The 72089-nt window shown below is 38.4% G+C and overlaps 1 protein-coding gene across 1 annotated transcript; it reads left to right on the top strand.

The window, feature by feature from the left end:
- Positions 1-31618: 31618 nt before the first annotated feature.
- FRZB (frizzled related protein) lies at positions 31619-63793 on the top strand. Its single transcript, XM_061202903.1, has 6 exons — positions 31619-32737; positions 39731-39778; positions 55520-55585; positions 59682-59886; positions 60235-60298; positions 63387-63793. Exons 1-6 carry the CDS (start codon positions 32260-32262, stop codon positions 63501-63503), a joined length of 978 nt encoding a protein of 325 aa, XP_061058886.1. The 5' UTR covers positions 31619-32259; the 3' UTR covers positions 63504-63793.
- Positions 63794-72089: the final 8296 nt, after the last annotated feature.

The following is a 72089-nucleotide window of genomic DNA, read 5'->3' as shown; positions in this document are numbered from 1 at the left end:
AGGTAACCGCATTTCCTCCTTTGTTATTAAACTGCGGAGGCAGTCTTAGATGGATAAAACAAGAAGGAATTGGATGCTAAAACAATTTTCCCTGTACTCCCCAGCCATCAGTACTTAGGTTGACAGGTTAGCTACCATTTTGCTTGCCATGTAAAGGTACTGTGTGGAATTAGGTTCATCTTCACTTCAAAAATCTGAAGATGTTTCCCAGATGAATTTAGAGTACATTAAGCAACCATTAAATGCCCTTTTATCATGTTTCAGATTATGGGAGGCTCACTGCCCTCAAATTTGTGTGAAAAGTCAGTTGCCTCAGGAGGTCCTAGGAGTTCAAAAGCTGTCAGTGCAAGTGTTCCCAACCCAAGGCCTGGGATGGCGGCTGTGACTTGGTTCCCATGTCACCAGGCCCTACAGCACAGGAGATCAGCTCTGCCTGCCACAAAGCCTAAAGGGCATGAGACTACATTGATAGAATTTGGGCTTGGAAAGTGTAAACACATAAAAATATGCATTTTTTTTCCTTTGAGTATGATAGTCTTTTAATTGGTTAATATATGATTTTTTCTTCTAGTGTCATCCACTAAAATAATTTTTCCATTTTATAAAGTAATACTTGTTTATTGAAGGAAACATATATTTACTGAAGAAAATCCATGTTTTTTCAGGAAAAATACAGACGAGGAAAAAACACAAATGTTAAATCACCCCAAATCCCATCTTTATTAACATTTTATCTAGATACAGGTAAAAAGGTATCTATAGAGATTGAGATTGACATACATACACTATTGATACTATGTATAAAAGAGATAACTAATGAGTTATAAAGGTATATACTTTGAACCTCATGGTAATAAATACCAGTTCTTGTAAATCTTGAAAAAAAAAATCATTCTTTGAAAAACAATCAAAACAAAAAAAGATGTATACCTAGATATATCTATAAATATAGATATGTATACATACATATATACATTCTAGAGCTATATGCATTTCTATATTTACATTTATATCTACATCTACCCTGTACATCTGTCTATTGATCTATTGATCTGCTTATCTATTTCAGCATCTATATCTATATACACTTACTTGAGATCATACAGTACCCACTGTTTGATAACTTTTTAAAACTTAACGTATATCATGAGCATTTTTCCATGTCATTTTCTTCTACTACAGTATAGTCTACTAAATCATTTTTAATGGTTTAATGCATAGTATTCCATGTGCCATACTTTTACCAGTCCCCTATTGTTTATTAAGATACATTCACAGAAGTAGAATTATGAGCCAAAATTGTAAGGCTTCTGCTATTCAACAACACTGTCTTCCAGATGGTCTGTTCCTATTTCTACTTCCACCTGCAGGGTTTGAGAGGGCCTGCTTCCCTGCCTCATTACCAAACATTACTTTAAACTCTTATAGGGTATTCTTTATCAGAACAGCTCAAAGTGTCACGCAGACATCCACTTAACAATTTCTTCTCTACTAGGCAGGGGAGTGAAAAGGGTTGTTATACTTGGTTTAGTGAAAAACATTCAATATTTGGCTGAAGTAGGAAACTAAGATTAGGTCAAACAAAGACCAAGAACAGACTCCTGGTCAGCTGAGTTCCCAGTTATATTTCTTTTTTTTTAGGTATATTGCCAGAATTTCATTTAACTATATGTTCAAAGAACTGTTATTTTAGTTGAGTGGCATGGTTCATTTTGTAATAGTAATAAATTTTTTTCAGTTCAGAGTTTCAAAATGAATTCTAATATGTGAGAGTTTAATTCAGCAGGGCAACTTCAGGACAAAATAGGTTTTAAAGAGATCTGTAAAAGGGAGATCAGCTCTGTGCTTTGTGACCACCTAGAGGGGTGGGATAGGGAGGGTGGGAGGGAGACGCAGGAAGGAGGGATATGGGGATATATGTATACATATAGCTGATTCACTTTCTTATACAGCAGAAACTAACACAACATTGTAAAGCAATTATACTCCAATAAAAATGTTAAAAAATAATTAATAAAATGTGTTTAGAGTTCCTAAAAAACAAGAGACTTGTAAAAAGAAACTAAAATAAATTCCTGGATATCAAAATATCCTTTAAATAGAATTGGTGAGTAAAGTATAAATTTAAAAAATAGATTAAATTTTCTGACAACACTCATTGACTTAAGAAAATTATACTGGTTGGAAAATACATTTTGCTAAACACAAAATATTTGAAAAAGAAGTTTTTGCGAAGTCTACAATATGTCAGAATTTATTCAACCCTAGTTTTTGTTGCATTTTCAAATATTAACCTGTGGTATTTAAGAGCATCTTCACAAACTAAGAGGAACTAGCTCTAAGGGGCTGCTGTATAAAATGTATAATACCAATGCTGCATACTTAAGGATAGATGTACTCTAGGAGTTACTGTAAAATGGGATAATCTGCATTGGCTTCATGTAGAATATCAACAAAAACACATGAAAATGCAATTTGGGAAGAAAGTATTTAATGATAGAGGTAGGCACGGTCTGGGTAGAGGTAGGTGTCCCAAGACTCTACTGCCCCTGTGTAGCATCTGCCATTTTCCCATATGCACCTATCTCTATTCACTTTGTCTTCTTTCACACTCATCTCTGACTTCTTTCTTTTATTTCCCCTTTTCTATATATTTCAATCTTTTCTTGCTCTTTTATATTCTCCTTTTATTTTAGGTTATCAAGGTTTCCATAGCCTTGTCCAGTGGAGGAAAAAGAGAGAATCTGCTTCTAATTGTGATTCTTTATATTGACTCTCTTTATCTCCAATGGAACATCCCTGCGTGTTTCTCTAATATAAAACAGGTAAACATATAATGGAATGGACCCTTAGTACCATTTAGCCTGCAGCATCATCCTTCAGCTATAGGTGGTAAAAAGAGAATACTGTCCTGGAATTGGTGATATTAAATGGACTGGGTCAGGGGTCTGAAAGCCCTGGGTTCAAATCCAAATCTACTACTCACCAGCTCTTTGCTATTGGACTGACCTAAAAACTCACAGTGTCTTAGGATTAAATGAGATAACGTAGCTCCAGCATTTAGCACAAGCTTGGCCTACAGAAAAACATTTTTTAGGAGGTGATATGAACAATCATTTGGGACTCTATTAAAGTATGTTGGCTCCACTAGGTGTTACTGGGGGTTACTTTGCCCTCTTAAGTGTTGAACACCATTCCACTAACTGCAGAAAATCCAGTGTTTTCCCAACAAATATCCATGAATTCCTGAGGAGCTTATGGTCATGGTCACCTATGGCTCCCGTCCCCTGCTTCTGCCAAATTATTTGTTAAGGGACTGTCTCACCATGCCATGAATGTGTCCATGTTTTTTTTTGTTTTTTTTTTTTTGTTGTTGTTTTTTTATTTATTTATTTATTTATTTAGGCTGTGTTGGGTCTTCGTTTCTGTGCGAGGGCTTCCTCTAGTTGCGGCAAGCGGGGGCCCCTCTTCATCGCGGTGCGCGGGCCTCTCACTATCGCGGCCTCTCTTGTTGCAGAGCACAGGCTCCAGACGCGCAGGCTCAGTCGTTGTGGCTCACGGGCCCAGTTGCTCCACGGCATGTGGGATCTTCCCAGGCCAGGGCTCGAACCCGTGTCCCCTGCATTGGCAGGCAGATTCTCAACCACTGCGCCACCAGGGAAGCCCCTGTGTCCATGTTTTGTGCCACTTTGACCCTGACATGTCACCCAGTGATTTTATTTTGCATACATACGCAAAAAGTACTCACAAAAGATATTTATTTGTATGTAGAAAACTTGACTGAAGTTTCAGGTAGAGGAATTTATTTTACAGACATGTTAACTTACAAATTAAATGTTGGATATTCTTGATTTTGAAAGTGCCTTGGCTATTTTTGAAAAGTGGGCTCTAGTTTCTATAAAATGATGATAAATAGCAATACCTAAGTCATAGGATTGTTGTGAGGGTTGAATAATGTAAACCATGAAAAACACTTAGAACAATGCCTGGCATGAAGTAGTTAGCCATTCCGTCTACTCTTACTATCATTATCGCTCTTATTGTTATCTGCCCTGCCGCTATGTGACCTGGCGTTCCCCTCCCTTCTTTATCTCTTCTCTTTCTTCTGCCACCCACATTTCTGTTTGTTGTCTTGGCGGCTGCTGACCTTTAGCTCTGGCATTCATCCAAGGTGTTTATGAAAACATTTCCTAAACTGAGATAGTTTCCTTTCTAAGGAGAATTCTGCTGCTAGCTGTTAAGATAAAACATGTTGGCAGCTTTTTCCCCTACTGCTTATATATTTTAAGCATATAAATTTATTTAGGGAGGTAGGTTCCAGATGTATCTCATACTGAGATCAGATTAATCCCTGTTTCTTTAAACAATTTATACCTACGAACTACCCGGTTTATTTATTGACCCAGTAGTGTTTCTTATCTTTGTACAAGAGTGTATAGTCTTTGATGGCAAGATTGTGTCTGACACATTTTGATTTGACCCAGAAACTTTCATGTAGTGGGTATAATAAATAATAACTGATCGACTCCTTTCTCCACCATCGTGGTATGTGCGGTTGACTCCTTTCCTTGTCATGTCTTCTACAAGACTTTCAGGATCAGGTGATTTCTGGCTAAGAAACAAAAGCAGAGTCATTTCATTCCCCAAAGACTTCAAATGAAAATTCACAATACAGTCAGGTACAGCTCCAAGAGGAGACACTGGCGAGGAACCAGGCTGTGTCTATAAGGAATCGCACATCCGAGGCTCACATTTATGCTGTATAAAGATCACTAGCATTTTACCCTATCAAGCTGAAAAATTGCCACTACCGGTCCAGTTGGACATATTTTATTGGGAAAATATTTTTTTCTTTATGCTTCTGCACTAATAGGTTGGTTCAGCAATAAATATGTGATACCTTTTGTTTTAAAAACGATAGCTGATTGAATAATAGATGGAACAATATTGAGTATATTCAATTCCAAGGAAGAAAAGTATTTTTTAAATTTATTTATTTTTAATTTATTTTTGGCTGCACTGGGTCTCTGTAGCGGTGTGCAGGCTTCTCATTGCAGTGGCTTCTCTTGTTGCGGTGCACGGGCTTCAGTAGTTGTGGCACACGAGCTCAGTAGTTGCGGCTCGCAGGCTCAGTAGTTGTGGCCCACGGGCCCAGTTGCTCCGTGGCATGTGGGATCTTCCCGGACCAGGGCTCGAACCTGTGTCCCCTGCATTGGCAGGCGGATTCTTAACCACTGCGCCACCAGAGAAGCCCAAGAAAAGTATTTTTAAAAAGAGCCAGCAATTTTTTTTGTTTCTATTTTTTTTGGCTGCATTGGGTCTTTGTTGCTGCACGCGGGCTTTCTCTAGTTGTGGCGAGCGGGGGCTACTCTTCTTTGCAGTGTGCAGGCTTCTTATTGCTGTGGCTTCTCCTGCTGTGGAGCATGGGCTCTAGGCGCTTGGGCTTCAGTAGTTGTGGCACACGGGCTCAGTAGTTGTGGCTCGCGGGCTTCGTTGCTCCGCGGCATGTGGGATCTTCCCAAACCAGGGCTTGAACCCATGTTCCGTGCATTGGCAGGCGGATTCTTAACCACTGTGCCACCAGGGAAGCCCCCAGCAATTTTTTTTAAGGTAACGTGGAGAGTTTTAATTTAATCCTTCTCTCACAGAAGGAGTGGAAGAGGTGAAGATGATTATGCAGAGAGACCACCAGTCTGCCCCAGCTGAGCCCACCCGCAGAGGGCATTCTGCGAATGCCTCACTGCAGTTCAGCTCCCAGCAGTATAGGTGCTAAAGAGACCTGTGTGGGAACAAGTGGTCTACAAGGTTTGCAGTGTGTGTGCACATGTCTGGTTGTGTGAGTCTGTGTGGATGGGTGTATCTGTATGCGATGTGCAGCAGCCGGGGGCCGGATGGGTGTTGAGGAGGCGGGGTGGGGGGTGGTTCTCTTTTCATCCTTGTGTCCAGCTGAGCCATTTTTGGACAGCTTTGGATGCCTTTGGCATTTAAAAAATCTTGTAAGTACCCTACCAACCTCGGGCCTAACACAGTTTAGGACATTTTATATGAAAGAGGACATTTACATAATTCTTAGAACTCAAAGATTAATCTTTATCATCTGCAAAAACCAGGGATTTGACACCTATTCTGCTTTTCCTGATGTTGCCTGAGATATTGCTGTATTTCACCTTCCTTGAAAGGAAGGAGGAAAATGAATGATATTTATTAACTTAATAAACTGTAATCTCTTAGTGTTTATTGAAGACCAACATCTCTAGGATGCAAGGGCAGCCCCACCCCATGCCACCTACACCCTACCTGGGCAGAGCTCATCAGCTCAGGTATTTACACTAGAGCTGAAAAAGTCTGTTCCATTTAGAACTGGCTGGAAAAAAAGTAGAATGAGGGGCAAGTTATTAGTGTGGTGTTTAGTAAGGTAGAGTAAAAAACAGCACTGATGAGGAGGAAAGTCAAGGAGAGAACATGGAAAGAAGGGAAGAAGGGAGGAAAGGAGACAAGGAGGAAAACAAGGAAGAAGGAAGGGAAAGAGGTATGTTGTGGAGGGATTCTAGGGCCTGCTATGAATTTACTCAGTTTTCACTGTGGAGAGAGTAGGTCTGGGAGTGGAAGGGGATCAGATATCTGCTCACTTTCTTTTTTTTTTTTTTTTTTTTTTGGTTGAGGTATAATTGACATATAACATTATATTAGTTTCAGGTGTACAACATAATAATTTGATATTTGTATATATTACAAAATGGTCACCACAATGTCTAGTTAACATCTGTCACCATAGTCAAGATTTTTTTTCTTGTGATGAGAACTTTCTTTTAGCAGCTTTCAAATATGCAATACAGTATCATTAACTATAGTACCATGCTGTACACTACAGCCCCATGATTTACTCATTTTGTAACTGAAAGTTTGTACCTTTTGCCAGACACTTTCTAATTATGGCATTGCTTCACTGGATTCCGAGGGCCACGGAGCCAGCTGTTATGTCTGATCTGTTCATCACTGTAAACTCAGGACCTAGAACAGTGCCTAGAATTGAGCAGATACCTCATAAATATTTGTCAAATGAACAAACTCATTATTTTCCTAAAGACAGATCAGTTTCTCTTTGTTTCCCATATTTAAAATAAACAGTTATTTTCATCCAGCATGCTAACTTGTGACTAAAAGGTCCACAGCAAAGGCTGAGCTGACCTAACTTTTCAGGAATCCCAAACCAGGGAGGGTAGCTGGGACCAGCCTGGGCTCCACCTAGAGGGGACACAGATCACAGACCCATTTACCCTTTCCAGTCCAGGAGAAACAAACAGCAGAAAGTCTTAGAGTGAGAATTTCCAATCTAGCTGTGCAAATCCCTCCACACACCCTTTGTAGAAATCATGAAGGTGGCCTCCTTAGCCACAAAGGGTACCATTGGGTGAGGTGACTCATCCAAAGCCAGAAATCGCCTCATTGACAAACATTGGAACTGTTATTACATGGATAAAAATCTGTTGTTAGTTCCCTAAGCTTCTATAGAGATAATAAGCTCTTACACAGATAAGGATGAGCAATTATTAATTACCTATTTCCTTTGATGAGAAAATACAAGTAATGAGTTCAGAATGGGGAAGGTGGGGGAAATGTCCAGGTTATATGTAGGAAGAGCAGGTACCGTTAAAAGAGAGATGCTCGGATAGGTAATGTGCCCACCTGACAAAGGGGTGGGGAATTTTTAGGATGGTGAGAGATGCTTTCACAGATAATACTAATACTAATACTACTAATAATAGTAACAACAGCTAACATTGATCAGGCCAGGCACTGTTCTAATTGTTTACACATATTATCTCATTTAATCCTCACAGCAACCTCATGAGGTCCAGTACTGTTATCATTCCACTTGACAGAGGGGGAACTGAGACTGAGAAGGGTTGAGACACTTGCTCAAGATTACACAGAGAGTTGGTGACCTCCTCTAATGATGGATGGGGGAAATAGCCAATTTGGTAATCTCCAACCCCAGAAAAATTAAAATGAAGGGCTAAAATCTTAGGGGCTTCCGCTTCTATTCCAGAAGTAAGTTGGCAAGCATAAACCTGGTAGGACGACTCTTAGCAGTTGCCAACTTTGTAACTTCTGATGTTGGCTATCTTTGTCATTCCTCTCATTCCCTGTCAAAATTCATTTTACAATTTTAAGTGAAATGAAATGGAGTGCTTATACCTGGGAGCAGTAAGGAAAATTGAGCGTGGGACTAAGAGACAGGTTAGGGATGGTGGCTGGGTCCCTGGAGTCTGTTGGAAAAAGGAAACCACTGGCTCAGGCACGTAAAGAGTCCTTGGAGATGAGCAGATAATTCCAGGATATGTAAATTGTGGAAGCAGACTCAGGCATCATTGAGAGAAGTTGTGGAATATTCTTTTCTGAAGGTGTTTAGATTTGGGGCTTGTTTTCTAGATCTGTTTTTATATTATCACTAAAAAGGAGACATGGTCTCCTGTGTCCTGGCCACAGCATCTGAAATGTTCTCTGTCCCCCACCCATACCAACAAATCAGACCTAGGAGGCTGCTTCCCCTAGACTCACTTCTGAAGCATTGCTAAGAGTGCTTGAAGAGCTGTGGAGACAAGTAATTTTTTTATTAAAAATTTTATTTGAAAAATGATGGGAATACAACATAAACACCACTTATCCCGTCTTTTTTATCATCATGGCATAAAGTAAGTGGCTAAATTCCTCCTCCCTCTGCTTACACACACATTTAATTCTGCTCTCCAGGGGAAAGTATACCTTGCTTATCCTTTCCAACTTGTTTCTTCAGAGACATGGATGTTTTTTGTAGACATTATCTTATTTTACCCTAAAACTGCCTTTTGATGTCGAATGAGAAGGAACTATTATGCCCATTTTACAGATCAGGATACTGAGGGTCAGAGAAGTTCAGTGACTTACACAAGGTCAAAATATTAGTGAGAGATGGAACTAGGACTCAAACCAATTGTGCCTTGCTAGTCTTCATATTTGGTGAGGTTGTCATAATGAATAACTTCTCAGTGTTGCTGTTCCTTCCTATAACCATCAGTAAAGACTCTTCTTCACAGTCACTCATTCATTAATTCATGCAACAAATATTTTTGAGTGCCTTCTAGTTGCCTGTTTTAGGCGCTAGAGCAAATGGTCAAATCCCTATCTGCATTGAGCTTACATTCTAGGGAAAGAAGATACATAATAAAATAAATACATATATTATAGAGTATATTACAAGGTGCTGACTTAGGGAGAAAAATAAAGCAGTGGAAGAGGAGGGATAAAGAGGGACACAGGATTGGGCATTTGCCTTTTTAAATAGGGTCATCAGGGAAGTCTTCATTAAGAACTTAACATTTGAGCAAAAATTTGAAAGAGGTACAGTACTGAGTCGTATGGACATCTGGAGAAAGAGTATTCCAGACAGAGGAATCAGCAAGGGCAATATCCATGAGTTAGGAGCATTTCCACTCCCAGTATGTTCAAGAGCCAGCAAAGGAATGTATGTGGTGGAGTGGAGTGAAGGAGGGGAAGAACAGTAGGAGATGAAGTCATAGAGGAAAGGGGAAGGTAGATTCAGCTGGGTCTTGTGGACCTTGTAAAGACTTCGATGTTTGCTTTAAGTGAAAATGAAGGCCACTGGAGGAGTAACGTAATCTGACATATTTATAAAGGATCACTTTCACTGATGTGTTGTGATTAGACTGTAAGGGACTGCAAATGGAAGCAGGGGCACTGGTCATGAGGCTATTGTGATATCAGACTTGTTCCACTGTTTTAACAGTTGAGGTGATGAGATATGGTCAGGTTCTTCATATATTTGGAAGTGGAGCCAAAAAGTAGAATGATCCCCCAGGATTTTGGCTTGAGCAACTGGAAGGATGGAACTATCATTAATGGAAATTGGAAAGACTGCAAGTAGGCCAGGTTTTAAACTTTTTATTCTTTCCTTTTCTTTCTTTATTTTTTTTTTGGCATGGTGGTGGTAAAAGATCAGGAGCACACTTTGGGGCATGCTAAATTTGAAGTGTTTATTAGATATCAAAGTGGAAATGTTGAGTAGGAAGTTGAGTACATTTCAAGGTCAAAGTCTGAGCTAAGAGACATAAATCTGGGAGTCATCAGTTTCGAGATAGAACATAAAAGTTGTGAGATTGGATGAAATCGCCAAGGGAGTGAATACAGAGGAAAGAAGAGGATCAAGGACTGAGCCCTGAGGCCCTCCAACATTAAGGAAATGAAGGAGATGAGGATTTCAAGGATCATTTTTTAAGTAGAAAATACACCAGGACTCTCTTAAGTGTCCAAATAGTCTGTCACCCCACCACCACCACGCCCCGCACCATCATCACTTCCATGACCACGTAACTGTTATATGATGTCGATTATGTGAACTGGATCTGCCATAGCAGTGCTATGCAGAGCAAGTCTACATCTCACCTCTTTGCATATCCAGGAGAGTGGTAAATTTGCTGGGTGGAGAAATTCCTTAACTGTCATTCACATAACGAGGGACGCCTCTTATTGTACTACTATCATGTGTTGGTCCAGAAAGGGCTTTGCTCTGGATTAACATGCCTCAAATAAAGAAGCTAATAGAAAAAGAATCTATTCTCAATTAGATTACAAATTCTAATCATCTACTATGGGACCAGCATACTACAAGGTATAGTGGGGCACACAAGAGTTACGATATGGCCCTCAACCTTGAGGCATCACAGGTTGTAACATGCCTCTATAACAAGGGGTATTCTGATTAAGCGATACAGTGGTGAATAAGTGTAGTCACTGCAGCCTGCCAAGATTGGGTAAGAGGTCATAAAGGTCATGCTTATCCAACAGCCTGCCTGGAGCAGAGAGTATATATTGAGAAACAGCTGTGTGTTGGCTTGGATGGAGGAGTGGGATAAGGTCTATGTAAGGGACATGAAGAGGCCAGGATCAAGGGAGCCTTGGGGTGGTGGTGGTTGGTGATGGGAGTGCGGCCTGAGTTGGGGGAGAATGTCAAGGGTCTGGCTATCCTAGGCCAGGTTCCAAAAGTAAGTTTTGACAAAAACTTCCAAGGGTAAGCCTCAGCTCCAACTCTCTTCTTATGCCACTCTGAAGAGGCATGAGTTTGGGGAAGGCTGGACAGCAGGACTCTGGGAAGCTTCTCATGCTGGACATGGAGGCTGAGCAGGCCCACTGACCTCCTGGGTCCTCCCTAAAACTCAGCGTGAGGGGCACAGAGGGTGATGTCCAAGGACTGCTTTATTTCATCCCTTCACCCCCACTTGTGTTAGATTTAACCTCGCTAGGAAAATGTGTCCTTAAATTTAAAAAAACATGATTTTTTATATCAAAACATTTTTGAAGGATAAAAGATTGCTATACTAGACAAAATGACACATATTCTTTTGTTTACTTATTTATTTTTATTTACTCACTCTCACGACCTACATTTATTGAACATCTACTATGCAAGATACCGTGCTGAGCACACACGATGGATGGAGCACAATTCCCTGCCTTCTCTGGAGGTCCCTGACTTAGGCTCACATCATGTTATGTTATGGTTGGAATACTTTCTGGTAGAAAAAAACTCATTTGCATATGTGCCCCATCACATCCACTCTTCATAACCTTAAACAGGGGTTCAGTTTAATTCACCTACTCCCTGCACCTGTGTGCCTCAAAAGAAAAAGTAATGACCAAACATTCTGTTGAATAAAGCCAGACTGTTCTTTTTGATGCAGTCACAGGGCTGAGACTGCCCATGTGCTCACCCTGAAAGTTAATGGCCTACAGAAAAACCTAGTGCTAAACTGATTTAGTTTTATAATTTTATTCCAATAACAAGGGATGTTTTCCACTGAGTGGGAAAGATGCATAAGGCATTTATTTGGTGGGATAGGTGGTTTCAAGACTTTTCTAGTCAGAGCATTTTTGTTCCATGATTAACAACATCAGGTTTTCTTCTGAAAGCCTTCTTTTGGAAAGACCACGTTGAACTTCAGAATGTATTTTAAGTGCTGTATTTGCTCTAATGAAAAAAGATAAACACTGTGACCATTTCATAAATTTCAATGTTCACTTCATGTCTTTGCCACCCAACAAAGACAAAAGGGAATAAATGAGCTCCAGAACTTTTGGCATAGTTCATGTAAAATGTTTTTTGTTTGCTTTCTTAAAACTCAGGGCCATAACTCCTGTATTGTCCATTTAGGAGTGCGTAAATGCAGTGACCCTGACTTTGGCAAAAGCTCATTCTTTTTTTTTTTTTTAAATTGAGATTTCTGAAACATTTTCAAAACATTACACTAAGGAAACTTTAAATGGTAGCAATAAGGTTTTGTTTAAGCTTGGCCATTTGACAGTTCCTGTTTGTCTGAAAAAGACTCCCTAACATGCATCTACCATCAAATACACAAAGTAAGTTAAATTTGTAGTTCAATATGCCATCTTGAAACAAAACGGCAGTCTAGGAGAATTTTCAAGTCAATGTAACATTTTATGGGTTTCTAGAAAATGTTTAATGTAAATAAGTTACTATAGAGGCTTCAATTTTAGATTGGCATATTAATCAAACTGTAATGGAAAGTCTAACTAATTTAAAGTTTTTCTAATTAGTTTACTTTAAATCAAATGGATTTAAAATTTGTTGCTGGTTTGAAGAGCTGTATAAATTGCACATTGAAAATTCTATTCTTTAAAATAGAATAGAATGCCTTTCTAAAGAGTTATATTTTGTTCATGTTTAATCCAATTTCAAGGCCTCCTGTCTTGCTGCAGAGATCAAGGCTCTGGGCAGCTCTTAGCTATAGTTGGTGGCATTATTCACAAGTAGACACTGTCTTGTCTATTCTAGAGGCCACAGTAATGAGACACTGAATCTAATTCTAACCTTATGGTGCTTCACTTGTCAAATCAGAGCCATCTCATCAGAGCTGGAAAGAGGGAAAGAGATGGTATTGATAAATGGCTGATGAAATTGGCCGGGAAGTTTCTTACCCTCTATCTGCTAGTGCAACTGATTCCCAACCCTGGATGGTTTCTCTGCGTGTCTCAATGACCTGTTTTTTCCCCCTTCCTCCTTCTCCCCTAAATTATCATTATCATTGAAACAATTAATATATACTTTGGAGCTAATGGAACAATTTAAGCTATATAAATTTAATTGAGAGCTGGTTTATCATTGAAAAATAGGTTCAAAAAGCCCTAACACCACCACCAAACAACCAGATAAGTCAAAATTCAATTATATTCAACCTGGCTCTTTGTTCTTAATTAGTCAAATTTCTTTATTAATATGTAGGTTCAATCTAAGGGCTTAAAATTTAGACATAAGATTGATCTAAAAATAGAGAACATAAGAATTAAGTATACAAATATAAGTATACAAATATAAGTATGTGTATGTACAATGAGAGAAAGAAAGGGAAAGGGAGGGAGAGAGAGGGAGAGAGAAGAGAGAAGAACCTTGAGTTTGGTGAGAAAGCGGGGTTTGAAGGTTGCAAGGTGGAGAAGTTATGTATCCTCTGGAATATTTGCAAATGTAAACAATTTCAGACCATGTCTGGTCTCAGGTACAGCGATCCATTTTGAGGTTTTTAGTTTCATTTTCATCTCTGCTTCTCTTGTGTTTTCCCCTTCATTAGTTTGAAAGTTATATGCCCTATTGCTATTTTTGTAGTGGTTACCTGAGATGCTTTAAAGGATACATTTAACCTAACACAGTCTAATATTAATAATTAGACAATCAAAGTATCCTTCCAAATGATAAAAGATTTTGGAATATCTTAGCACTACTTACCACTCCCTTTGGAATTACATGCTATTGTTATCTAGTAAATAAGTATCTATGGGTGGACATTCTTTAAAAAAAAAAAAGAAATTGGGGGAGATTAGTTAAGGATTCAACAGATGTGCATTTTTTATAAGCAATTTATAAACTAATTAATAGTGAAACTGTATAGGAACTGTTACCTCTCAGGCATAAATATTTTGTAACCATTATGTCTTGAGTTGAGTCTTAGTTCACAGACCCATGTGAACATGCTTGGAATTCATTACTTTTATCAGTGGGGAGTTGCAAATAAAAAGAGCAGGAGAGTCTTGGTGACAGTAAATGATAAACTTGGTGGGATATATGTTGAATTACAAGCAGATTTACACAGAAGCTCAGCGGTTTTCATGGATCTTACCCCAGAATGTTATAATATTTTATGGCTTTAGCCACAGTACGGATCAGATTCCCGAACACTACTCTTATCGTAAAAAGATGTAACACAGTTTTGGCCTTATAAAAACATACAGTATGTCAAAAGCACCTTTAGTCCTGGGTTTTCTCGAAGGGGCAGGGAAAGGGTTATTCAGCACAACATCTGTTCCATCTTATATTTCTGTAGCACTTAATCTCCAGGGCATTTTTGTTTATAGATAGGCAAAGAACAGGCAATATGAGAGGAAAATTGGTTGGGGGTCGTGGCACACATGAGAAAAATTAAAATGGTGAGAGTTGAAGTCCTGGTAAATATTACTTTATACTTATCATCTGCGACCTATTCTTTGTAATTGTTTTTATAAAAATAAACAATATTATTAATAAGAGTAGTACTTTGGCATCGAATCGTCTTTTTGAAATTGTATCCTTTGTGGTGATGTAGTGCTGAGGCACTGCACAGAGGTCTCATTACTATCCCTATTATAAGGGGAACTAGACCCCAGGGACATAGTCATCCCCGAGGCCAATGGGATGAAATTAGACTCCTGGTAAACCTTGAAGGGGTTTAGTAAACAAAGACCTCTCTTACCAATCCAAATTAGGATTCCAGTTAGAAAAAAAGTTATAGCAGACCAACTGATGGATACGATTACTTTGTTAGTAATCTAACAAAGTTGATTGGAGAAAGTGGCTTTAGATATATGGCTAACAGGACTTGCTAACTTTTGACCCCAGGACTGAGAATTAAGTACCCAGTCACAGGAGTGCTGGGCCATCGTAGGCCTTCCTTGCAGTGGCTGCACTACCTCTAGTAGTGACCACAGTGGGCACCAAAGAGGGCTTGAAGATCTCCAAAGGAGAGGGAAAAGCCCAGTAGCTTTCTGCGCTAAAGTTCACAGGCCGGAAAAGTGGCTCTTCCAGTCAGGTTCCTCCCATGTATTTAGTCCTGGGGAGGAGTGGACATCACCTCCCTGTGGAATAATCTTCTTGTTTCCCCACTAGCATTAAGTTCATCCCTAGCATCCTTCCAACCTGTTTTTGCTGCACCTCTTTTCATTTCCTTTGTTCTCTCCTTTGTTCTCCTTCCCTGCCTGGGGTGGGCGAGGGGGACTTCATGGGCAGCCATCAAACATTTTTTTGTCCTAATAATTTATTTCAATCATATATCATGGCCTTAGGGATATATACTATTTGTTATACCTATTTATAAATGCACCAATGGAAACATATACTTTGTATATTTTGATATCTATATAGGAAATGATGCAAATATTAATTCTCTATAGTCAGGAAAGAAAGTGTAAATTTTTACTGAGGTTGGAAACATGGAATGCGTGAATACCTTACATTTGTTAAAATATAGAATAAGTTCATTCATAAGGAGAACCTACAAATTTGTGTTTCCCTGGAGGCAGCAATAGCTAGATAGAAACAATGGACTGGCTGTCTATTTGGATACTTTTTTCTTTTCTAAATGTGATTGAACTCTTTTCTAGTAAAGTAGTTTCTTGATTGCCTTAGTCAAAGTCTTACTATGAATCAAGTGTTACAACTTTATGGTTTTCTATTTGGTTGTTCTTAAATACTTTAGGGAAAATCTTAGCATGTTGTTGGCTTGACCACATTCTTCAGAGAAAAGTGAGCTCTGGAACAAAATGCATAGCAGATGTAAAGCACTGCAAAGTTCCCCAACTAACCTTCACCATAAATGATATTTTTAACACTAGGCAGCACCCACTGAGTGGCTGATGTGGTGCACTGTGACAGGGTTCCTTGAGGGCTGCACCACCCTGGCTATTGTGGTCTTACAGATACTTCTAGTTAAAGTTTTTTTATACCTAGAAGAGGAAATGCAATCTTCTGCAAAAAGCATGTCCATGGGTGATGTGGGGAAGAAGCAAAAATAAAAGGAAAATATGGACCTATAATTTGGTGAAATGAAACATGTCACCTGCATGACAAAGAATCATTTCAAATGTACACACTTACGCTCTTATTATATGAAAAGTGACTAAATAAATATAAACCGAGGTGAAAATATGTTAGGGAAATGTAAGCAGTTTTTCAAGAGCAGTTTAGAGGTACTATCAAAAATGCCAACTTAACCATTTTCCACCTGCCAATTCTTTCAAAGCCTCACCTCCCAGGGCCTCCTCCTCCCACTTTAAGTTTGGGACCCATCTGAAGAAAACAGTGATGTTTGTGACCGTGCTTGTAGGGTGGTGTCATCTAAACCCTTGGAAGAAAAAGGTATTCTCTCTTTCTACACTAATTTAGTTTTTAAGGGACCAATTTCAGGAATTTATCAACCTCAACGGAGAACATCCTTCAGATCTAATGTAAATCTTCTTTGCTGTAACATAATGTTGTAACTTAGTCTTTTCTCAGTTAAGATATAGGACCAACCATTATACAGTTCTTTCCATTTTGTACAGAAAACTTATAACAGTTTTATGATGGCTCAGACTTTGTTTGTTGTGTCATCGCCACAACCTAAAACTGGCACTTAGAAGGTAGCAATATGTGTTCAATGAATGAATGGATGAATGATCTTTTCCAGGATAACAATATTCTTTTAAACTCTCTTCAGAGATTATATTCCACCACCTCACCTCCGCCAAAAAGAAGTTTCATTGTTTCCTCTGTATCCTCTTCACTTTGGTCCTATTAGACATAATATTCTAGACCTTGATAGCTATGTTGTCATTGTGTTAATCACCATCACTATCATCATAATCAAAAACATTAATATTGTTTATAAAACAATATAAATGGACTCCAATGGGCACTCTACTAAAAGGTCCTCTTTAAAGACTTACTTGTTTTCATTCCAATCTTACAAATTTAAATGGTTTTTGTTTCAAAATTGGGAAGAAAGGAAATCTAAGAAAAGGGATGCTATTTCTCACTCTTGCAAAATATTTAAAGAATTCAAATTGTTTTTGTTTGGCAATTACTAGTAAGAAGTCAAAATCTGAATGTCTATCAAGAGAGGAGATGAAGGATTTATAAAAAGTCTATGCTTAAAAGTATCTGAATGACCTGAACTGATCTTCATGTGTGTTGTTTTCATGACTTTGTCAGGTTTTTATCTTTATCGGCCAAGGGAAAGAATGGCTGATTTTCTGTTCCTATCTCTCTTTCCACTTCGGATGGAATAATTCAGTGATGTCACTCTACATAACATCTTTCCCTAATTCTCTCTGGGAATCCTTCCCATGCAATGTGTTACCTTTGACATGACGTGTAACTAGGGGGGAGGGCGTGGTTTTCCCAGATGATCTATGTGCAAAGTCCTATCAAATTTTGAACCACATTAGGTCAAGCAAGGAATTGGAGAGACTCACTTCTTTTTCCTTTTAATAATACACTTTAATAACAATTCTTTAATAATGATCAGACTGGCAGCTAATAAACAGAATCAAAACAAATATTATTTTTTGTAAATTATAATCATTTCTGAATAGTCTTGGAATTTATTTCTTATGAAAAAAATAAATAAAAACAAGTTTTTATTTGGAGATAGAAGATATAATTCTCCACTAGAATTATTCCAGAGACTGTCATGTATCATAATGTCATTGTAATTACCAGGTTTGACCAGATGTCTTTCCTTTGGGTTCAAGAAATTATTTACTCTTGAGGAGGAACCAAGATGGTGGAGTAGAAGGACGTGCTCTCACTCCCTCTTGCGAGAACACCAGAATCACAACTAGCTGCTGGACAATCATCGACAGGAAGACACTGGAACTCACCAAAAAAGATACCGCACATCCAAAGACAAAGGAGAAGCCACAATGAGACAGTAGGAGGGGCACAATCACAGTAAAATCAAATCCCATAACTGGTGGGTGGGTGACTCAAGACTGGCGAACACTTATACCACAGAAGTCCACCCACTGAAGTGAAGGTTCTGAGCCCCACGTCAGGCTTCCCAACCTGGGGGTCTGGCAATGGGAGGAGGAATTCCTAGAGAATCAGACTTTGAAGCCTAGTGGGAATTGATTGCAGGACTTTGACAGGACTTGGGGAAACAGAGACTCCACTCTTGGAGGGCACACACAAAGTAGTGTGTGCATCGGGACCCAGGGGAAGAGGCAGTGACCCCGGGGGAGACTGAACCAGACCTACCTGCTAGTGTTGGGGGTCTCCTGCAGAGGCGGGGGGTGGCTCTTTCACCGTGGGGACAAGGGCACTGGCAGCAGAAGTTCTGGGAAGTACTCCTTGGTGAGAGCCCTCCCAGAGTCTGTCATTAGCCCCACCAAAGAGCCCAGGTAGGCTCCAGTGTTGGGTTGCCTCAGGCCAAACAACCAATAGGGAGGGAACCCAGCCCCACCCATCAACAGTCAAGTGGATTAAAGTTTTACTTAGCTCTGCCCACCAGAGCAACAGGCAGCTCTACCCACCACCAGTCCCTCCCATCAAGCCTCTTAGATAGCCTTATCCACCAGAGGGCAGACAACAGAAGCAAGAAGAACTACAATCCTGAAGCCTGTGGAGCAAAAACCACATTCACAGAAAGACAGACAAGATGAAAAGGCAGAGGGCTATATACCAGATGAAGGAACAACATAAAACCCCAGAAAAACAACTAAATGAAGTGGAGATAGGCAACCTTCCAGAAAAAGAATTCAGAATAATGATAGTGAAACAAAGACCTAGAAGAATTAAAGAGCAAACAAACAGAGATGAACAATACAATAACTAAAATGAAAACTACACTAGAAGGAATCAATAGCAGAATAACTGAGGCAAAAGAATGGATAAGTGACCTGGAAGACAGAATGGTGGAATTCACTGCTGTGGAACAGACTAAAGAAAAAAGAATGAAAAGAAATGAAGACAGCCTAAGAGACCTCTGGGACAACATTAAACCCAACAGCATTCGCATTACAGGGGTCCCAGAAGGAAAAGAGAGACAGAAAGGACATGAGAAAATATTTGAAGAGATTATAGTCGAAAATTTCCCTAACATGGGAAAGCAAATAGCCACCCAAGTCCAGGAAGCTCAGAGAGTCCCATACAGGATAAACCCAAGGAGCAACACGCCGAGACACATAGTAATCAAACTGGCAAAAATTAAAGACAAAGAAAAATTATTGAAAGCAGCAAGGGAAAAACGACAAATAACATACAAGGGAACTCCCATAAGGTTAACAGCTGATTTCTCAGCAGAAATTCTACCGGTCAGAAGGGAGTGGCATGATATACTTAAAGTGATGAAAGGGAAGAACCTACAACCAAGATTACTCTACCCAGCAAGGATCTCATTCAGATTCGATGGAGAAATCAAAAGCTTTACAGACAAGCAAAAGCTAAGAGAATTCAGCACCACCAAACCAGCTCTACAACAAATGCTAAAGGAACTTCTCTAAGTGGGAAACACAAGAGAAGAAAAAGACATACAAAAACAAACCCAAAACAATTAAGAAAATGGTCATAGGAACATACATATCGATAATTACCTTAAACGTGAATGGATTAAATGCTCCAACCAAAAGACACAGGCTTGCTGAATGGATACGAAAACAAGACCCATATATATGCTGTCTACAAGAGACCCACTTCAGACCTAGGGACACATACAGACTGAAAGTGAGGGGATGGAAAAAGATGTTCCATGCAAATGGAAATGAAAAGAAAGCTGGAGTAGCAATACTCATATCAGATAAAATAGACTTTAAAATAAAGAATGTTACAAGAGACAGGATGGACACTACATAATGATCAAGGTATCAATCCAAGAAGAAGATATAACAATTATAAATATATATGCACCCAACATAGGAGCACCTCAATACATAAGACAACTGCTAACAGCTATAAAAGAGGAAATTGACAGTAACACAATAATAGTGGGGGACTTTAACACCTCACACCAATGGACAGATAATCCAAAATGAAAATAAATAAGGAAACAGAAGCTTTAAATGACACAATAGACCAGACAGATTTAATTGATATTTATAGGACATTCCATCCAAAAACAGCAGATTACACTTTCTTCTCAAGTGCGCACGGAACATCCTCCAGGATAGATCACATCTTGGGTCACAAATCAAGCCTCAGTAAAGTTAAGAAAATTGAAATCATATCAAGCATCTTTTCTGACCACAACGCTATGAAATTAGAAATGAATTACAGGGAAAAAACGTAAAAAACACAAACACATGGAGGCTAAACAATACGTTACTAAATAACCAAGAGATCACTGAAGAAATCAAAGAGGAAATCGAAAAATACCTAGAGACAAATGACAATGAAAACACGACGATCCAAAACCTATGGGATGCAGCAAAAGCAGTTCTAAGAGGGAAGTTTATAGCTATACAAGCCTACCTCAAGAAACAAGAAAAATCTCAAGTAAACAATCTAAACTTACACCTAAAGGAACTAGAGAAAGAAGAACAAACAAAACCCAAAGTTAGCAGAAGGAAAGAAATCATAAAGATCAGAGCAGAAATAAATGAAATAGAAACAAAGAAAACAGTAGCAAAGATGAATAAAACTAAAAGCTGGTTCTTTGAGAAGATAAACAAAATTGATAAACCATTAGCCAGACTCATCAAGAAAAAGAGGGAGAGGACTCAAATCAATAAAATTAGAAATGAAAAAGGAGAAGTTACAACAGTCACCGCAGAAATACAAAGCATCCTAAGAGACTACTACAAGCAACTCTATGCCTCTAAAATGGACAACCTGGAAGAAATGGACAAATTCTTAGAAAGGTATAACCTTCCAAGACTGAACCAGGAAGAAACAGAAAATATGAACAGACAGAACACAAGTAATGAAATTGAAACTGTGATTAAAAATCTTCCAACAAACAAAAGTCCAGGACCCGATGGCTTCACGGTGAATTCTATCAAACATTTAGAGAAGAGCTGACACCCATCCTTCTCAAATTCTTCCCAAATATTGCAGAGGAAGGAACACTCCCAAACTCAATTTATGAGGCCACCATCACCCTGATACCAAAAGCAGACAAAGATACTACAAAAAAAGAAAATTACAGACCAATATCACTGATGAATATAGATGCAAAAATCCTCAACAAAATACTAGTAAACAGAATCCAACAACACATTAAAAGGATCATACACCACGATCAAGTGGGATTTATCCCAGGGATGCAAGGATTCTTCAATATATGCAAATCAATCAATGTGATACACCATATTAACAAATTGAAGAATAAAAACCATATGATCATCTCAATAGATGCAGAAAAAGCTTTTGACAAAATTCAACACCCATTTATGATAAAAACTCTCCAGAAAGTGGGCTTAGAGGGAACCTACCTCAACATAATAAAGGCCATATACGACAAACCCACAGCAAACATCATTCTCAGTGGTGAAAACTGAAAGCATTTCCTCTAAGATCAGGAACAAGACAAGGATGTCCACTCTCACCACTCTTATTCAACATAGTTTGGAAGTCCTAGCCATGGCAATCAGAGAAGAAAAAGAAATAAAAGGAATCCAAATTGGAAAAGAACAAGTAAAACTGTCACTGTTTGCAGATGATATGATACTATACATAGAGAATCCTAAAAATGCCACCAGAAAACTACTAGAGCTAATCAATGAATTTGGTAAAGTTGCAGGATACAAAATTAATGCACAGAAATCTCTTGCATTCCTATACACTAATGATGAAAAATCTGAAAGAGAAATTATGGAAACACTCCCATTTACCACTGCAACAAAAAGAATAAAATACCTAGGAATAAACCTACCTAAGGAGACAAAAGACCTGTATGCAGAAAACTATAAGACACTGATGAAAGAAATTAAAGATGACACCAACAGATGGAGAGATATACCATGCTCTTGGATTGGAAGAATCAATATTGTGAAAATGACTATACTACCCAAAGCAATCTACAGATTCAGTGCAATCCCTATCAAATTACCAATGGCATTTTTTACGGAACTAGAACAAAAAATCTTAAAATTTGTATGGAGACACAAAAGACCCCGAATAGCCAAAGCAGTCTTGAGGGAAAAAAATGGAGCTGGAGGAATCAGACTCCCTGACTTCAGACTATACTACAAAGCTACAGTAATCAAGACACTATGGTACTGGCACAAAAACAGAAACATAGATCAATGGAACAAGATACAAAGCCCAGAGATAAACCCATGCAGCTATGGTCAACTACTCTATGACAAAGGGGCAAAGATATACAATGAAGAAAAGACAGTCTCTTCAATAAGTGGTGCTGGGAAAACTGGACAGCTACATGTAAAAGAATGAAATTAGAACACTCCCTAACACCATACACAAAAATGAACTCAAAATGGATTCGAGACCTAAATGTAAGACCGGACACTATAAAACTCTTAGAGGAAAACATAGGAAGAACACTCTTTGACATAAATCACAGCAAGATCTTTTTAGATCCACCTCCTAGAGTAATGGAAATAAAAACAAAAATAAACAAATGGGACCTAATGAAACTTCAAAGCTTTTGCACAGCAAAGGAAACCATAAAAAAGACAAAAAGGCAACCCTCAGAATGGGAGAAAATATTTGCAAACGAATCAACAGACAAACATTAATCTCCAAAATATATAAACAGCTCATGCAGCTCAATATTAAAGAAACAAACAACCCAATCTAAAAATGGGCAGAAGACCTAAATAGACATTTCTCCAAAGGAGACATACAAATGGCCACGAAGCACATGAAAAGCTGCTCAACATCACTAATTATTAGAGAAATGCAAATCAAAACTACAATGAGGTATCACCTGACAGCAGTTAGAATGGGCATCATCAGAAAATCTACAAACAACACATGCTGGAGAGGGTGTGGAGAAAAGGGAACCCTCTTGCACTGTTGGTGGGAATGTCAATTGATACAGCCACTATGGAGAACAGTATGGAGGTTCCTTAAAAAACTAAAAATAGAATTACCATATGATCCAGCAATCCCACTACTGGGCATATACCCAGAGAAAACCATAATTCAAAAAGACACATGCACCTCAATGTTCATTGCAGCACTATTTACAATAGCCAGGTCATGGAAGCAACCTAAATGCCCATTGACAGACGAATGGATAAAGAAAATGGGGTACATATATACAATGGAATATTACTCAGCCATAAAAAGGAACGAAATTGAGTCATTTGTTGAGATGTGGATGGATCTAGAGACTGTCATACAGAGTGAAGTAAGTCAGAAAGAGAAAAACAAATATCGTATATTAACACATGTATGTGGAACCTAGAAAAATGGTACAGATGAACTGGCTTGCAGGGCAGAAGTTGAGACACAGATGTAGAGAACAAACGTATGGACACCAAGGGGGGAAAACCGCGGTGGGGTGGGGATGGTGGTGTGCTGAATTGGGCGATTGAGATTGACATGTATACACTTATGTGTATAAAATTGATGACTAATAAGAAACTGCAGTATAAACAAACAAACAAACAAACAAAAAACAACTAACACTAAACTTTCTTTGGGTTATTTGTATGGAAATATGTTAACATAAATGTTTCAGACATTACATGAAATTTCTAAAAATCTTATATGTTCTGGTATAATGTTATAAGTCATAATTCTAGTCATTACTTTAAAATGTATATCTCAGAAATAACTAAATTTTCTTTTCAATTGCATTATTATGAACTTTCATCAAATCTTTAACCGTGGTCATTTTGAAGTCTTTTGTCATTTACAGACAGTTCTGGGTGTACTCTGATGCTTTTGCAAAAATGTTCCTATAAAAGGGTTTCATCTTCAAGGAATTCATGGAAAAGACTCTGACAAGTACAGGTTTCTGGTAACTGACTATACTGCTGAACTGAATGAATAAGCATTTTCAGAACTCTAATGGAAAACTGATGAATTCATAAAAGTGCTAACAAAAGATCAAGATGAAAAAAAATTAATTACATGGGACTGAGTGAACTGATGAGGATGATTATAATTTTTGTGACTCTCTGAATAAAAAAAAAAGAGAAATTATTTACTCTTGTGTTCAGTTAGTAATATTGTATCGATCAGTCATACATTCAGGGTAGGATTTGGAAATTATAATCTTCCTGTCTTTATCATTTCTGAGAGATTCCTCAAAGGAGACAGGTTTTACAAGACAAATTTCACAAGATAAAACCAATCTTGGTGTTAAGATCTTCACTAATTATCATCAGAATGAATCAAGATATCAAGGGGATCAATGGAATTGAATTGAGAGTCCAGAATAAACCTTTACATTTATGTTTAACTGATATTTGACAAGAATGCCAAGACAATTAAATGGGGCAAGAATAATCTTTTCAATAAACAGTGCTGAGACAACTAGATAGCCACATGCAAAAGAATGAAGTTGGACCTCTTCCTTACACCATGCATAAAAACTAACTCAAAATAGACCATAGACCAAAATACAAGAGCTAAAAGTTCTTAGACGAAAACAGGAGTAAATCTTTGTGACCTTGGGTTACTCCAGTCCTTCTTAGATTTGATGCTAAAAGCACAAAAGACAAAAGAAATATTGAACTTCAACATTACAAACTTTTCTGCTTCAAAGAACACAATTAAGAAAATAAGAAGACAAACCATAGAATGAGAAAAGGTATTTGCAAATTATATATCTGATAAGGAACTTGTACCTAGACTGTATTAAAAACTCTTACAAATCAAAACAACATAAAACAAAGCAAACAAACCAAACCAACAATGACCAACAACCCAATTAAAAAGTGCAAAGTGTCCAAAGAGAGATTTAGGATCTTTACACTGGGTAATTTATTTTGAAGTCTCTCACTTTTTTTTTTTTTTTTTAGCGTTTACAGTAATCATATTGCTGGTTGTGCTGTTATTTTTATTCTAAGAGCGTTATATGTATGCTGTGGGATAAAGCAGATGAGTATTTATTTATTCATTTATTTGGCTGTGCTGTGTGGCATGCAGGATCCTAGTTCCCCAACCAGGGATTGAGCCCATGTCCCCTGCACTGGGAACACAGAGTCTTAATCACTGGACCGCCAGGGAGGTCCCTGAAGTCTCTCACTTTGAATGTAGAAATCTTTCAATACCTACTTCTGATATTCTGATGAGCATTATTACTCTTCAAAACTGAAAAAAATTTTTAAAAATTCATTGGCTTTAGTAATTGATATAGTTGCCAAGTTGGCAGATTCATGTTCTCATTATTTATATAACCATGGAAGAGACCGAATCATCTTCCAGGTTAAATATGATATATGCGACTCACATTTAACAAATCACAGATGACAGAAGACTAACTGGGTTATCTGACCACGAACTGAACCCGCGCCCTTGGCAGTGAAAGCAAGGAGTCCTAACCACTGGACTGCCAGGGAATTCCCGGGTTATTGCTCCTTATTGATTTTTTTTTGCAGGATTTCTAATCTTGTGGGGATCATTTTAATGCCATTTTCTAATGTGGCCTGGATGGCCACCGTCAGTTGCTCAGTTGTTTACATCATAACTCAGGTTGGGATGACCTGTGTGTTACTTGACTTCTCCTCTGGCACCATAAGAGGGGGAGCTGAGGAGTAAATCAAGACTTCCACACATATGATAAGATGAAAGATGTAGCAAAACATGGAGGTCTATTCTAGAGTAAGATGATAGAAAGGGTATTCTAGAAATCATCTGCAGTTAAATCTTTTCAAAGGGAGATTAGAAAGAAATCCAGGATCATCTAGGTTTCAATTGACATTAGACACAGGAAGTGCCACAGGGCGAGGTTTCCTTGGATGTGTCCCTTACCTTCTCTTCTGGATTCCCAAATCCTTTTAAGCTGTTTGGAAGGTTTGCAAGATTTTAAGGGATTGTGTAAACTGAATACCATTATGTTTAATTATCATATAAACTTTATATAGGCACTTGGTGTTTCCAAATGGATGAAAAACACACACCTTCAACAGAGAAGGATGGTGTAAATAGAAAGAATATTGAACCGGGAACCTTTAACTACCATTAACTGACTTCATGACTTTACATAAGTGATTTTAACTCTGAGTTTTCTCTTCAAATTAAGATATGGAAGGCTGGGAGGTGAGGGAGGGGGAACAGGTGGGTGGGCTATATTGCTGAGGTTCATGTCTTTACTAAGATACTATGGTTCCTTCTGGAACTTCTTTGAAGCTGGATCTATTGTTCTTTTGTTGCAATGGGGGTGGAGTGGTGCTGTTTTCCTTTAGAAAAGTACATTAGGGTCAGAGAGCCAGCTGATTTTATTGTCATGCCTCAATGGGACTCTGAGGACGACCTTTGAATAACTAACAGAGGCATCTAGTCCTCTCCTTTCCTACCCCTTTCAGAGTGTCATTTAGCTGTTAGACTGCTTTACTGAAATTTTGTTTCAAGTAAGAGAAGATAACCAGGAGATAAAATCATGAAATCTTTATAGCATGTAAAGAGTTTACTAAAGGTAAATCGGAGCTTAATATCTAGTTCAAAACGGTGATACTCAAAGTGTCCCTGGACAGCAGTATCAGCATCACTTGGGAACTCATTAGAAATGCAAATTCTCATGCCCTACCGCAGACCCATTACATTAGAAACTCTGGATGAGACCCAGCAATCTGTGTTTTCAGAAGCCCCACAGGGGATTCTGCTGCACATTACAGTTTGAGAGTCACTGCCCTAATGCTGATGTAGCTAACAGGTGGGAAGCTTTTGTTGGATTGCTTGGAGACTGGAAACGTGAGATCTTCCTAAAGAGGAATTACCAGGTTTGCAGAATAGCTTGGACAGGGGCCATGAAGCAGGAAGGTGTCCCTGTTTGGAGGGCAAAGCTTTGCATTCTATTCCTGGGTAGCGGAGCCGGAGGCTGACCGCCAGTGTGGCCGTGTTCAGAGACCCAGTCTCACAGAAAGCCCTGTTTCTCCCATTTCCCAGCTCCTTTCTGCCCAGGAAGAAGTGTGATTGTTGTAATTGTGAAAAGAGCATGGATTCAAGTCCCACTTCTGACAGGCCCTTAGCCAGCTGTGAGAGCTTTGGGAAATGACTTCATTTCTCTGAGCCTCAGTTTCTTCATCTTTGTAACCAATACCTCTGGCAAAGCGTGGTGCGGTTTATGTGCCTCACACATAGTAGGTATTCAATAAACACTAGTCCCCTTGCTCCCCGGGTACTTAGGGCTGATGCTCAGTTGGTGCAGAATGAGATTGGCTGCAGTCACTCTGACTGGTCAGTGTCTGAGCCGCCCTAGTTGTTAGTTACTTCACACGTCAGCCCCGTGCATTTCCTTATAGGACAGATGTGGACAGTCTTACAAACCACAGCTGGGGTAAGTTTAAAGAGTATTTAACAGATGAAAATTATGTTAATGTTTAAATTATTGACAAAACAAGACATTGCAAAATTCTTTGTAATTGGTCAAACTTAAATTTTGGAAATATGGCTATTTCACAGTGATAACCTCTAGCAAGGTCTTTTTTTTGATGTCTCCACAGGAACCCTTATCGGGTACTTAAATGGAATGGTACTTACCATGGTGCCATGAGGCATTATAAGAAGACTGATTGGCCATGACTGGGTCTGGGTGTAGTTCCTAAGCAGCCGTCGAGCCCAGAATTGACCCACAGTCCCAACTAGATGCAAGGGGGCTGCTAGGCTGCAGCTCTTGCAGAGCCAGGTGCCATGTGGTTACTCTGAAGTGCCTTCATCCCTGGAAGAAACCCACTGGATGAGCCTTGAGGAGCCCTTCAAAGTCCTGGAATCTGGTTTTCATAAAATGTTTTTCAGCAAGGTACTGGTACATCAATAAGTTGCATTTGCTGCCTTGATAACTTTCTCAAATATAAAATCCACTGCATAAAACTCTTTGATTTTCATCCTTAGTTCCAAAATGTGAGTTCTAAAAGATCACTATAGCTATGCCCATCAAAATATCATTTAAAAGCTCCAATTCTCCAGCCCCTTCTGTGTGGCCTACAGATTATCTACTTTGAAATTTCTTCACCAGATAGGGAGAAATGTCTAAAGCAATCAGCTGTCTTTCATGTAGCCCAGGTGCAGTTTTACAAAAAGATCAGTGTTCTGTCAGTTAAACGCTGGTTAAATAAAGTGGTGTAAAATAGAACATAAGAGAAACAAATTACCAATGACCTATTTCCTCTGGGGCACCAGGTTTCAGCCTTCCCTTAATTTTCTCTAGTGTGGGCCTGTTTGAAGGCCCTCAGTTTTGAGGGTACATCTCATCTACTAGTGGAAACTATGCCATATCTCATTTGTGTTTCCTTACTTTTCAAACTCGGCTATCATAATTTATTCAGTTTGTATTTTACTTCTCTTTAAAATATGTATATTTTAATATTTACAATATTGCATTCCAAGTTCCATCAGCCAACATTTCTCAAATGACTATTTCAAAAGAAATAGAAGATGAAGTCTCTTCTTTAAAAAAAAAAAATCATACATGCTATTTAGGAAGGCACAGCCCACCCAGATGAAATAATGAAGAAATTTTTTTGAAGCAGTAAATTGGCAAGTGCTAAAGAATAATTTGCAAAAATGAATGATGTTCAAGGGGAACTAACTAGAAAAATGATCAGAACCAGGCAGGGTACTCAAAAAAGGCTTCTGGTGGCCAATAGGCACATGAAAAGATGCTCAACATCGCTAGTTATTAGAGAAACACAAATCAAAACTACAATGAGGTACCACCTCACACAGGTCAGAATAGCCATTATTAAAAAGTCTACAAATAACAAATACTGGAGAGGGTGTGGAGAAAAGGGAACCCTCCTACACTGTTGGTGGGAATGTAAACTGGTGCAGCCACTAGGAAAACAGTATGGAGGTTACTTAAAAAACTAAAAATAGAGTTACCATATGATCCAGCAATCCCACTCCTGGTCATATATATATCTGGAAAAAAACCTATAATTTGAAAAGATACACAAACCCCTATGTTTATAGCAGCACTATTTACAATAGCCAAGACATGGAAGCAACCTAAATGTTCATCGACAGATGAGTGAATAAAGAAGATGTGGTACATATATACAATGGAATACTACTCAGCCATACAAAAGAATGAAATAATGCCATTTGCAGCAACATGGATAGACCTAGATATTATCATACTAAGTGAAGTAAGTCAGAAAGAGAAGGACAAATACCATATGATATCACTTATATGTGGAATCTAAAATATGACCCAAATGAACTTATTTACAAAACAGAAACAGACTCACAGACATAGTGAACAGACTTGTTGCCAAGGGGAGGGGGCTTGCGGGAGGTATGGATTGGGAGTTTGGGATTAGCAGATGCAAACTATTATATATAGCATGGATAAATAACAAGGTCCTACTGTATAGCACTGGGAACTATATTCAATATCCTGTAATAAATCATAATGGAAAAGAATATGAAAAATAATATATATATATATGACGGTATCACTTTGCTGTATACCAGAAACTAACACAACATTGTAAATCAACTATAGTTCAATAAAGAAATAAATTAAAAAAACCCCAGAACCCAAAAAGGCTTCTGGGAGGCAGTGAAATTTATTTTTGGTTTTGATAAAGAGAAATTTGGATTAGAGAAAAGTTGTGAGGGTACATGCTAGACAAAGGGGATATTTGACTTATGTGCAGGGGAAGGCAAACACACTTTATTTCAGATAATTGTAGAACCATTAAAACAACTGGCTCATTTTTTTCCCCTCATGCTGTTAAGATTTAAGATGAACAGGAAAATATATTTATCAAACAATCTATTATATCTACTCCTCACTTCTTCCTTCTAGTTTATTGAAAATTCCACCTACATTTTCTTTACAGAGCCCCCCAAAGGCTCTATTATTAACTGTTTTTATATTTGTTTTTTCCCCTAAATTTTACTTGCTAAATCATTTTTCATCTAATTCATTTATATAATTTTTGGCTTTCTTTTGTTAAATGACACTAAATAATTGTAGACCAGGCAAAGTTGGTATACTCACTTAAATGACTCCCTATCTGCCATCTGTTGTTTTTTCTTTTCTCCTAAGTGGAACAAACTTCCTTCTGAAATAATTTACTGCAGTCCCAAATGGCTGTTTATGGTCATTTTAGAGATAAAATTCCATAAACTCAGGTTAGCACTGACATTTTGTAAGTGCTGTCAAGTCAATGCTGGGGAATGGAAACCATCTCACTTGGTGCTCTAAAGTGGAAGCATCTTTTGTCTGCTTATTATTGACTGTGAGAAATGGCTGGATTAAAGCAGCGAAATGTTTCAGTGATGCAGAGCAAAGGTGACTTCCTGTTTTGTTTTAGGGTTTGTTTCCTTCTCTTCTCAGTGAAGGCTGTGTTTTCTGACATTCTGCAATCCTTTTGCACAGTGATTTCCCATTGAAAGGGCAGGGTAGGAGTGCCTCTGCAGGTCATTCATTTACAATTTGCCCTGAAAAGGGAGGAAGGGGGAGAGGGAGGAAAAGAGGCGGCTCATTAGTGGAAGGAGCAGACCAGGAGGGGATCTGTTTTCCATTTTCTTTTCTAGATTGAGCTCATTTGGATGAAAAGGGTTTTATTGTTGTCATTATCATCATTATCATTACCAGTGTGGTGTAATTTTCCTACACATCTCTCAAGTGTTAGGTGAAATTATTGGTGAGAAGAGTTAATAAATGCCATTTTATTTTAGTGAGTAAAATCGGGGGAAAAAAATGCCCAAGTACTTTAAAGCAGTTTTCAATTTGAAACTTAAAAAGCAAAACTCAAAAGTTTTAATTCTGCAGGGCAAAGGAAAAACAAAATAACAACAACAAAAAACCCACCCGTATCTTGCTTCTGGTGGCCTATTTGTAATTATATAGCGTTTCTTCTCCTTTTATGAAAGGCGATTTCCCTCCACCTAGTTATTCAAAATGCAGACCTCTGTAGTCAGGAGCTCTGGGTTGATAAGGCTCCAACACCGCTGCAGGGGTCCCTGCTTCCTGCGACTTGGACATTGAGTGATGTTGCTTAAGTCTTTCCCCCTCAGGTCTGACTTTCTGCAGAGCCGGTGATCACAGAGGTGAGGCTATAATTTGCTTAAAGGAAATATCTCCAGGGAGCGTGGTGCTCGGGTGGGTTCCCAAGTGGGGAACTGGGGGCGCTCCTTCGTTGGGATTTGGGGTGGGCTCTTCAGTGAGAGGCCGGGGGCTCTCCTTTGGAGCCGGGGGTTGGGGGGGCTGAGGGGGTGCTCCCCCGTGTGTGGGTGGGGAAGAGGTGGTCGTCTCAAGTCCGCTCTGTCTTGGGTTCTCGCATCCTCACTGCTTCTCCAGGCTTCCCTTTCCTCCGCCTCCAACCCACAGACCTCTCTCCGGACCCCTCACTCCCTTCCCGGGAAGGGGAGCGAGCGCTGGAGGGTTGGAGCTGCACCGGGGCGGAGCTGCCTGTCGGGTCAGTAGGTAGGAAAGCGAAGAGCAGAGGGTCGGAGCCATAGACCTCCCGTCGAGGCTCCTCCTGCTGGTCCCCTCCTGCCTGCGGCTGGCTGGCCGCAGCTCACACCAAAAACTGGATCTTCTGCTCAGCCTACAAGACTTGCAAACTCTTCCTGCACCCTCCTCCCGCATTAGGAGTCTTTGCCCTCTGGTTCCCCCCTTCCCCAACCCCCCTCCGGTCCTCCTCCTCAATTGGGAGAATTTCATGCTTCTTTTAGCACCTTTTTGTAATCCAGGGGAGGTGACACCCCAGAGCTCCAACTACCTCAGCTGAATTCTACTTTTGTTTCTCTTTCTCCCTCGCTTCCTCTTGTTTTCCTCTCATCTGATTCATCTGCGAAGTCCGATGCTTCTGCCAGAGGGAAAGAGGAATAAATAGATGCTGCGGCCCCGGAAGGCTTAGACGTCGGGAAAGAGCAGCCAGAGCTGCAGGAACGGCAGGGGCGGCGGCGGCTGGAGCTCGGCGAAGCTCGTGGTACCCCATTGGGGGAATTTGATCCAAGGAAGCTGTGAGATTGCCGGGGGAGGAGAAGCTCCCAGATCATTGTGTCCACTTCCAGGGGGGGAGGAGGAGACGGCGTAGCGGGCCTCTTGGCGTCGTCGGCACTGCTGCACCCTGCCCCGTCCCGCCGGGATCATGGTCTGCGGCAGCCCGGGAGGGATGCTGCTGCTGCGGGCCGGGCTGCTCGCCCTGGCTGCGCTCTGCCTGCTCCGCGCGCCCGGAGCTCGGGCGGCAGCCTGTGAGCCCGTCCGCATCCCGCTGTGCAAGTCCCTGCCCTGGAACATGACCAAGATGCCCAACCACCTGCACCACAGCACCCAGGCCAACGCCATCCTGGCCATCGAGCAGTTCGAAGGTCTGCTGGGCACCCACTGCAGCCCGGATCTGCTCTTCTTCCTCTGCGCCATGTACGCGCCCATCTGCACCATTGACTTCCAGCACGAGCCCATCAAGCCCTGCAAGTCTGTGTGCGAGCGGGCCCGGCAGGGCTGCGAGCCCATCCTCATCAAGTACCGCCACTCGTGGCCGGAAAGCCTGGCCTGTGAGGAGCTGCCGGTTTATGACCGCGGCGTGTGCATCTCTCCCGAGGCCATCGTCACTGCAGACGGAGCCGGTGAGTCCTGACACTGCACAACCTGCGCCCCCCACCCCACCCCCGGCCCAAGCGCGTCCTCCAGCCGTTCACTTCCTGGAAACCTTGTTACTCGCCTTTACTCTCTGATTTCTGTCTTTTCTCTGTGGATCACTTCTCTTAATGTCTCTCTCAATTACTGCTCTATCGAGCACCATGCCTTTTTTTCTCTCACCTCATCACCCTTCCAGACGGATGCGCTCTATTCCAATAGGCGATCTGTCTTTCTAAAACACTCCGTTCCTTCCACTCCCATTACACTTCTACTCAACACTGCCCCTTCACTTCTTCTTTCCATGTCCAAGTAACCACATCTCCTAGAGTGATGCTTTTTTCTTACTTTCTTAATTTGTTTAGAATCACTTAACTTTCTTGCCTGATTCTCTTGCATTCTCAGTCATCAGTTTTCTATATTCCTCGTGTTTAGCTACTTGTCAAGATTGTATGGTGAAAACAGAGAGCTGAAGAACTGTTTTCTTCTAATCGTTAAAAATGCCAAGATAATTCCAGTAACCTTACTCCAACCCACAGATGTTAGTGGTATGTGTTTGCTCAACATCCAGTTTGAACAATTACCTTCACCTTAAATTTCCCCTTCCTTTCAATGAGATAAATTGTTCTTCCATTCCAGACTGAAATAGCTGGGAAACATTGCCATGCACTGCTAATTAGCTCCTGAGACTTCCTGCAGCCACAGAGCTGGTGGAGTGAAATTGCTGGGCTCCTTTCACATTCCCACATGCCTTCAAGTCATTTTGTAAATGACATATGGATGAAAGGAGTTATATTTAAGGCGTGTTATCATCATACACTCATGTAATGTTATTTTTAATCTCACCCCTTATCCCACTCTTAAGCTCTGCAAATAATTTGTCTTCGATACTTTATTTTATGCTCTTTCTCTGTGTGCATCAAGCACCGGTTCATTTCAATCTTTCCCTACTGTAAAACTTTATTGCAGTTCTACAGTAAATGGAATCAGTAAATGGAATGGATCACAAGTTGTTTTCTCACTAGTGTTTGGTCTAATTAGGGCAGTCATAACTCTTAAGACCCCAGCTAAACCTAGTTCATTATGGTCCATTTAATTCTAACTCAAAAATCATTCCTCCCAACTACCCAAAACTCAAAAATTTCACCCTTCATATACTTTAAATATAAACCCAATCTTTTATGATTGGTCCTCTTTCACACCTTCCCCAGATCAACTCTGCCCTTAGATGTGATGTCTTTATACCTCCTTCTCTGTTCATTTCTGGGGCATCAACTTTTTCTTCTGCCTCTCAACTTGCTCAGCCTAAGCTCATGTCCTTAGTCCGTTTCTAGGTAAAATAGTTCTTGGTGGTCCGGGAATTGATCTGGAAAAATTGCTTTCTGTGCACATTGACCCATTTAACATACAGTGAGTGGGGAGGGGAAAAGTACTTGTACAAATAGCTGCAAAACCAAACGGAACAGAAAGATTTCGAGAGCTTTTTGATGGTCACCTCAGTTTATCACCTTTGACTACCCCTCTTGTCGTCTTGATTTTAATGACGAACCAACGACTGGTTGTTTAAAATAATCAAAAAGAAATGTATTTCTTATTAATCTTTGGTCTAAAAGAGCACTCTTGAGCTTTTGTACTCATTAACATTACAGGCTGTGCAGACACTGGGAGAGCTCAGTTGCTGCCCTGGTCTGCCAGGCACTTAGATTAGTTAAATGCTGGTGCTCTTCTCAGGCCAAGGGCTAGGAACGAGGTGGCCACGGTTCACACTGAAATGCATTCCTCCTCTTGCTCTGAAACCTCTGTTAGAGGTGCACTTCAAATGAGAGAGGTTTGGCAAGGTTAATGGCTCTCAAAAGCCATGGTCAACACGAATGGAAAGCAGTTTCTTTAAGTGTCCCTTAAGTTACCTATCATCGTGGACCAAATGTAGAACAATTGCCTCATTGAAGCCCTCAAATAGGACATGCATGGAAACAATTTGTCAGTCCATGGAACCTGATTGCTAAGCTGCTTTAAAATGCCATAATGTGTTTTGCTGACAGCATCCTTGCTAGAAAAAGAAGTAGGGGTAGGTGGCAGTTGGAACTGTATTTTAGTGATGGTCTCCCTTCCCCTTCCCTTTACCATAACCCTCAGTGTGAATCAGAGACTGTGGTGGCAGGAGGGAGCTGAAGGGGAGGTGGGGAAGGGGAATGGAATGGTGGATTCCAAGGCCAGCTTGCTGAAAATTACATTCCCTATCCTGGGTCAAACTGTCAGGCACCTGGAATTACTTAGGAACTACCACATGTGGCCAGTTTAATTTACGATGCAATATGCTCCTTGGTCCAGTGGGATATGGTAGTTCACAAAGCAGGGTTTTTTTTTTCCTTCCTCTAGGTATAAACAGAGTTCCTATGTCTTATGCCTAGAATCTAGCAGAATATAAAAGTGAGGTCTCCCTGAACAAAATGGAACCACCTTTTACGTTCCTTCAATGTCAAGAGGATTTTCAAATCCTACCATTCACACAGATCTGTTCCCTTGTAGTACATTATGACTCCACCAACAAGTTTAAGGACATTTTCCAAAGCAAAATCTTATTGAAATGAAATATTGCTTCAAACTACTTTTTGTTTTGAAACATTAGGGGCAAACATATTTTTATAAAGAAAAGATCATATCTTCCTGATTATTACCAAGAAATTCGCATGAAATTTATTCTTTTTCCACATTTTATATTTACTAGAGAGTTGAGACTGCATGTACACCTGCTTTATCTGAGAATTCAGTTCAATTTAGTCATTCAGCCAGTTAATTAAGACATTAGTCAAATCCTTAATATTGTATAGTGAGTAAAGGGTATGTGCTTGGAATGGGGCAGACTAGGTAGGTATTGAATCTTGACTCTGGCCTCATACCAACTGTTACTATAGGGAAATGATATAACCACTCCAATTCAAAGTTTTCTAATCTGTAACATGGGGACATACTGCCTACACCCCATGGACATCTGGTACATAGTAGGTCCTCAACAAATTGCTGCTGTTGCTATTGCTATTTTACCATTATTATCATTGTTATTCAAATCGATTTTTTGTTTGTTTTTTTGGACAAACATGGTCTGTTGGTAAATGCAGGTACGGCCTAGAACTTTTATCAGTTCAACTCTGGGAAACAAGCTTCACACTGAGAACTAACTGGGAAAGCGGATCTTATTTCTCCTGAATATAAACTTAGTATTTCATTGTACACAAATGGACCTGGACCTCAGGCTCAAGAACAAATCCCTTTGGGAGCAATAGATATAAAGAATGAGTCTGATGGATGTCTGTTAGTTACAAATAGTTTATCTCAGAAATGTAGACATTGAGTATTTAAGAAAATTTATGGTCTGATAGTTAACTGGTGTTTATACAGCCTCCTGGTTTGCCATGCCAAGGGCTTTATAATCGCTCCTCAGTCATTGCTGCTTTTTGTTGTCACCCCAGCTCTTGCCCAGCACATTTCTCCCAGTCCTCTCTCGCCTGGCAGAGCTGTGCCAACTTTCACATGCATGCACTGCTGTTTAATCATTTCTCCACTTTCTGGGGAACAGGCAGCCTTTTCTTTAGCCCTGTTCTACAAATATTTGAGGGGCCAAATACCAAGAAGGGAGAATTATTTAGTGTGATATGAGGAGGAAAATGGAATGGAAAGGAGAAATGGACATTTTAGATTAAGACTAGAGAGAAAACATGATTGTAAAGCTTCTTCATAATGTAAAATATCGAAAGGCACTCTGGATGGGGTAGGGAAGAGTATTTTAGAATGCGATGATATTAAATTCTATTTATAGCTAACACAATTATTAGTGGTAATGGAATCTCATGTAGTTTCCAAATTGTATTTCAATAATTCACTTTTATCTTGTTCCCACAAAATTCTAAATAGTTGTTTGATATAAATAGCAAAAATGACTAAGTTATATTTGTCCTTTCTCCTCCTACTAGGTGTATCAAAAGAGGAGACCAAGAACCACCATATAGAGTTTTAAATGATTAAGAATTGGCTATATATCCTCAGTTTAATGAACACCAATTTTAAAGTTATGGGCCCTTAGTTGGAATCCCAGATTTGCCATTAATGTTGTACCTTGAGCAAGTCATTTGACTTTAACATTGGGATTGTGAAGAACAAAAAGAAATATTCATGTGAAGTGAGTGATAAATGGTAAATCAACATTAACGTGATTGGGAAGAGGACATGTCATTCTCAGAACAGGAATCATTAGCGGCCACAGAATAAGAACTAACAACACTTAGTATGTTCCAGGTGCTGTTCTAAGTGGGCAATGTATATTAATTTATTTAATTCTCATAATAACTGCACAGTAGGTATAATACTATTACTCTTATCTGCAGAAAGGGAAGCTGAAGCATCTAGAGAAGTTAAGTGCACCAAGTCCATAAAGCTATTAATAGAAGGAAGATTCAAACTAGGACCTGTTCTAAGCTATACGTCCTCTCTTATGAAGAAATAGGTGATACTAACTGTACAGAGAATCTGTGTCTTTCGGCCATCAGATTTCAGTTAAAGGAACAAGTTTTCTTCATTGCATTTCAAAAGCCCATTTATATATGGCCTAAGAGAATAGAAGACAGTCCTGAACAATGGATTCCAAGAGATAAGAGATAAGTACTTCTCTGCACTTCTGAGACAGCAGAAGACATACATTCCAGACTCTCCTGTCTAACCCTGAGCCCCTCAGTCTCTGCAGGCCCCAGAGTGAACTCATCATCTCCTTACCTTCATTCGCCTATTCTCTTCTAGTATTTTCTATATTGTTAAGAGACACAACCACACGCATACTCCAGGCCTGGGAGTCAGCTTTGCTTCCACCCTTTTCTTTATCCCCCACATTCAATAGGTATCAAGTGCTATGAGATCTACTCTGAATCCAGTTCCCTCCCCTTCTTCCCTAATGGTACTTTCTTTGTTTTGGCCTCACCATTTCTTCTATGGATTATGGAGCTAGAATGATAATTGGCTTGCTGACCTCCAGTATGATGCCTCCCTATTCCAACAGGGTGATCTTTCTGAAATACAAATCTGTTGTTTAAAATCCTTTGATATCTGCCTCTAGTCTTCATGATCTCATGCCTTCTTACCTCTCTAGTTTCCTTTCTCTCTGCTTACACCACTCTATTAGCCCCACTGGAAGACTTGCAGGTCCTTTGATGAGTCCTGTGGTTTCTCACCCCAGACCTTTGCATGTGCTATTCTCTATTTGGAAAACCCTCCTTTCCTTCTCCAGCTCTTATTTAGAACTCTTCTCCTGGAAACCTCTATGACACCTACCTGAAATCCTTGGGGCATTAAAACCTACTAATAATACCCACTATTTTAATTTAGGATAATTTTGTTAGAATTCCTAAGTTTAACTCTCTGAAAACATTTTTTTTGGGATTATTTATGATCAGAAAACTTTGGTTTTCTCTCTTATAATTCTAACAACTGATGTCTAAGCACTTTAAAAAGTGTAGAAACATTTTCCTATGAATAAGAGTAAAAGAAGAAAACCAATCTCCCAGGTTCAGCTGCTTCAAAGGGGTTTTCTTTTTCCAAGAGAAGAATTTTATTTTTCAGTTTTATTTCAATCTTTTGACATTAAACAATTATTTTAAATGTGGATCAATATATTTTTTTAATTTACAGAGAGATCATCTTTGTATAAATCATATGCATATTATCACATGATTATTAGACTTATTCAAGAATAGAATTCATAGAATCTGACCTGAGTGGAACCAAACATTTTAGAATCAAGTATTTGTTGCCTAATTATCTATATTTTTATTTGGTGACTGCCATCTTTCCTAGGATATAGCTTTTTTTCTTATTTTTTATTAATTTTTTTGGCCACACCTCAGGCTTGCGGGATCTTAGTTCCCCGACCAGGGATTGAACCCTGGCCACGGCAGTGAAAGCCCAGAATCCTAACCACTAGGCCACCAGGAAACTCCCTAGGATATAACTTTTAAAATACCAGCTAATGATTACTAAGCCTGGGAAAGTAATTCATTAGTTGTAATTTTGGGTATTATTGTTCTAAAATGGTATTACCCCTCCTTGTTTAATTTATTCATGATATGACCTGTGAAGAAAAAGGACAGAGGAAGAACATTATTTTCTATTAGGATAAACAGAGACATTAAACTCATTTAACATAAAGTGTTAATACAAATGTAAAATGCTCGTGTAAGTGTACTGAGTTGAAGTGTCAGTAAGAACATATAATTAGGTACAGCATAGTGCTTTGCTGGGGCACTCAGTGTTATTCATTAGAGGCTGACTTCTAAACTAGAACAAAGAGGAATTTTACATAATTACCATTTTCATTACCATTTATCATTTTATCATTTTCTGGGATTTGGGGATCATGAAAAGAGTCGATGGCACTTTCCATTTCCTACTGTGTCTGTTAATTGCACTGGCTTGAGTAGTCCCTGGATGGTAGGCTTCCTTTCGGCTAACGAACTGTTTAGTCTGCAGTTAACCCGAAGCACAAGAATGCTTTCTGCATGCTTTCCTTAAGCACTAAGAATTAAAATGTATGCCAGTGAAGTGTGATACATCTATTTATCGAAGAGGTGTATTTAGTTCTTTTAGCCATCAAGAAATGTGTTGGGTGAATACCTAATATATTCATGGGCTTTACAGTTACAGGAAGTTTTTGTGAAACTCAGAAACTTTGTTTATTAAATACTGAAATAGTATGCACAGTTGATGAAGATTCAAAAGAGTATATCAACTTTCAATCACATGAAAGAATACATCGGGTCCTTATTTGACCTACAAATGATAGTGTGTCAACCTCACAACACTAACAAGAATCAATTTCCTTGAGACACCTGGGTTCTTACCCAAATCAACTTGTGACTGAATTAGATTTTAATATGGGAATTCTTGAAATAATAATGAATATGTTATGATTCTTACTTTATTCTATCACTTCCTTTCAGATTTTCCTATGGATTCTAGTAATGGAAACTGTAGAGGGGCAAGCAGTGGTGAGTATATCACTATCTTCCTGGTTTTCTTTTGTGGTCAGATTAGTCTTGATGTTACCTAGATATTCAAATCTTATTTGGGGAAGTTTGTGTCTTATATTTTCAAAGTAAACTTATAAAAATATTTATTTGTATTAATTTTATTTTTTAAATTAACATGGTAAAATTTGATCTTTTGTTTTTGTGTATAGGTCTATGAATTTTAATGCATGTTTAGATTTGTGTAACTACCACCACAATCAATATACGTAACAGTTCCATAACCTCAAAACAAACAAACAAACAAGAAAACCCCAGTTCCCTTGAGCTTCTCCCACCCTTAACCACTGGCAATCCCTGATCTGTTCTTCATTGCTATACTTTTGTCTTTTTGAGATTGCCATATGTGGGATGATAGAGTATGTAACCTTTGGACACTGGCTTCTTTCACACACAAAATGCCTTTGAGATTCATCTAAGTTTTTGCATGTATCAATAGTCCATTCCATTTTGCTGCTGAATATTTTATTACTTGGATGTATTACCATTTGTTTATCCATTTATGTCTTGAAGGATATTTGGGGTGTTTCCACTTTTTGGCTATCATAGACAGAGCTATTATAAACACTTGTGTATAGGTTTTTGTGTAAACGTAAGTTTTCATTTCTCTAGGGTAAATATCTAGGAATATGATTACTGGGCTAAATGATAAAGGTATGTTTAACTTCATAAAAAACTGCCAAACTGTTTCCAAAATGACTGTTCAATTTTGCACTAGCAATACTTAAGAGTTCTAGGTGCTCTGCATCTAAGAATGGCTTTAGTTGCATCCTGCAAATTTTGATAGGTTTTCTTTTGATTTTTCTTCAGTTCAGAATGTTTTATAATTTCCCTTGAGATTACCTCTGTGACTCATGCCTTACTTAGGATTGTGTTGTTAAATTTGGTGCTGTTTGGAGGTTTTTCTGTTCTTCTTATGCTATTAATTTTTTATTCTAATTCCATTATGGTGAAAGAATATAATTTGTATGATTTTAATCTTTTAAATTTGTTAAGACTTATTACATGACCCAGGATATGATCTATCCTGGTGAATGTTTCATGTGTGCTTTGGAAATATATATTCTGGTGTTACTGGGTGGAATGTTCTTTAAATGTCAATTAGATTTATTGATTGATACTTTTTTTTAGTTCTTTTATATTCTTGCTGGTTTTCTAACTACTACATCTATCAATCACTGTGAGAGAAATGTTTAAGTCTCCAAATATTGTGGATTTTTCTGTTTCTTTTTTCAGTTCTGTCAGTTTTGTTCCATGAAGTCAAAGGTAATATTATTTGGTGTGTACACATGTAATATTTGTATGTCTTATTGGTGAATTGACCCTTTTCATGATGTAATGTTCCTCTTTATCTCTGGTAATTTTCTTTTCTCTAAAGTCTATTTTGTTTTATGTTAATGTAGCTACTCCAGTTTTCTTCTGATTAGTGTTTGCAAGGTGTATCTTTTTCTATCCTTTTACTTTTAACTTACCTACATCATTATGTTTTAAATAAATTTCTTCTAGACATCATATAGTTGGTTTTTTTGCTGGTGTTGGTTTTCTATCCATTCTGTCAACCTTTGTCTTTTGATTAGTATATTTAGATCATTCACATCTGTTGTAATTATTAATATCTTTGTATTTAGAGCCACTATTTTATTTGTTTTATGTTTGTTCCCTCTCTTTTTCATTCCTGTTTCCAATTTCCTAGCTTTCTCTTGGGTTATTTGAATGTATCTCTCTCTCATTCTCTCTCTCTCTCTCTCTCTCTCATGTGCACGTGTGTGTACACACACACACAGACACACCCATGTATGTGTCTGTGTGATATATATATATCTATCTTTCCATGAGACAATGTAGTATTTTCTCTTTGAACCATTCATGTTTCTTTCAAACATTAAATATGTTTTAAACAGCTCAAGAGGAGAAAAATAGCCTACTGTATTTATACAGATGTTTATAATTTCTATTGTTCTTCCTTCTTCCCTGATGTTCTAGTATCATTTCCCTTGTGTCTGAAGAACTTCCTTTATACTTCTTTTAGAGTAGTTCTGGTGGCAGCAGATTCTATCAGTTTTCCTTCATCTAAAAATTCATCTCATATTCATTCCTGAAGGATATTTTCATTGGATATAGAATTCTGGGTAGGCAGTTCATTCAGTCTTTAAGAAATGCTATTTCATTTACTTCTGTCCTCACTGTTTCTCATGGGACATTGGTTGTCATTCAGATCGTTGTTCTCCTGTAAGTAATGCATCAGATTTCTCTGGTTACTTTCAATAACGTTTTCTTTGTCTTTACTTTTTAGCAGTTTGACTACAGTATGTCTGGACATTGATTTCTTTGGGTTTATCCTGTTTAGGGTTAATTGAGCTTCTTGTATCTATAAGTTTATAACTTTTCTCAAATTTGGGAAGCTTTCAGCAATTATTTCTTCAAAAAATATTTTATACCACATTCTCTTCTACTTGAGAGTTGATGATGATATGAATTTTAGACCTTTTGATATTTCCCACAGGTCCCAGAGGCTCTGTTCATTCCCTCCCAGCCTTCCTCTGTTCTTTACATTGGGTAATTTCTATCGGCCTGTCCTCAAGTTTACTGACTCCTGCCTTAGTCCTCTCCATTCTGCTGTTGAGCCCATCCACTGAACTTTTAAATTTCCATTATTGTAATTTTCAAAATTAAGATTTCCTCTTGGTTCTTTATTATATCCTGAATTTCATTGTTGAGAATTTCTATCTTTCCCTTCATTTCAAGGGTGTTCACCATGACTTTCTGGGGAATTTTTATAAAATTGCCTTAAAATCATGGTTGGATAATTTCAACATTTGTGTCATCTGATTGTTTTTTCCCATACAGATTGAGATTTTCCTGGTTCTCATGGGCGGAGTAATTTTTTATTAGATTCTGGACATTTTGAATATTATGTTCTAAGACTTAGGGTCTTTAAAATCATATGGAGAATGGTGATATTTTTGCTCTAGCAGCAGTCTACCTAACTGGGTTAGGCTGCAAATTCTGACTAGTCTTCTGTGGGTTGTGATTTCAATATCAGTTCCACTTCCAAAGGCATTTCCGGTGCCTTTCAGATCTATCCCATGTGTACACTACTCAGTGGCCAGTGTGAGATCAAGGCTGTGATTTATACCATAGTCGAGTTTTCAAAGTCTACAGTATACTGTTTAGTGTCAGAGTCACACATACCCAGGGGTGAGCCCAGCAGTTCATAAATATTTTTATGGGATCATTTCCCAAGCTCCTCCCTCTGTGATTGCCTTAGTACTTTTCTGTTCCTTGGGGGCTCCCCCTTTCTGTCCTTTGGCCAGAAAGCTGGAGCTTTATTTATCCCACTCTGTGATATACTTCCTGTGACTTCTTCTGTATCAGGGGCCAAGTGGTGGAGGACAAAGCAATGGGGGTTTGTCCCAGTCTCTTGATACCACATGTCATCCAATCAGAAAGGAAGGTTCCCCTCCATCGGCATTTTAGGCTTCCGAGGACCTCCCTTGCAGCGGCTGTTGCTGCCACCACTGTCCCAGGATTCCTTCAGAGATGGGGATAGAAGAGAATGGAGTGTTAGGAGACCCTTTCTGACTTCCTGAGTCAGAACCAGGGGGCTTTTCCTGGAGGACTCTCTGCATGATGACTACTTCCTGGCTGTGTTGAAACCAGGCTGGGAGGTACCAGAGGTGGAAAGACTGATGAACCCACTATCAGTCTGATGGTACTGAGCTTCTCCTCAAACTTCCTGCTACTGTTTACTTTTCAGCGTCCTTAAGTAGCAACATCTTGCACTCTGTTTTATAACTGTGTTCAGTGGGAGATACATGATGGAGTCTACTTACTCCATCGTTCCATAAAATAAACCCTTAAGTGAAGTATGGCATACGTGCAGAAAAGGCACAAATCATAAGCATGCAGCCCAGTGCCTTTTCACAAAGTAAACACTCGTATGTAACCACTGCACAGATCAAGATGTATACCATTACCAGCACTCCAGAAACACTTCCTTGTGCCTCTTCCAAACCACTACTTCCACCTTTCTTCCCAGAGGTAACCACTAGCAGAAATTCTAACAGCATAGATTAATTTTGCCTGATTTTCAACTTTTATGAATGGAATCCTAATATATATATAGGATATGCTAGTGCAAAATTGTGCATATGTGTGTGCGTGTGTGGGGCTTCCTTTGTTCTTCATTATGCTGTGTATAGCAGAACTTCTAAATTTTCATTGCTATATAGTATTCTATCATATGAGTATACCGCACTTCATTTATTCATTCTAATGTTCCTGGACGTTTGCTCTGTTTCTAGTTTTGTTTTGTTTTTTTACTATGACTAATGCTGCATTTGTTTCTGCAGGAACATTACAACTACAATTAGTTACTGTATACTTCTTTTTTACTTTCTGGAAATAGTAATGTGCACTGATTTGGGTCTGTATGTACTGCCTTGTAAGGTGTCTTATAGGTGGAAGTGGAATCTTTATTAAGTTGTAAATAAGTTTGAAACATCAATTTTCATTAGATTGGAAGAGTTTTCACTGTTGATTTCCACTGAATCTTATCAGAGTGACAAGTATTTGACATGAGGCAGTGTGCACCAAACAAACATTTATCTTTTAAAAAACACAAGTGAATTAAAATGATTTATTTAGAATTATGTTGTTACCTTTTTAATGTAATTGAGTGTTCTTATAGTGTCATAAAATTAGCTGGAAATCACTGGTGCCCAGTAGTGGTGCTATTTTAAGGATCACTCCTGCTATGTTCATGTTTGCTGAAAACAAACCGAAAACCTCATTAGTATATAGTACAATTAGTGAGTCAAAATTTCAGGCCAAGCGCATGCATGTGCTATCAATTTGTCTAGAATTTATGGTTAGAATAATATAGCACTTCAGTGTGTGAAAGAGAGAAGACATTAATGACACTATAAATTCATACACAAAGATAGTTCAATGTGTAAAACTACCTCGAATGAATACAGTGTTCCAGGGTTCAGTGTTTACTGTTTCTCTTTTATAAATGTTTTCCTGTCCCCTGGTATAATGGGAGCGATGAAAACAAATTAACAGGGAGGCCAAACCAAGCTCATTTGCTTTTGAAGAAACACACTGACATAGTCACATGTTCCAAAAGAAAAGAAAATTTGTTCACACTCAAAATTTTGTGCTTTGGAGTAATGTAACAGCTGAGGTTGATTATGATAAAGCAGGAAATGAGGAAGACACAAAAACATTGTAACCCTCATAACCCCTCTTTCAAAAGTGTCAAGCTGTTTCTGTCTGGAATTTGGAAATGAAATTCTTTCTCTTTGGTTAACTTATCCTTTGCCTCAAAGCCTAACAGTCTTCTTTTTTGGGAGACAGTGACTGTCTGAGCAGCTTCCAGTTTGTGAGTGTGTTTTGCTGTTGTAAAACCACTATCATAATAAGGGGTACATTCTCTCTAGTTTCCATAACATGGAATATGGAGAAAAACAATTTTAGTTCTATTCTGCTGAGTCACTTAGTCTGTCAAATCAGCACAGAAAATTAAGACAGGTATTCAAATGGTGCAATGAAAAGATATGTTGTTTATTAAAACAATTCTGAAAAAGAATCCCCCCCCCCCCCCAGTTTTCTACTTGGTGGTGGTGACCAATTTATGAGCTTTTGTATTTGAAAAACACAGATTTCCCCAAAGAGGTGATATAGTTAGTAAATTCTGACACTAATTAACTGTATAAGCATGACCAAATTACATAACCTGTTATTCTGGGTCTGTTTTTTTAATATAAAATCAGATCATATTGACTGCTGAATTCTGATATATATCTGATATATTTTCTTTCTAAAAAAATTTTTTTTTAAGATTTTTTTTTTGATGTGGACCATTTTTAAAGTCTTTATTGAATTTGTTACAATATTGCTTCTGTTTTACGTTTTGGTTTTCTGGCCATGAGGCACATAGGATCCCAGCTCGCCGACCAGGGATCGAACCTGCACCCCCTGCGTTGGAAGGCGAAGTCTTAACCACTGGACCGCCAGGGAAGTCCCATATCTGATATATTTTCAAATTAGGGAAACATGAGTAATATCTGCTGGTGTTAAGTTGGGTACTCTCCCAGTTTTCACTAACACCTTCCTGACCCTTTTTCAAAGGTGCTTCTGAGAAACTTCTCTGAGCAGCTGAGTAACTGGTGATTCTTGATTGCCTGCACCTGCCAGGCCTGCCCTGGCAACACCCACCCCCCCCCCCCCTTTTATTGGGATGACCAATGCCTAGTTTGGGTAGTACAGACCCATTCTCTCTCTTTCCTTCTCCAAATTTATTTCCTCCCCTTTGGCTTCTACTAATTTTGGGAAGGAGTCCAATTTTTTTTTTTCCTTTGGTGCAAATGTATACTGACTATAGAGCCTGACTTAACTTGTGGCAACTTCTACCCTTTATTTGAAAATAAAATTAGGATAGATAAAAATCGTATTTTGTAATTATATAGTAGCTTACAAATATATGCTTTTTTCACTGCTTTCCAGTATTGGACACTTTTTTTTTTTGGCTGTGTTGGGTCTTTGTTGCTGCAAGCAGGCTTTCTCTAGTTGCGCTGGGGCTACTCTTCCTTGCGGTACACAGGCTTCTCATTGCGGTGGCTTCTCTTGTTGCGGAACACGGGCTCTAGGTAACGAGGGCTTCAGTAGTTGCAGCACGTGGGCTCACTAGTTGCCGCGCATAGGATCTAGGGCACGTGGGCTTCAGTAGTTGTGGCTCACGGGCTCTAGAGCGGAGGCTCAGTAGTTGTGGTGCACGGGCTTAGTTGCTCCGCGGCATGTGGGATCTTCCCGGACCAGGGATCGAACCCGTGTCCCATGCATTGGCAGGCAGATTCTTAACCACTGCACCACCAAGGAAGTCCCTGGACACTTTTGATTAATACTTATTCCTAAGTATTCTCCCTGAGCTATTACCCAAATTGTCCTAGCTCTTTTCCTCCTGTCCACAGCTATGGGCATTCCCCAAGTTTCTGTGCTTGGCCTCTGCTCCTCCTTGCAATGAGTTCTTCCTGCTGGAAGTCATTCAGCCACATAGGCCTAATGATCACTCTTGTGACAGCTCTGATCACTCTCGCAGGTAGAGTTCCACATTTCTCCTCCAGGAAACACTTCTACCTGGGCAGCCTATTTGTACTTCAAATACTACATTATTTAATAATTTTCTTTTCATTAAAAATTTACTCCTTGCAACTTTTGTTTTAGTATGTGGCACCATTGTTCTCCCAGATCCCCGGTACTGAAACTTCATAGTCCATCTACCGATAAACTTATTAGTCCATCCACCCACCATTCATCAAAAATTTAATGACCACCCCTTGTACCAGGCATACTTGATGCCAAGAACAGGGAGGGAGTGAAGGAGTGAACAGTTGACTGCACTACCCTTTTCTCCCACCTCTTTTCTGTGTGTTGACATTGAGTGGATGCATGATGTTCTGAAAGACCCACTTTGCTTTTCTCTTAATTGACCTTTTTTTTTTTTTTTAGCCATACCGAGTGGCTTGCGGGGATCTTACTTCCCCGACTAGGGATTGAACCAGGGCCCTCGGCAGTGAAAGCGCAGTGTCCTAACCACTGGACTGCCAGGGAATTCCCTCTTAATTGACCTCTTTTATATATCACAAAACTAACACTTCAGATCTCACAGGAGAAAACAGGCATATCACATTGGTTCTCTACATTTTGTATATCCTGAATGACTTGTGGATCCAGAAACCTTCCGAAAGACAGTTTATTTTAAAATTTCCAGTGACATAAATCCTAAAGGAATAAAACTAAATTTCCTTTTCATATTAATATAGTGTTAGTTCCCTCAATCTTAAGCAATTCCCTTTTACAAAGTGCAAATTACTATGAATTGAGACCTTTATTACAATGTTCGAGGTTTGTTTTTTGAGCTAAATTAAGCAAATGTTAGTTTTGCTTTTTAAAGCCTGATTATATTACCTGATTTCACCAATCAACTTCATTGCATTTTCCACATACTGCTCTAATCCAGAATAGAATCTAATATGATATTCTTTGCCCAATGTATATGTTTAGGAAATAAATATTATTTTAAACACGTAATGAACAGCTGCTAAGTCATGACACTTTAATTTATGGAAAAATGAAAGGAATTCATATAAGTATGAATTTTTATGTCAATGGTACTTACAGTAAAATGCACAATTCTTAAGTCTATGGCACATTGACTTTTGACAAATGTATATACCCGTGTAGCTATCACCCAGATCAAGATAAAGAACATTTCCATCACCCCTGAGAATTCCCTTGTGCCGAGTCAATCACCTACCCCACCATGAGGTGAGCATAGGTCTGATTTTTATTACCATAAATTAATGTTTGTTCTTCGGCTTCGTGGAAGTGGAATCATACAGTACGTACTCTTTTGTGACTGGCTGCTTTTGTTTTTGTATAATGCTTTTGAGATTTACCCATTTAGTTCTGTGTATCATTTTATTGTGAAATAGTATGCCTTTGTGTGAGCATAATACCAATATGATTTCTAAATTCTATTCTTTTTATACAGCTCCCCCAAAACAAAATGTAATAATCTAAATTAAGTTTCTATCTCTAGGAAAAAAATTAGCAAATTTTTATCCTCAAACTTATAGATCATTTTTTTGTTAGAAAATTATCTCTTCTGTTTCATAAACTGCTCTTGAATTTGCATAAGTATCTTCCTTCCAATCTTTTTGGTTTGCTTATATATTACTACTACTACTAGCTAACATCCAATGAGTGATTAAGTACCAGGCTCTGTGCCAAATTCTTTATGTGAATTACTCTTTAAATTCTTACAATAACCCTATGAGGTAGCCAGCGTTAGTTTAGAAATGGGTTTTGTAACTTGCCCAAGGCCACATAAGTAGGAAGGGACAGAGATAGGATTTAAACTCATGTGCCCTTAATTTTGCCATACTCTTTAGCACTAATGTTTATTAGAATGGCCACATATATGATCATTTTGGCTCGCTAAGTTTGATCCTTCAAATTTTGGATGTGTACATAATAGTTCAAATGGACTTGCTACATCAGGAAAGAAATTAGCTTGGTGTACCTGAATCAAAATAGCAGAGTCAGGCACTACTGAAAAAAATCTGATCGCTTTGCTTACTTTTGGTAGGCACCACAGTTCTGTAGGTGGCAAGGAGCCTTGGGAAAATATTGCTTATCTTACTCATTAAATGGTCTTTACAAATGAGGGATTAGAATTCCTAGTAAATCTTGCACAAAAATAAATCTGACATTTATGGGCCGTGGTGTGCTAGGTACTGTGAAAGGTGTTCTATGTGTATTATCTCATTTAATTCTCTCAGTTATTCTGCAAGATACCACCGTTTAGATATTAAAAGTTACAAAAATAGTAAGAGATGGAGCCTACATTCAAACCCAGCTGTGTCTCACAATAAAAGTCCATCCTTTTAACCATGGTGTTTCCTGGACTCTGCCTCAGTGGTATAGATCTTCTTAGTGGTATAGATCAACATGGTTCCTGATTCTGTAAGAGATGCATTGTTGTTCTTTTTAAAATTTTTCCTTCATTATTGAGATCAGGACATTAGCGTTCTGTTTTTTTGTTTGTTTTAGTTTTTTTTTTACTGCACCAGGAATAATAATATCCTCTAGATTTTCAGTACAGTGTCCATTTCATGACTTGTAATTTTGGGAAGAGGGAAGGTGGTCCTAGGGGTGGAATCTAGGGATGTTTCACCATCTCTTTTTTTCTAGAAGGGTAGTGAAACTGACTTCCAGAAGGCCAAATGATACATTGCCCACCCTGCACTAAGCTCTATCTGTACATGTTCCATAATGGCACCCATCCCTGTTGCCATTTTGATGACTTTGATGATAGGGTAGATCATCCATCTAGTGCATTGACTCCTTCACTTCACTAACCTGTTTGTTCTACCCCAGCCATCCACTTCCATGGGCACATTCTGTACCTTGCCATTTAGCAGTGGTGCCAGCTCTGTAATCTTAATTTCAAGTATCCACTTCTTTGCCTACCATCTCTTTTCATTCCAGCAGATTTGCTTTAGTATCATCACTGCTAAAATGTTACTCCACTGGGACTACCTATTCATCATATACCACTTACTATTATTGTTCAACCCTAACCTCCTTGTCTACCTGAGATTTCACGGTCTATTGTAATAATCATTCCCTTGAAAATACCCTCAATTCCCTTGCCTATCTTTTCTTCTGCCTTAGTCACCTGGCAAACTCTCAACTCCTGATGCTGGAGAAGATTACTTAGCTAGGGTGACTGGTTTTACTTTAAGTTCAAGACAAAATTCAAATACATGATCAACATTGCCTAGCAATCCTATCTTGTTTCTCTAGAAAGTTTGCCTTTCCACTCAATAAAATAACTGTTTTATACTTTCTCTTCTCTCCTTACTCTTCCATACCCTGCTTCTCTTAGCCTCTCATTCCCCGCAGCTGATGACTTCATCCTTCAATGAGAAAGTAAAAGCCATCAGAAGGAACTCTCATCATCCCAGCAACAGATTTAGAAGCTGTCAACATCAGTACCCCTCTCTCCTTTTTCTTCTTGTGCAGTGGCTAGAGTGTCCCTCTGGCTTTCACCCATCTTTTCCTTGCCAACTAAATTTTTTTTTTTTGGCCTCCCGGCATGCGCAATCTTAGTTCCCCAAGATCAAACCCATGCCCCCTGCAGTGGAAGTGCGGAGTCTTAACCACTGGACGGCCAGGGAAGTCCCCTTGCCAACTGAATTTAATGGACCCCTTTCTCTCTTAAGTCATCTGAGCTTTGAGGGTGCTCTCCTCAAAGAGAGCTCTCCTTTTCTCTTGAAACACCATCTTCTTTCAACTTTTTGACTCTATACTCTCCTGTATTTCTTCCCCATTTTTGGATGCTCCTTCTCAGTCTCCTTTATGGTCTTCTTCTTCACTATCTTATGTATGAAGATGTAGTTCCTGCCTAGATAGCTACAGCTGATCTTTCAGGTTTCAAGCTTTAATGTCATTTCCTCAGAGGACTTTGAAGACCAGACTAGTTTAGGTCATCAAATTGTATGTTCTCACTGCACATTGTACTTTTCTTTCATAGGATGTATTATATATGAAAATAAATTATTTTGTGTGTAATTATTTGTTCAATGTCTGTATCCTATTCTGAATTGTCTGTATTGCTCATCAGGTGTCCTACATGCCTGGCACAGAGTTTGGCATGTAATAGACACCCAATAAAAATTTGTAGAATGAATGAATTAATATGTAAGTGACTCAAAGGGTTCAACAAATGTTAGTTCTCTTTTCCTTTTCCATCTTATATTTAGAGAAGCATAGTTAATCCCAGGGTTGTAGAGTCAGAAAACACTATTTCTATAGAAGAAAGACAAGTTTATGGTGTGATGGACATTAACACATGTTTAAAATTACTCAAGCCTTGCTCATGGACACCATTTATAGGCAATTGAAAATATAGATCTGGATCTCAGTAAAGAAGTCATAGTTAAGGATCATAACATTTTATTTTTTACATCTGTTTTAAAAATTGTTGTGGTCTTCTATGTGTCTTAAAATGGAGCGAAGGTGGACAAGTGGGCTTCCAGGGTCAAATATAAAACATACAGTTCATTTGGTACAAATTAAAATTATTTAAACTCTGATCTGATTAGAGTCGGTCTTGAAAGAGTTATAATAGAAATTGTAATGCAAATAGAATTGTATTTTCTTTTTTCCCCCTACTTTTTGAAAATAAATCTTGAGCACAGATCTAAGGCCTTTTCCTAAAAAAAAGCAGAAAAGTACTCACTCACAGATGGTAGTATTCCAAAGTCATGGTACATGAAAGGTTATAGGGGTTTTGGAATCTGCCAAAGTTAATTATAGTCTTACAGCTCTGGAGAAGACCCAAGAGAAGTCAATTTCAAACAAAGGTCAGGGTTAGTTAGAAAGTCATATCACACTTAAGCTTGAACTCAAACAAGGTTGCCTTAAATAGTTAAGGTCCGGTGAGTATCAAATTTCATAACTGTCAGGTACTTATAAATTTTAGACTTGTAAAATCATGGAACCCTTTAAAAAAGACTCTTGTCTTTATGTATTTTCAATAAATGAGCTGATTCTTTTTTTATGTGTAAAAAAATGAATAAAGAAGGATGTGATGACTTCCCACTCGGAACTATGTTTCTAAGAAGCCCCAGTGTTGAGACAGTGAAGCTGTTCCTGGCTCAGGCACTGCAGTGCACCGTAGGGCAGCTCCCCTGAATTGCAGACCAGGTTCTGTGCAGCACTGGGCATGTTAATTTTACAAACTCCTATCTGTTCTAGGGTGGTAAACTCATGTTCATACTAGGATAATAAACAGTTTTCAGTTTCATTAGCAGAGGAGTAGGAGATCTTGGATTCTAGAAGAGTAGCTGAGAGAATCTAGCTAGAGAATATGAGGGAAAGCTGCCCAAGACAGTTTCCTGGTTGTGCTCCACAGATGCTTGTGAGATATAGGACTGCATGTTGTTCTGTGATTCAGGTTGTATTTAATTCTAGACTTCGAGGTGAATGAATTGCTAATATTAAAACTTTCCCCACACTTGAAGAACTCCTTGTCACTTCTTTACTGTGTCAGCCAATTCCTTTAAATTTTGCCGTACTTTTTCCTTAGATAAGAGCACCAAGGCAGTTCCTTTACACGTTTTTCTTCTCAACAGTGGAATGCAAGCAAATCAATATCTAGTGGTCTTTTGTGCAAAGCTCAGTAAAATAATAGATTTTACTTTGCCACTTAGGGAAAAAAATAAGACCTTGTGCCATTGGGAAGCTGGGGAGGGAGACTAGTGGCAAAATTATTGGTGAATTAAAGTAGATATGATGATAATGCTACTGGCCCAATAAAAAGTCTGAGAAATCAACTATTGGTAGTAAAATAAAAAGAAGCTGTTGCAGTCTGATTTAGGGTGGCTGGTACAAAAAAATGTAGTAAATAATGCATGCGGTGTATTCCTCTATGATTTTTTTTTGGGCCATTTCCCAGTTCTTGGGCTTTTGGAGACATATATGTAGATGTGGGTAGAAATACTTTAGAAAAGGGATAATCTTCCAGATGTGTTGATCTAAGATACACTTTTCATGAAAACCTTCAGATATGAATGTTTGAGTTGAGTTAGTATAAATAAGTGAAAGTTCTTCTGTATTTGAGCCTTGTGGATATAAAATTCCACTCCTCCTTATTACTCTGTTATTTTTTGAGCTACTAGTTACTTCAACCAGACAGATATTTGCTGATAGCAAGAGCTAAGGTTTGGAGCATAGGAAAGTTTTCAAACATATAGTATGGCATTGCCACCTCTGAGGCCAGCAGGAGAAACAAGTGCATTGAGGAGGAACAAAATTTAGTCCCAAGAAAATAATTGCTTAGGTCATTAGCTATTAGGAAAGAGACTAGCTAATACATGTAGTTGTACATATGGTTGTGGAAACACCTACTTGAAATCTTCCTAAATTGTTTTATGATATAATTTTTTTGAAAAATCTCTGCCTGGAAAGTGTTTTGGAATCCATTTTTTATGCTTCAAGCAAAGTTATATGGTAACAACATCATATTAGATGCAATCCAGTAACAGCTGGTGTATTTTTGCCAAGAATTTTTTATTAGAACATGTGCAATTTTCTGAAGAATTACAAATATGTAGATAATTTATCTACATTCATTATTTTTAATGAATAAGTATCTATTTTTAAAGAGATAGAAAAGCATAAGTGAATTGGGAGATTGGGATTGACATATATACACTAATATGTATAAAATAGATAACTAATAAGAACCTGCTGTATAGCACAGGGAACTCCACTTCGCTGTATAGTAGAAACTAACACAACATTGTAAAACAACTATACCCCAATAAAAAATTCTTTTTAATTAAAAAAAATATAAAGAGATAGAAAAGTATAAATCCATATCTATATATGTGTGAGGATAATTTGTAAGTCAAAGACCATAACATATATTTCTTCAGAAATAATGTCAATCTCAAGAATATCTCTCTTTTAAAAATGTGTAATATTTTGGTACAAAATAAAATAGAACTAGATCACTTTCTATTCTGTTTTAAATGGGAATACAAATGTTTTGCTAATAAGAAAGTTATTTTTTTGAAGAGTCTTCTTCAAAATAGCAACCAGCACTGATGTTACGTATGGTTTATTGGGCTGAGATTGTTCTTCCACAAAAATAGTGTTAAAAATGATCTGTAGAACACGAGAATTGCTGTGTGTAGCACTGAGGACACCCTCACTTCTCTCCTGGGTGAGAACAACAGCGCTGCTGCTCCTGCTTTGGAGACCAGCACCTGTCCCCAGTAGAGACGCTTATTTCTAGAACTGAAAAGCGGGTAGTGAGGTGTTACATCCTTTGGGACTACGACTTCAAAGCATGTTATCTGTGAGTTCAACCAGAAATAACATTTATTTTGATTAGAAAACACAATGTCAAATGGTCAAGGAAAGCTTCTGCCTTTTATTAGTCTACATGCTAACGTAAAACACTTTTTAAACAAAAATTTTTTGTTGGCTTCTTTTCTGTGGTTCATGTGTTCGTTTTTCCTTTTTCTGTGTGAAAATAGAAGAAACACATACCATTTCATCTTAAATGAAGCTTTCTCAGGGGTACTATTTTAAAGAAATCTTTACATAAACTAAAATGCTTTCTAAGGTAATTGTGTATTATTTCCTATTTTTATATTGACTTTAATGACTAAGAATTTACTATGATGTATACATATAATGATGTATGATGTATATATGTTGTATATTTCTTAGCTAAGTAATCTATAAACAGTATAGTAATCTACTCTCCAAGACGTTAAATGATTTATCCAATACATGAAACATTTTGAGATAATTACGTTTATTACATACACCTGTATTATGTCACATAGAGTATGTGTTCTGGTCACCACTCACCAGATATTTAAAAAGCACAGAACTTCTCATTTCCAAATATGTATCTAGTAATTTCTGCCAATAAACATAAAAATACCATTGAGTTTAATAGCAGTTATTCTGCCTGTAGAAGGTAGTCATGATAATCACTATGGTGTACACCTGAAACAAGTATAATATTGTAACTTATTTATACTTCAGTTAAAAATTTAAAAAGTAAAAATTTAAAAAATTAAATAAAAAAGAAGGAACTCATGCCTCTTCAATAAGTTCACTGGGTTATAACAATACCTGCTTATCTCACTGAATTGCTTTTAGATCTGGAAACTAATATTTGGAGGGGTGCTGTGTAATCTGTAAAATGTCTATGAATGCAAGTGGTCTTGCACAGGGGTAAACCAGTTACCTGAGCATAAGCATAAATTGCCTCTCAGTTAGCATTGATTCTTCTGCCACAAGCACTAAGCATGTCTGTTTCAGGACTCTGGAGTCATGCTCTCCTCCTGCATGGTGGTGAAGTGTTTCCTCAGGATCTGGGTGGTTTGTTGGAGAGTGGGAACTTATGAGCATTTGACATTGAATATGAGGCTATGTAGCTAGAATAAACGTGAATGTAGTTCCAGGAGAAAGAGACCAGACACGTAGAATTGCTAAGAGCCTCCTTGCTGCCGAACTTGGATCTAATATTACCAAAAAATGTGCATAAACAAAAGAAAGCTGATGTTGAAGTTTTGCTTATAATACATAAAATGTTATATTTTTTAGAACGCTGCAAATGTAAACCTATCAGAGCTACACAGAAGACCTATTTCCGGAACAATTACAACTATGGTAAGGATAGCTCATGATTGATTTATAAACTGCTGAGTTAAGAAAGGATGTGTATGTGTGTGTAAATAAGAATGAGGCTTAAAAACAAACAAGGACAACTTTTTTTTTAATTGATTTATTTAATTGATTTATTTTTGGCTGCGTTGGGTCTTCATTGCTGTGCGTGGGCTTTCTCTGGTTGCCCCGAGTAGGGGCTCGGGTGGGGTGCGCAGGCTTCTCGTTGCCGTGGCTTCTCTTGTCATGGAGCACAGGCTCTAGGCACATGGGCTCAGTAGTTGTGGTGCACCGGCTTAGTTACTCCGCGGCATGTGGGCATCTTTCCGGACCAGGGCTCAAACCCATGTCCTCTGCATTGGCAGGTGGTTTCTTAACCACCGCACCACCAGGGAAGCCCCAACAGGGACAACTTTTACGAGCAAACTCTCCCTGTTCCAAACAACTAAACGGTCTCATAAGGGGACCATTCTCAACAAATGCTGGATTTTTTTGAAGCATATCAGGCAGCATCGCTGGCATCTTAGAACCATACAATTAAGTACACAGAGATACATTTCAAAACAGATGGGAGGGACTCTTCCCTTTCCGACAGGCCAGGGAGGATTTGGAGCTGCAGTGGGTCATCAGTTGTGATTTACGGGGGTGAACAGTAAGTGGGGTAAACAGAGGAGCACTTCAATGCGTATGAGTGGTTAAAAGAATCAAACTGGGTTTCTTCAGTCTAACTCATGGAAAACATTGACAGAGTTGAAAAGTAACACAAAAGTTGTTAGTATTCAATTAAGGAAATGTTTTGTTATCTAGCCTGACCTAGACATCTGGTATTCTGATAAACAAAATATTAATTGAAGAGCTACCATTCTAAATGTAGCTGACAAATTTAACTGGAAGAGGAAAAAGCCTGCTGCCTCTGTGCCAAGTACTGTGTTAGGTGGTTTCCATACACTATCTTATGTGATTTTCTCAACTGCGCCATGAGACGTTCTATTATCCTTATTTTATCAATGATTATTGAACCTAAGTTGTCTTTCCTTTGATTATTCAGAATTACTTTTGGGTACTGGGATGCTTCAGAGTCACAAATATCAATTACCGTTATATTTCAAAGGGTCAATTAATAGAGTTTTCCAGTTGATAAAATAAGGAACAAATCAGTATTTGCTGTATTCCATAGGCATTTTATTATGATTTCCCCCCCCTGGCATTTATGAGATTAATAAAGTTCATGTTACTGTCTCTGTCGAAGCTGAGTAAATGAATAAACATGGCAATTAAATAGATTTTTAAAGGCACCTACATTATTAAAATGAGGGCTTTATTATTGAGTTTACATGCCCTACTTTAGAGAATACAGGACATACACGGCAGACTTATCCTACTTTTATAATTTTGGGAATTGTATGGAGAGAAATGGGTAAATCTCTGTAAGAGTAATCTTTGATATCTTTGAGAATACTGTGTATTGAAAGGTATCAAGTAAAAGATTCAGTGTAGTTAAATCTCTTTAAAATAAATATACCTAGTTTCTCAAGTTTTTCTTCAATGGAACAAATTTTTTTTTGTTGTTTACTAACATCTTTAGAGGAATCTATAGTTTCTCTTAGCCAATGGTAGACACACTTTCCAAGGTTGAAATGTTTACCTAAGATGAGCCTGGCTGCTCACCTGAGGACCCTCTCTACAAAGTGATATGAAATATCACAAGAAAACGGAAGTCTTAATTTTTAGGAGGTTAGCTTTGTAAGACTGAAAAACGCTATATGAACTTTTAAGTACAGTTATATTAAAAACAAAAGCATGATAGAAATTTTATATTGGGGAATTTTAGTTGAACTTATATTTATTTTACTTATTAATTTTTACTATACCCAACCTTCTTAGTGCTGCAGTGGTTAGTGCTGCTATTTTTGTTAAAAGATAAAATACTACTGGTTACAAGTCATGGGAAGAGAAAATCGGCAACGAGGTAGCTGAGTGAAAATTACAACCGAAAATGGGATACAGAGCACAGTTAATGGAAAAATGATAATTTCTTTCTCATAGCCAAACAATAACTAGATTGCTCATAGTTTAAGGATTTTCACTTGTCTGAGGCTTACTCAGAGCTTCTTTGGGGAAGGCAGGCACTGAAATGATTAAATAGAAGGAAAAACCCTGCAAAGAAAATACATTTTAAATTCCAAAATATGTTGATTTTTGTCTTTCTTAAATATCTACATGTGTCTACTGAGAAAACAAAGTGGGGGTGGGAGCATTTGATAATTCAGATAAAACCTCTGCTTCATTCAGATTAATTCAGTTAAAAGCTCTTGAGCTTTAACAAAATTGCTTGAATAATAAAGTAAGTCTTGTAGAGAGATATTTATTTTGGAGTGGGTACATGTGCTAAAAATTTCTAATGAAAATAGTAGACACACCGGGTAAATAAATCATTAGTTTGAGAAGGTTTGCACAGTTCACTAATCTGTGATAGTTGATGAATGCTATGAAGCACATTCACATAAGCCAGGACGCACAAAAATGTCTGCTAGCTGGGGTTGTGAATCTATCATCTGATTCTCCCAAATGACATTTCAAAAAGGGCAATCTTATCTTTTGTTAAAATAAGAGTAGAACACTAATAAAAAGGGACTCCTTCACTCACAAATCACACCAAGCAGGGACAGCTGGGCAGTTACATTTTGCTTAGTATAAGCTCTCATACTTGAGACAACTAATTCTCTGAAGATTGAAATACCTGTGAAGCAAAAATGAGGTTTTGTCCTAAAGTTTTTAGAATTAGTAGCTTAATTTTTATTGTATGTGTCTTGTACTGGTGGAATGTTATTGAATAAGTTTCTGTATGGAATTGGGGCATTGACGGGAGGCAATGGCTTATTAGCTGGCTTTATATTTTCACGGATTACTTTTTTCTTTGTAGTTCTAAACCCCTAAAATATGTGGGAAGGGACTCAGATGAAAGTAGTTTACAGATATATGCCTAAGAGGCTTTCAAAAAGTACATTCATTTAGATATGTTGTGTTTTCCTCTGTATAACATCCATGGATATTGAACTAGAGCAATGAGGCTGCCTGGTCAAAAGCCACTGGCTTCTTACTAATTGACATTTTTGCTTCTTCTTAGGCTTTTTCAAACTCCCCCTTTAGGAAAAAAAAGTAAAAAGCTCATTTACCAGAAGTAGGAATCTAAAGAATTTGGCTCTTCCAAAGGAGAGAAATACAGAAAAGAAGGAGAACTGTACTTTCTAGATTCTGAGTCAAATACTTTGACTTTGCAACTGAATTATTTTTAAGGCAGTTTGTCTTTATATTGAGAAGTCAAGCCGAGTCTTATAAGTTGGGTGCTAGAATATCCCTTGAGAGAGGTAAATTAATGCAATTGACATAGTAGACCACATTCCATAGCACATGAGTGGCGACAGTTTTTATTCAAAAAGAAAATGCAGTATACCTAAAGGAGGGTATGAAAGATAATCTATACTGAAAAACAAAGGAAGAAAGGAGCCGATGTCTGAACAGTGAGCTAAGATGAGGAAGGTGGAAAGATCGAAGAACAAGCTTGGGAACACCGGAGAACAGAACAACTTTACGACACTAAAGAAAACCCCAACTCTTTAGAAAATCTATTAATAGACCCTATAGAAGAATGCTGACAAAGCAACAAAGAATATTTAAGTACTAGGTCTTTACATATAGTGAAATTAATATAGTTTAAATTCTTCTTGGCACAATTGAAACTGCACATATACATATACACACAACCAAAAAGAAATTTTGAAGGAAAATTACATCCAGATTCAATCTTTGCTTATCTAAATGGTTTCTCACCATGAAATACATGCACACATGTATGCTTATATACACACAAATATAAACTTACATGCAAAGGAGATCAGGGCTGAACATTAAGGGGGCAGGTATGTTGTGTAGTGTGTCACTCACTACTGTCTAAGGTGAAAATATATGGTTGACTTTTCCTCTCTATTCTTTGAGCATTAAGTGGATATGAATTGACTAGAAAGAAGACTATGTGTCTTTTTTGAACGTGGTGCCTATTGTGTATCATATTACCACATCAGCTTTATTGTCTTTTATCCAGTCATTCGGGCTAAAGTTAAAGAAGTAAAGATCAAGTGCCATGATGTGACTGCAGTAGTGGAGGTGAAGGAGATTTTAAAGGCTTCTCTGGTAAACATTCCAAGGGACACTGTTAACCTTTACACCAGCTCCGGTTGCCTGTGTCCTCCACTTAACGTCAATGAGGAGTATCTCATCATGGGCTATGAAGATGAGGAACGCTCCAGGTAATTCACTCCTTAAGGATTCAGAATAATGACTCCTGGGTTCTTACTTTGGGATCTGTCTACCTTCTGGGGGATTAAAGATCAGTTTTAGTTGGATCCTTCAATTTCATGTATTGGATACAAAAGTATATGTGGGAAATTTGTGGGTGTGCATTTTTCTGGGGAGAGGGATCGTAACTTCATTTGTTCTTAAAGGGGTCCATGACTCCCAATTAGTTAGAATTACTGTTCTAAAACTTGGCTGTCCTAGTCTAGTATAAACAGTTAAGTCTTTCTGACAATGATTCCTTGTACTTTTCAGTAATATATTTTAATGTTTCAAAAATGGTTGCTTCTTTAAAAATATAGATTACTGTTGGTGGAAGGTTCTATTGCTGAGAAATGGAAGGATCGACTTGGTAAAAAAGTTAAGGTAAGCCTAAATTTTATGTTCAAAATGATAAACAGAAAATAAAAGTAGAAAGACAGTCATTTGTCATTTAAACAAAATAGCTGCCCTCAACTTCATGAGAAATATTAAAACCTGATACATATATATTTAATATTCCAAGAACTGAGTTTGTCTGTAATGTCTGTTTCATTTAAGGAGCAAATTCTCTGTGTGTGTATCAGGGATCTAACTACAGCTGCCTAACTTCTCACCATGGGAAGTCTAGCTGTAGTTAGTCCAGCCCTGCTTTGGTGGCTCCACATTATCATTAGGGCTCCAGGCTCCATCTAGCTTACGGATCTGTCATTTTTAAAGATATTGCTTCCATATTCAAGGTTAGCTGGACGTCACAGGATGGCTGCCCTACCTCCACATCACACCTACATTTCAGGGAGAAAGAAAAGGGAGGTAAAAATAGATTCCAAGCATCCTACCTAGCAATTTTACTTAGGACTGCGTCTCCTGTCCATCCCTAGCTTCAAGAGAAGCTGGAAAATGTAGTATTTTTTAGCTGAATATGTTGGTTCCTTGAACAATTGCAGTTCTGTGAGTCAGAGAAGAAGGGGAGAATAAAGCTTGGGTACAAAACTGCCAATATTGTCCCAATGCATAGACACCAGTTCCTATGTACAAGGTGCAGCCGCATTCATCTGTATATAAGAGATCTGACCAAATTAGGTCCTTAGAGCAGAAACATAGCTTGATTTTTAAGCCAATGACTCTTAGATTCTGTAAGTGATGCATTTTAAAAAAATCACAGTAAATCACTTTATTATAGAAGGTTCCATTTCCCCTTACTAAGCAAATCTGTTTCAACAAAAGGAATGTGGGGAGTATGCACAGAAGGGCAAAGAATCAAAAACCGTGTGTGTGCGTGTGTGTGTGTGTGTGTGTGTATGTGTGTGTGTAGTGGGCAGAAAGGGGGGGAGGGGAGAGTGGGAATTGTACCAAACATAATACATCCTCTTCCCTCTTTGAGTCTGAAGGCTTGGGAAACATTTACAAGGGTAAGTTAAACAACCCCAGGCAGTTTATCTTATACACCTGGCACTTGACACAGCAGACACATTTCAGTTTAAGTGACCTACAAGAAATGTAGAGGGCATTATTTTGCAGGGAGAAAATACCCTCCAGAAAGCTCTCCCCCCACCACCCCAGTATTTTGTCAAAAGTGAGATGTATTTCAAGTTCAGACTCATGAGAATCCTCTATTTGTATCTCTCTTCAATTTGTTTGGTATCTGTTAAAAAGTAGCTCTTCTTCAGTGTGTTGGAATCTCTTACTGTCCTTTTAATTCCGTTTTCTGCTTGCTAATGCAGAACAGGAATTTGTCCTAAATTCCTGTACCAGTTGGAAGAGCTTTCAACATCATTGCTGCAAAGCATATAACACGGCTTGCTGCTTCTCTTTTGGTACCAAAACAATTATCATCGTGTAAAGACCCAGGACACATGGTGTGTTTGTCCTTTTTCCTAGTAAGGCAAAGATATTTTCCATTGCTTTCTACAGGGAACTCACAGTTATTATTGTGAACTCATTTATATTTTCAGTCTGGATTTAAACATGCTGAAGGGAAGAAATAACTTGAACAATTTTTAATTCATACGCAGAACTCAGGGTTAAAGACCATAAATGGGAAACCTCTTGGCTAGAATTACTGAGATTCTTACTGTAGTTTTCCAGTCAGTTCTGAAGATGTAAAAAAGAGTTTTAGGGAGGATACTGTTTTTTTTTTTTTAAATAAGAGTTGTCCTTTTCAGCTGATTTTTTTTGCTCTCAGGGATAAATCAAGAATTAAATAAAGACTTTTTTATGGTTTTGCAATGCAAATTTTTTTTTTTAAACCTAAGTCTCTGTAATAGCAGGTTGTTCAAATCAAGATATTTGGCCTGCCTTGGGGAGCTGAAATTCAGACTTTTTTTTTTTATATGAAAATCCAGTAAGATTGTGGAGTTAAGTGTGCTAAAATGAAGAATTACTTTCAGTAATTTCAGTAATTGAAAATAGAGAATTTGTTATCTACCAAGAATTTTATACATTTTTCATCTGTGAATCTTCAGAACACTAAGCGGATGCTAGAATTAATTCTAATATGTAAATGATAAGGTCTAGTAAGTCCAAGAATCTTCGAATGGTAACTGATGGAGTTAGAATTTGAACTTGGGCCATCTGACATTAGCTCCTTGCTGCTCAAAGTGTGGTCCCTGGGCCAGCAACATTGGCATCACCTGGGAGCTTGTTAGGTATGAAAATCTTGGGCCCCGTCCCAGACCCACTGAATGAGGATCTGCAATTTTAACAAGATCTCCAAGTTATTTCTACATGCATTGAAGTTTAAGAAGTACTGCTATAGCCCTTATTCTTATTTACTACCTGTAATACCATAATATAACTTCTTTTTAAATTATTATATTCAATAATGTAAACATTATTGAAATTGTTAATATGAAATATTAATAAACTTGATTGTAGTTATTAGAAACATTGGTGATGTCTGCTTTGTAAAATGTAGAATGAGGGCAGAACTTTGTTCTGTTTTGTTGCACTTGGTAGATATTATTTAGGAAATATTTTTAAGGGACTCTACCCCCTCCCCCCATTTTCATTTTTTTCACTGCTCAAATCACACAGGTTTAAAAGGCTGTGTTTTTACGAGTCATAAGAGAGGAAAATAAAAAGTAGCCCTTTCTTCAAATTCTCTATGTAAATCTTCCATTGGTTAGTCACCCATGAAGTAAGTACTAGACTTGTATATGTTACCTCAGGAAATACCCACAGATATCAATGTATATTTGTGTCACCGTTTATTGGAGATTTTAAGTTTAAGATTTGATATGAAAGCATTACTGATACATTACAAGTGGCCAATTTTGTGCTTTTTCAAATCAAAGAATTATGTTTATATAGCATCTATCTCATTGTTACCCTGGGATATAGATTTTATACTTTTGGAAAAGTAGTAAAATGCTTTTGAGATCTGATTTTGCAGTCTTACTCAGTTGTTAGAATAATAGAAGTGATGACCCTGGTAATATGTGCTTGTGACCATTTTCTGTTTTAAATTTCACAGCGCTGGGATATGAAGCTCCGTCATCTTGGACTGAATAAAAGTGATTCTAGCCATAGTGATTCCACTCAGAGTCAGAAGTCTGGTAGGAACGCTAACCCCCGGCAAGCACGCAACTAAATCCTGAAATGCAGAAAATCCTCAGTGGACTTCCTATTAAGACTTGCGTTGCTGGACTAGCAAAGGAAAATTGCACTATTGCACGTCATATTCTATTTTTTTTAAATTTTTTTTTCATATTCTATTTTTTAACCACAAAAATCAGGTGGTAACTGATATTGCTTCTATTTTTTCTTTTGTTTTCTGCTTTTCTCCTTCCCTCCATCCCTACCCCCCTTTTTTGTGGTCTGGGTGCAGATCCTTAAATATATTATATGTATTCTATTTCACTAATCATGGGAAAACTGTTCTTTGCAATAATAATAAATTAAACATGTTGATACCAGGGCCTCTTTGCTGGAGTAAATGTTAATTTACTGTTCTGCACCCAGATTGGGAATGCAATATTGGATGCAAAGAGAGGTTTCTGGTGTACACAGAAAGCTAGATAGGCTGTAAAGCATACTTTGCTGATCTAATTACAGTCTCATTTTTGCATGCCTTTTGGGCATTCTCCTCACGCTTAGAAAGTTCTAAATGTTTATAAAGGTAAAATGGCAGTTTGAAATCAAATGCCACACAGGCAAAGCGACCAAGCACCAGGAAGCATTTATGAGGAAACGACACGCAAGACGAATTATTTGCAAGATTGGCAGGAAGCAAAATAAACAGTGTTAGGAGCTGGGGAAAGAGCATTTTGCCTGATCGAGAAGCACAACTGAAACCAGTAGCTGGTTGGGGTGTTAACAGCAGCGTTTCTCTTTTGGCAACACATTCGATTTGTTTGTGAATATATTAATCAGCATTAGGGAAGTGAATTATAACCAGACATCAGCTGTTATCAGCATGGCTCTGTTTAATTTGCTTCCTTTTAGATAAACCCATTGGTGTAAGTCTTTTTTTTCTTCTTCTTTTAAAATAAATCTCACTTGCTGCATTTGACCAGGAAAAGAAAGTGTGTAAGCATATGCACCAGGGTGTTATTTTTTTAAAGACATGGGGCTCTCTAAAATGCTGTAGTTGCAGGATGGTAAAACGTGCAAGATTCTGGGTGTGGGTGTGTCTGTGTGTGTTAGCGTGGGGTGTGTGTCCGTACACTCACACCCAAGCTGAACTGAATTACAGACCTGTACCCATCACTTGACAGTCTCATTCTCTTAAATTTACATATTTGATATTAGTGTTAATAGAACCAAATTTCTAAGCTGTGGTATGCTGAAAAGAAAACACTTATGAAGCAAATGGTGCTGTTTCCTTCTACAAGGACAAACATGCAAGAATGAAATTCATTCCTGAACAAAAGTTCCCTAAAATGGTAAATAACAATTCATCTAAATTCCCTCTTTTGGAAGTAAGAGAACATCCCTGCCTCCTGACTGACCCCCAAACCCCAACCATTTCCACAATCCCAGAAGAAGGAGTTCTCACCTTTGCCTACATCAGGACCACGTAGTCTTTGAGCTGCCATATGGTTGCTTTCAGGTATTTTCACCATCTGCCCTTTGGGCTTTACTCTCAGATGGCTAAGACAGGGTCGTTTCTTTCCAGATGCTGCTGTTGTAGCCCACAAAGGGGAGTTTGGGTGTCACAGGGTAGTAGTGAAGTCCCACAGTGGATGAACTGCACCTCAGTATCTCTCGTCCTGACCTCAACTTGAGCTTCAAGGACTGAGGACTGGAAACTAGCACTTCTGCCTCTTCCTGTTTCTCTCATGCCTTTTTCATGTTCATGAGGGAAGAAGGGCAAGAACCGGCTGCAGGAGATTTAAAGGAATTGGTTTCTCAAATCCACAAAATGTCATCAACTCTTCCAAACCATAGTAAGAGGAATTTTAAGTAGCAAAATCTTTTGAGGTACAATGAAAGCCACAGCTGTTTGCAGCTCCTGCAGGTTCCTTTTTTTGGGGGGAGGGCAATAATATTTGTGTAGAGATTTGACACAATTTATGTTCAATACATATACAATTGTGATATTTATAAGCAAAAGAGGACCAGAGTTTTAGATTCAGCTGTGTTTTTTTCCACCTTCCATTTTGCTCATCAGTACGAGCCTCTGTCAGCTACAGTTTCTAATGGTATAAGGTCCCTGAATAAAGTACATTTGCTTTTTCAGTTTGATAGTTGCAATATCTCCATTAATAAATTATGTATAGGCCTATTTTGGAGGATGACATGATTTTTTTTATCTTAATGGTCACGTTTCTAACCAGACTGCAAAATCATTTCTACTCTGTAATTGCCGTAATGCAAATACATCTAATTAATGCCCCTCTACAGGCTTTTCTGACAAGTATTAACTTTCAAAGCCACTAAAAATTTAATATATATGCCTCCTTGTCAGTAAGCTTGAGATCTACAAAATTAATTTAACATTTCTTTGGAAAATTTTGTTCACTTTCAGGATTTTAATTTTCCTAGTCAAATAACAACACTAAAAATGGTAGATGCATGCTGAATAAACTAGCAAAAAGTACAATAACAGCAAACTTGGATTCTCCTCATGGATACGTGAGTATTTTACTGTGTCACGTCCAGAGTGTAATCTGATTCGGTGCCATATGTTGCACTGAGCATTGGAGGTGGGGTGAGACAAAGCCATGTCATTCCACATCTGTTATAGATTAAGAAGGCAAATACAAAAATTGTAATCACTGTGAGTAAATAACACTACTTATTGTCTTCTGCAAGAAATTATTTGCTATTATCTTTCAACAAGTAAAATGAAAAATTAAATGTTTCAAGAGTGATGTTTATTTAGACTGAATTTTAATATTTTAATAATAACAAGCTTTAAAGAACATGGGTAAAAGTGAGGTAAAGTGGAGATTTCTAATACTGTTATTGAAATCCAACCGATAGAATTTTAAAATATGGTTGCCAGCTGTACTAATATTACCAAAAACAGTATAGTTATGCCTTTGATAATTTACCTCTTTGGGATAATAATGTCTAACAGTGGCTCGAGTGCTCTGCAAAACATTTGGCATGTGTATTACCTCATGTAATCCTTGAAAGTCTGTGAAGGAGGAATTGTTATTTCCATTTTACAGATGAAGAAATCAAGAATTTAGAACTTCAGAGTTATGTGAGTAGCAGAGCTGGACCTCAGACCATCTTATTCCCCAAGTTATATGTTTTTCACCATTGAAATTACTGATAAAAAGTTAAGTGCTTCCTGACATAAACACCCAGCAGTGCCATCAACCTGGAACTACAGCTGCCCTCACTCCTTTTTCCTTAGAGACATTCAGTCATTCAAAATGGTCCCCTTATCACATCTCGAAAAGAGCTTTGTTAAGGCACCTGGATTCAAATTCTCACTTTGCAACTTACTGGCTGTTTAGTCTACACTCCAAGTTTTAAGATCAGGTGAGCTGAGCTGGGTGGAGCCAGTTGGGCAGTGCCTAGAGCATGGGAGGTGCTTAATAAGTGTCAGAATCATTCCACCTTTTACTCCTGAATACTTTTATGAGGTACTCAGTTCTCAAACAGTTCTCTCGCAAGTGCTTAACGCAAGAAGAAAAGCGGCTTCCAAGAGATCCTACCCCCTGCCCTGTTCTCTTTCCTCCATCTTTATGATGCCAGACTCAAAAGAAGTCCCCCCAACTCATCCTCAAGTTGAAGATGGTTGAAATCGTCTTCCTTTACCTCCTCCAGCCAGGCAGATGTGCTTAGAAAGCAACATGATCAGGAGACTAGATGAATACTTAATCAATTTTGAAAAAGATAAGATTTTGTAAAAACAGCAGAGTAGTCAATTCTACAAATACTTACATCACTGATACAAAGTTATTTCAAATGTGATTTATTTTGGAAATCAACCAGAATACTTCTCCAATCACTTTTAAATATAGAGGATGATAAAACTATAGAAAGCTTCATATCTTTATGCTGTTCATCTCGATGGAGATGTCAACTTCCAGATTAATTCACTTATTAATCTTTCAACTTTTAAGTGGAATTGGACTTCTATACTTTACTGTTATCTATTATAAGTAATAAATTATTTCACATCAAGGAGCGAAGCAGGTCAAACAATTTTCTCTTAATGTTATTGGTAAAATTTGGCTCTCCAAAAAAGGTTTTTGCTCCTGGTTTAGGTGAGCAAGGAAAGACCTCTTGCAAAGATACACGTTTTCAATATGAGCTGAATTTTGTCGGAGGAGCTTCTTGGTGTTTTTCATTTCCTAGGGAGTTCCAGAAGTACTAAAATTATATCGAGACAAAGTGTTTATGTTTCAAAAGTGCAGGCTCTGCATTCCAGGCTACACACTGAGGGTTCTCAAAACAGAGGCAGCTTTTACTGAAACTTGGAAATAAGAATAACTCACAAGGGCTTGGACTAGTACATACTGGAAAAATAGAAGATAACCTAAGAGCCAGCTGAAAAAGGGAACAACCTAACCCAGGGATTGCATGGTAAATACTTAAGGCTTTGTGGGTCACACAGTCTCTGTTGCAAGCTCTGCCACTGAGGCTCAGAAGCAAACTCGACAATACATGAGTGAGCATGGTGGTGTTCCAATAAAACTGTATTTACAAAAACAGGAGGTAGGCTGGATTTAGCCCTTGGGTTGTAGTTTGCCTATCTTTGTGGATCTAATCAAATGCTCCCTGACTAGTTTGACTATTTTATCATTTGTTGGACTTAATGAAATAGGTGGTTTTGGTACCATAGAGAAATTAACTACTAAGAAAAGTTAGATTTGTGCTTAAAAAGGACTTTGCCTAAAATTTTACCATTAGAAATTCAATTTATGAGTTGAACATTGTTCTGCTTAAAATGCAAGTGCTTGGGAAACATATCAAGTCAGCATTTCTTTAGTATTAATTAAGTAGCTAGGACCAAAAGAGGCCCTAGAAGCTGCACGAGAGCACATAGTGCCTAGAGTAAAGAAAAGGGGATTGGAAGGGGAGAGCTATGAAAGGGAGGTGTTTGTCTCCCTGCTTTAAACAATTATTCATAGGATCCATTTGACCACCCAATAATATTTTTGTTGTTGTTGTTCCTGCAAAGGCACATTCTTTAGGAATATTGTCCTGCATGAATGAGTGCTTAGATATCCAGACAGAGAGTGCCACTTCGGTTACTACACACCCATTCAACAAACACCTATTTTGTTGCAAGGCTCAGGGCTAGGAAATGAAGGTAAGACGTGGAATAGGATAATCCAGCAAGGAAAATCCACATATAATACAAAATGGTAGAACCTACAAAAGAAGCAAGAACAAAGGGTAATTCTTTTTAAAAGCCCTTCACACTGCCGATCTCATTTCTCTCTTGCCCTCCCTCCCATTCATTCTAGTTTGGTATATTGAAATGTGTTCCTAGTGTTAGTTATTCCTTAGTTTTAAAGCTGGCATGACAGGAAGAGTGGAAAACTATAAATATGGTTGGTAGTTGTCATTTGTAAAAACCTTACTTACTCCTTGCTATTTCCTTAACATTTCCATTTAAGTTGCTAAAACTAGAAAAAGATACTAGGAAGTGTTGCTCATGCACTAAAACCCCCTTGTGTGTTTAACCCATTCACCATAAGCTTGATTTACAGCAGCTTTCCTTGCTTGATGAACCCCACATGCCCCATAATTTAAACATCTTAATGTGCCTCTCACTGGAGTGCCTTTTTATTTGAATGTAAATTGATTCTGAAACTGCTTCCAATCAGAAGTTTGTGTTTGATACACTGTAGCTTAGAGTGGAATATGGTCTCACCAAGGTCCAGTCTGCAAGGTATAGGATTGAGGTTCAATTGCCACCATAATTAACCTAGTTCAGGTTAATTTAACCATAAAATATACACTCCAGCTGACTGTTTAACCTGCCACAAATAAATGAATAGCATAGATCCTGAGTCACTCAACAAATGAAATGCAGGTTGTTCATATAAATACAGAAGACCCTCAAGTTCATTTCTGGATTTGTGCAGCTTATTCTTTTTTGAGGACTTTGAGGGATTTTTAGTGGAAGGCAGACAAGATTTTTGTAGCATTCTAAACCTGAGAGCAACCCCACTCACCCTTGTCTAGTTCAGGTAAAACCAAATTTAAACCATTCAAGAAAGTGATTTATTTATATCTCTCCCATTCAAAAAGAGTATGCTGGAAGTCATTTAATGATTTCTATTGGTAGATAATTCTAAGGTTTAATAATTATTCCTGCTATTGGCAGGTTACATTGCAGGTTTTAGTGCAAGAAAATGTTAAGATACATGAAATATTTAGCTACAATTATAAAAACTATGCTTTTTTTTTTTTCAAGTACTTGTTTAATACTTTACACTAAATAGCCAAATTGGAAAGTATTTCAGACTTGTTGACTATCATCTTAGTAAATCAGGAAAATTTCAAGTTCTACTTTTCTCCTTCAAATTCAGGAAGGAGAGTGTGAGCTCCAACTACACCTGGGTTCAGGTGTTAGCTCTCCTTGCAGACAAACTCCAGCCCCTTTCCATGATGCCATTCTCAGAGCTCACAGCCTGGAGACTGGGGAAACGTCTTGCGGTGATGAGGACAGGCCAACAGACAAAAATGTGAATATAACGAGGCAACGGGTACACAAACATATCCAAAGAGGAGAGGCCTGAGCCTGGGAAGAGGATGCCAGAGGATGCTGGCACCTGGCCCCTGACTAGTGTCGCCACAGCCAGAGTCATGTTGATGCAGAACTCTCCCCCCAAAACACAGAGGACGGGGATCCTGACCCAAACCAGGCCCACCCTCTTGGACAACTGATTTTTTGTCTCTAGAAATTAGGTGGGCTTAAAAATTCCTGAGGCTTGGAGTAGATAGAGAGGACATAGCAAGTGTTTCCTCCATACCAGGCATTATGTCATACTGTAAGGTTCTCTTTTTTTTGGCCACACCATACAGCATGTGGGACCTTAGTTCCCCAACCAGGGATCAAACCTGTGCCCCCTGCAGTGGAAGTGCGGAGTCCTAACCGCTGGACTGCCAGGTTCTTCTCATGGGACAGAGGGACAGAAAACCAGCCTGCTTTAATGACATGCAAATTTAAATCGTAAAATAGTTCTTTACATTTATCTAGCATTCTTCATCTCAAAGGACACTTTGTCACCCACTCATTCAGTGGCACTTTGATGTGATGTTTGGTGGTGGGTGTTTTTGCATGGCACCTGCCATGCTGGAAGGTCAGTCTGATGCAGGGGGCAGATGAGACAAGTGACAAATTGTGAGAAGTGCTAAGAAGGGTAAAGGGGATGCACTGATAGAGGCCATGGGGTGGAGGTGGGGGTGGGGATGGAGAGGACCTGCTTGACAACGGTAGTCATGGAATGAAAGTCACTGTGAAGGGTATGATGCTAAGCTTTAGGGCCCTTCACTTGTCCCAGCCACAGGGGTCCCATGATGGTGTGTTTTTATAAGATTTACAAATTTAAGATTTAAAATTTTTCCATAAAAAAAGTTTCTCCCAAATTGTGTAAGCTTCAGGGCTCACAAAATCTGAATTCATTCTTAGTGGTTAGGGAAGGTTTCTCTTGAGAAGAGACATTTTGGTTGATTCCAATAGGATAGGAAGCAGCCTGCCATGCTTGATGCGGCGGTAGTAGTCCAGTTGGGTTGAATGGCCATTTGAAAATCCCGAAGCTGGAAATTGCCCAGCCACTTGGAGGACCCGTGGAGGGAGTAGAATGGGGAATAGAGAGAGAGGGTAGGAGGGAAAGTTGGGGAAGGTAGCAGGGGCAAACATGGAGGGCCACGGTGGCCGTATGAAGGAGTTTGGTTTGTGTCAAAGTGATATGGAAAACCATTGGAGTGTTCTAAGCAGGCAAATGACATGATCAGATTTATGTTTTTTAAGATTGCTCAGACGATAAGAATTGATATGAGGTTGGGAGCATGATTAGAGAAAGGAGACTGTGGCAATATTCCAGGCGAGAGATGGTGCTGGGATTACAGCAGTGGTCGTAGTGGTTATGGAGGGAACTGGACAGATTTAAGATACATGTTAGATTTTGAAATCCTAGCTGATGGGTTGGATGTAGGGAGCTGGGAAGAGAAAAGAGTCAAAGATGACCTAATAAAAAGATATTGGAGGTGGGCAGAATTACTGCCAGAAGGTTGCAATCATCACAACAAGTTGTATTAGGAATATCTAGGAAGGCATTTATTAATATAATGGATAGGGCTTTACATGTGTGAATATGTCAACGCTGACATTTCTTTGAAGGTGATGTAAGAGCAGGATTACGGAGTTAGACATGATTCTGCATTATTTAATCCCACTCGAGTGTACAGGAATGAATTAGGTATGTGAAACATGTGTACCATCTTCATAAATCAGACTTTAACCTTGTTATCGGAGTTAGTTTACATTTCTTAGTAGCCTGTGGGAAACAATTATATGACTGCCACTGAATCATTCCAATCAATGAACAGACCAGGCTTTGAAAGCATACGTGAAATGTAGCCAACATTGTGTTTGCCTGTGGATTAAGACCTTGACTTTAGGAGGTTTCGGTTAGGAGATGTTTTCCTAGAGTTAAAGACACATTTTTCCAAATAAGCAGGGAAGAGAAGCATTGGCTAATCTGGTTCTCTAATTTCTTCCAAGTGTAACTGAATGTTCTGAAGTGTCAACTATAAT

This window comes from Eubalaena glacialis, chromosome 1, assembly GCF_028564815.1.
Source record: "Eubalaena glacialis isolate mEubGla1 chromosome 1, mEubGla1.1.hap2.+ XY, whole genome shotgun sequence".
NCBI lineage: Eukaryota > Metazoa > Chordata > Mammalia > Artiodactyla > Balaenidae > Eubalaena > Eubalaena glacialis.
Note: the sequence above shows the minus strand (reverse complement) of the source record. Positions and strands in the feature narration are given on the sequence as shown.

What these genes read in the sequence shown, in the direction of transcription:
- FRZB (XM_061202903.1), top strand. Translation starts at nt 32,260, where the DNA reads ATGGTCTGCGGCAGCCCGGGAGGGATGCTGCTGCTGCGGGCCGGGCTG. An exon ending in CTGTAGAGGGGCAAGCAGTG is followed by an intron (nt 39,779 to 55,519) that starts GTGAGTATATCA and finishes TATATTTTTTAG; the next exon opens with AACGCTGCAAATGTAAACCT. An exon ending in GAAGATGAGGAACGCTCCAG is followed by an intron (nt 59,887 to 60,234) that starts GTAATTCACTCC and finishes TTAAAAATATAG; the next exon opens with ATTACTGTTGGTGGAAGGTT.